Source organism: Salvia miltiorrhiza, chromosome 6 (assembly GCF_028751815.1).
Source record: "Salvia miltiorrhiza cultivar Shanhuang (shh) chromosome 6, IMPLAD_Smil_shh, whole genome shotgun sequence".
Lineage (NCBI taxonomy): Eukaryota > Viridiplantae > Streptophyta > Magnoliopsida > Lamiales > Lamiaceae > Salvia > Salvia miltiorrhiza.
This window is the reverse complement of record NC_080392.1, coordinates 39605027-39677115: the sequence shown is the minus strand read 5'-3', so window position 1 is coordinate 39677115 and position 72089 is coordinate 39605027. Positions and strand designations below refer to the sequence as shown.

Below are 72089 nucleotides of genomic sequence, written 5' to 3'. Positions count from 1 at the left end.
AGAGTCGAATCCACAGGGAACTGAGCAGTAACTCCTCCTGCAAGGGTGTCACTAAAAAAGTTTTGTATCCTGCAGTGTTCTGACCAAAACGTGCTTATGGCAGAACGGGTTTTCCAACCTAAACTGAAATAACAAAATAGAATAATCAAATAACAAAACAATTCTGACTTGGGTTCGAATCACTAGACATGAACTGGACACTCGATCATCGGTGCAAAGATAAATCACTATACTCGCATACCAGTGGTTATAGGCATAAGAATTGTTGTGCCCCTTTTGTCACTCGTCACGCACGCAAAAACCCCTTGCCCAATCTATCCTTTCAGCTTATGATCCCTTAGAAGGTTCAGCTAATGGAAATCAACTATCCCGGGCAACATCCACGCTCTCTGCGATGGCCTATCGCTAGTTGTGCTTTGCCCAGAATGCTTTTGGATTTAGATAGACCCACTTGACTCTTACGCCGATATTTCACAGCAGTCACGGCTCCAACACTCGTTGTACTATTTTGGAGGTCGATGGCGTTTCGCCTTATGCCCAAATTATTACTTGTGGCCAGAACTTCCTAGTTAACTAGTGATCAATTAATTAACCAAGTTGTTACAACCTTATTGGAATCAAACCTAGTGTATCGGGAATATGCTCATACAGTTGTTATGCCCAAATTAGACCTCTCGAGTTAAGTGTTCATGCCTAGATCATCTTGCCCAAATCAGAATATAAAACTTAGCCAACCATAAAGTAAATAACACAAGCAAAAGATATAAAGGAAAACATAATGGGAATTGAAATTGCTTAAAGGGAAATATAAGTACCTACGGCCAAAAGTGCCGCAGAAAACATGAACAAAAAATTAAACTGCTATGCCCATAAGGGGCGACTACTCCTACCTAACTATGGAAAGTAAAACTACAGCAATGGTCTCTCAAAATTCGTCCTCCCCTCTCTCTACTCTCCCCCCTGAATGGTTCACAGCCATGTGGTATTTATAGGCATGAGTTAGGGCTACTTAGGCTGGGCCCAAAGGAGTGGGCTGGAATTAGGGCTCCTTCTGCCAGAGATTGCATCCTGATCTGGAGGCTGATTCTTTCCTTATCCAAACCACAAGGGATAAGGTTTTGGATATCTTTCCTTATCTACATCTTCTGATCAGATTGTGCCTTTGCCCACAGCACGAATTTATGTACTCCATCTCCTGCACTCTTCTTCTCTGCCCCGTCTGTACCTTCTGCCCATGATCTTCTTCTGGTGCAACTAGGTCCTGCGCGGTACTTGTGGGCAAATGGGCGGTTTGCCTTGAGCAACTCCAAACTTCATCTAAGCTTTTGTAACATGCTGCTTCAATCTCCAATTGGCTCTGTAGCTGTGCCCATACTTCTTCCCCTGGACCGAAGTCGCATTATGCCCAGAACCTTCTTCCGATGCAACAGGATCCCGCGTGGTACTTATGGGCAAAAGGGTCGGTTTGCCCAACATCCTGCTTCTCTGACTTTTGGTCTTCAAAATAAGCTTTTGAGTGTCCCAAACTCCTCTGCTTCAAACTCATGCCTCTTTCGCGAAATGCAACAGCATTATGCCTTAAAAGCACCTTCTGCCCAAAGAACGGGCCTGCCCTGGAACTACGCCCTCCCAGGCGACTGACTCTAGCAAAACAAAGGAAAAATACTCTATCTAGACCTAAAACAGATACGAAAAACGAGCACAAACATGGGCTCATCACACGCACACACTTTAAACACGATTGTCCTCAAGCGTGCACATGCAATTATGCCCAGAAGACAGACACAAGAAAAACGGACAAGACTCGATACAAGGGTTAGCACAACCAAAACGCAATACAAAAAATGCAAGAGAATATCCAAGCAAAAACACGCAAGCAATCAGAGAAAAAAAAATCATGCAATGCCATCAGTTGAGTCAAGAAGGGGTCTGTGGGCGTAAGGATGTTCCTCCCCATCGCTCATTCTCTCAAGTGTTTTTGGGAAGTGTTTACGCTCGTGACATCATGCTATGTTTTGCCATAGGCTTGCCTATCTTCTATTGTCTCCCCCTTTAGTCAAAGTTCTAGGCGCATCTCATTAGGTCTTTTATGGGTTGTAACGTGGCTTAAGGCATAAGGTGAGAATTTTTGGTACGAGGCTAAGGTCATTCTGAACTTCATTATGGGCAACAGACTTCCCATATTTTTAAGATCCATGCCTATTCTTGCGAGCTTAAGCACATACTAACCAAGACATTAACTTTTTTTTTCTATTCTGGACTTTTCTTTATTTTGGGATTAGATGTCCCATTTTGTAATTTTTGCACTAGTCCTGCCCATAGGATCCACTACACTATCTTCCCTTCTTTTGCCCTTAAGTTCAGTTTGACCAGGGCGGCTCAAATTTAGGCAAATTTATAAGTGAATTCGAATGAATTATTAAGCTCAAAAGGGTTCACAAGTGATAGATGTAGGGTTGGTCAGTTTGGCTTTGTGGGCTAAAGAAAGAATTGCCTAAATCATTTAACACGCCTAGACTATGTACACAGGGTTCGACTAAGAATCAAGGCAAGTTCTAGCATTACTCTAGTCAAGATGTCAATTTTCACACAAGAAAGAAAAAGTTGTTATGGGCATAAGACAACATATATCAAAGCTCAAAACCTCACATGGTATGCTCACAACCCTATCCATCTTCCTCAACTACATACGACATGCTTGGAAATTCAAATCTCAGACTACTTGCACAACAAACTCAGAATATAATCATGCTTAATTGATTGCAAATCGAAAGCATAACCACAGGACAAAGAAACAAAGAAACAACGCTCAGCCCACCCCACACACACACTTTGCCTTGGGCAAAGTAGGTGTGTAGAGGGGGCCAAAAAACAGACTCAAAATGAAAACTAAAAAGAAACTAAGACCTATGGAGGGTTATGCCTAGAACAGAGTTCAGGTGGGCACCTGAATCTAGTGCTCGAAAAGTAGGCAAAGAGTGCCTTTCTGGTCTCCATCATCATGGCTTCTGTTATGCCCATACGGGCATCATTATTTGCTCTCAAAGGGGCAGGGTTCTCTGACTTCTCCTTGTTGTTACTTGTTGGGGTAGATGGCTGAAAGCTTGCTGTGGGCGTAACCTCTCTTCAGGGGTGGTGAATCTAACTCTCTTGCCCTTGATACGTACGTCCTTCAGGAGAACCATGCTGAAACACAAACAAAACACATAAAAAACAGGTATTCCTCCCCACTCACACACTTTGCCTTAGGCAAAGGGTGTTAGAAGGAGGAATACCAACAACAAACGAAAACAAAAAAGGTAACCCTCCCTACACACACACTTTGCTTTGGGCAAAGTGGGTGTGTAGAGGAGGTCGAAGAACAAACACTACGAAGATAAAAACGAAAATAGAAAGGAAGGTAGAGACGAAACAGACTTAAAACAAAACAAAATAAAAACAAAACCATAAGGAGGGTTATGCCCAAGAGGAGGTTTCAAGGGTCTCTTCATTACCACATCTTTCACGGTTGGATTGAGCTTTCGTTGTGGGTCACGAACTGGAACGTCATCCTCATCCATGAGAATATGATGCATGCACACAGTCTGGCTTATACCCTTAATGTCCGCTAGGGTCCAACCAATTGCCTCCTTGTATGTGCTCAAAAACTCTCGGACTTGCTCCTCCTCTGTTGGGCTTATTTCCAAATTGATGATCTGGGGCAAAGTCTCATTCTCGCCCAGACAGATGAACTTCAGATGCTTGGGCAAATTCTTCAATTCGAGCTTGGGTGCTTTCTCGGGTGACGACACCAACTTGTCCTCTGGTCCGATGGTGGGAATATTAAGGGCTTCTGTGTATCCCACTTCCTCCTTTAGGGTATCCATCATTCCAGCAGCTTCCTCATATCCTCGTTTTGGGCATAGTCCTCTGTCAGGCTTTCTTGGATCATAACATCTATTTGGTTGAGAAGTGCTTTCTGGGGCAGGATATCTTCCCCACTCATCAGCATCACAGCATTCACCCCCTTAACCTCCACCTGGGCAGGAAGCTTGCTCTGCTTCTTTTCCATCCGAGCGATCGTTTGGGCAAGATGGGATAACTGGGCGTTGATATTTTGCATTTCTCCTCGAGTTTCCATCTTGAATTTCTCAAGCTTTTGATGTGCCTTCATGTTTTCTTGCGCCATCGTGTGGACAAGTTCTGCCAAGGAAGGCCCTCTTGCCTGTGAAGGCTGTTGTGGGTACTGCTGTCTGTAAGGCTCAAAAGGCTTCTGGCCATACCCTCTTGAAGTTGCGTGGTCTAGTTAAGGTCTGTTTATTGGTTTCATTTTGTCATAAGGATAATTTGACAATGGAATGAAATTAAAGACTGGGTGTCTGGTCAAACGAGGAGCGCGTAAACGTCCATATGAACGTGGCTTGCATGTAATTCGATTGGGCTAACGGAGGTTTCAATAATATTGTTTTATCAAAAGGTTACAATATTTTTGTTACGAATAAATTATGCAATAATGGGTTTCTTATTTGCATTTGTTTGTTTAATATTTCAGATATGACTTTTACTCCCCTTTTGAATGTTTTAACTGCTAAGCCGCTTACTGGTCCAAATTTTTTGGAATGGAAGCGCAATCTGGGATATGTGCTTGACGCGGAGGAGTATAAGTTTGTGCTTACTACTCCAGCTCCCGCGAACCCAACTGCTCGGACTACTGATGAGCAAAGGGAGGTTCACAAGCGGTGGCATAGGGCGAATAATATGGCAAAAGCCTATATTATGACCACTATGTCTTCCACATTGCAGCTACAACATCAGTCCTTCGAGACTGCGGCTGCAATAATGGTGAACCTCGAGGAGCTCTTCGGGGAAACTGACCGTTCAGTCCATTTTGAAATCATGAGGAAACTTATGGCTTCGAGGATGACAGAGGGTTCATCTGTGCGCGAGCATGTGCTCGAAATGATTAATCATTTCAATGAGCTGGAAATGCTCGGTGGAGGTATCGAAGATGATATCAAGGTTGATATGGTACTCCACACTCTCCCCAAGTCCTATGAAAACTTCCGTCTCAATGCAATCATGGGCAAGAAAAAGTTCACCCTAAATGAACTGCTCAATGAATTGGTTGCTGCAGAGGGAGTTATGGGGAAGAGTCCATAGGCTTTGGCCACCGCCAAAGGTCCTCGCTTTGCACCGAAAGGTGTGAAATAGCAAAAAGGACCAAATGGCAAGAAATGCCAAAGCAAGAGTTGGAGCAATAAGCCAGGCCCTACCGGAGGCATTAAAACGCCAAAAGGGAAAGGCAAGTGCTTCAAGTGTCAGAAAACTGGACATTGGAAATCCGATTGTCCCTTGATGAAGAAAGCTCAAGGTATTTCTATTGCTCTAGTAACGGAAACATATTCAGTTTCGAGATCTTCCCATCAATGGGTTGTTGACTCGGGTGCAACTGACCATGTTTATTACACCTTGCAGGGGTTCCTGCGGACAAGGGAGCTTAGTAAAGGCGAGCTAGCACTCTCCATGGAAAATGAAGCAAGCTTACCCGTTGTTTCAATTGGAGATGTGAATTTATTAATTGATGAACATGTTTTGGTTTTAAGAGATGTACTCTATGTTCCGGGTTTTTGGAAAAACTTGATTTCTACCATTCAATTACGAAAGTATGAATATTCTGTTCTTTTAGAAGATAATGCAGTATTCATTAAAGATGGTCAAGTTTTATTTAGAAGTGCGGCTGATTCTCTTTATACTTTTACATGTCCATTTGATTATTCTTCATCTGCTTTTACTTTGACTACAAACCAAAAGAAGAGAAAAGCTTCTTCTCTAGAGAACCAAACTCTTCTTTGGCACCTACGATTGGGTCACATCAATCTAAGGAGGATCCAAAGACTGGTTTCCGATGGTATCTTGGAGTCTCTTCAAGTAGAACCAATCCCAGTCTGCGAATCCTGCCTAGAAGGAAAGATGACGACTCGGCCTTTCAAGGCCAAGGGGTATAGGGCCAAAGAAGTGTTGGAACTGGTTCATTCTGACTTGTGCGGACCTATGTCCACTCAAGCTCGTGGAGAGTACGAGTACTTTGTCACTTTCATTGACGATTACTCAAGGTACAGGTACATTTACTTGTTGCGCTACAAGTCTGAATGCTTTGACAAGTTTCAAATATTCAAGGCGGAAGTAGAAAAGCGACAAGGTAAAAGTATTAAGTCATTGCGATCTGACCGCGGTGGCGAATACCTCAGTAACGAGTTTAGAGCATACTTATTAGAATCTGGGATTACATCTCAGTTGACTACACCGGGTACACCCCAACAGAATGGTGTGGCAGAGAGAAGAAATAGAACTCTTCTTGAGATGGTTAGATCGATGATGAGTTTTGCTACTTTACCCATTTCGTTTTGGGGATATGCCTTAGAAACAGCTGGTTACATTCTAAACTTAGTGCCTTCTAAGTTGGTTGCTAAGACCCCGTCCGAGCTGTGGTCAGGGCGCAAGCCTTCTCTTAACCACATCCGGGTTTGGGGCAGTCCAACATACGTGCTGAACAAGGATGCCGATAAGTTGAGCTCTAGAACTGAAGTAAAGTTGTTTATATGATATCCTAGAGGAACGAAAGGGGGTTATTTTTATTGTCCTAAGGATCAAAAAGTCGTTATTAGCACTAACGCAAGATTCTTGGAAGAGGACTACATAAATAACCATAAAAGTAAGAGTAAAATTATATTCGGAGAGGTCAAAGAAATTGGCACGACAAGTCAGCCAATTCAGCAAACTGTGCAAGATGTAGTACCGCAGGTCTCATCAGAAAATGCACAGAATGTCGATACCGAATCTGAAATAGTGCCACGTCGAAGTGAGAGGGAATCAAAGGGCAAACTGCCCAGTCGATATGCATTTGTCAATGAATCTAAAGATTCAATTGACGATGGGCTTATCGAAGAAGATCCCTGGACTTACTCCGAAGCACTAGCAGATCCGGATGCTCTTGAGTGGGAGGCATGTATGGTTTCAGAATTTGAATCCATAACTGCCATGGATGTATACGAGAAATGTTTGCTACCTGAGGGTCGAAAGGCCATTGGTAGCAAATGGGTATACAAACGCAAGAGAGGACCGGATGGTAAGGTTACGGCCTTCAAAGCGAGACTGGTGGCGAAAGGTTATACTCAACGACCTGGTATCGATTTTGAGGAAACTTTTTCTCCAGTAGCCATGCTTAAGTCTATCCGATTTCTCTTGTCTATGGCAGCCCATATGAACCTTGAGGTGTGGCAAATGGATGTCAAGACCGCATTCTTGAATGGGTATCTTGAAGAAGATAGAGATATCTATATGCTACAACCAGAAGGGTTCATCAAGAAAGGTGAAGAGCATCTAGTTTGGAAGCTTAAGAAGTCTATTTATGGACTTAAGCAAGCTTCACGATCCTAGAATAAACGTTTTGATGACGTGGTCAAAACTTATGGTTTTGAGCAGTGTGTCAACGATAGTTGCATTTATAGGGTCTGTATCGATGGGAGTTTGGTTTTCCTTATACTCTATGTGGATGACATACTTCTCATTAGTGATAATGTGAATGTATTGTCTGGCATTAAGGATTGGTTATCCCAACAGTTTGAAATGAAGGATCTGGGAGAGGCAGCATATATTCTCGGAATAAAGATTGGTCGTGACCGATCTAAGAGAATGTTGAGTTTGTCTCAAGCATCCTACATTGACACTGTTTTTGCACGGTTCAGCATGCAGAATGCTAAGAAAGGTTTTCTACCTTTCAGACATGGTGTTCCGCTATCTAAAGCTTTGTGTCCCACAACACCTGAGCAAATAGCGAGCATGAAGACAGTTCCTTATGCTTCGGCTGTAGGAAGTCTCATGTATGCGATGCAGTGTACCAGGCCTGATATCTGTTTTGCCGTTGGCATTGTGGCTAGATATCAAGCGAATCCAGGTCAAGCTCATTGGACTGCTGTAAAGCACATACTCAAGTACCTTAAACGGACTAAGGAGTATGCGCTAGTTTACCAGTCTCATGATCTGACACCAGTAGGGTATGTAGACGCCGATTATCAAGGTGATAAGGAAAAGAGGCGGTCTACTACTGGCTATGTGTTTATGTTTGGAGGTGGAGCCATTGTGTGGAGAAGTGTAAAGCAGAAATGCAATTCACTATCCACCATGGAAGCCGAGTATGTAGCTGTTTGTGAAGCTGCTAAAGAGGCTGTATGGCTCAGGAACTTTCTAGCTGAGATTGATGTGATTCCTAACTTGCCTAAATGTATTACAATTTATTGTGATAATGAGGCTGCTATTGTGAATACCAAGGATTCAAGATGTCATCAATCCATGAAACACATTGATGGCAAGTATCATTACATTCGGTCAGTGGTCAAGCATGGTGATGTTGCATTACTACATATTGCGGGAGTTGATAATCTTGCTGATCCCTTCACGAAGAGTCTTCCTGGTGCGGTGTTCAACAAGCATGTTGAAGACCTTGGAGTTCGTGACCTCCCGATACTAAACTAAACTTTAGTATAAGTGGGAGAATTTGTAATAGAGATTTACAAGCGAGTGGATAGCTAGAGGATATTATCAGTTTATTAGTCACGTTGTATACTAAAAGTTTGCTTTAGTATAAGTGGGAGAATTGAAGGGTTATATACTTAAGGCAACACTTTTATGCTTGTATATATTGATACCTTATTCACTACTATTTTCCTATCTGAATTATTGTTTTTGCATAATCATATAATAGTCCAATTTATCTCATACTATAGATTATATGGTGTGTTGTAGATCACAGAAGATCATATAATCGGTGAAGTTGAGATATAAATTGTGTTCACAGTTGAGACAACTACGGGACGAGTTGTTGGTTTAGACTGTAGCATAAATGGATAAATAGTTTATCTTGACTATTTATTTATGCTAGTACATTTATGTATTGAACATGATCACAGTGAGATGTATTCTTATATTCTGACTAATTAAGAATCAAGATCTCGGTGACTTAAATAGTTTAACCTTAATTGAATTAATCGGTGTAAATAATTAATTGATTATTACTTTGATTTATCAAGGGTGAGAACTCTGTTGAAGTTCAAAATACTCGATACTTTGAGTGATAACAATTATTATTTGATATGCGATTATATTGGAATAAGGATCTGTGTCCTGCTGATAACAGGATGATAATATCCTCTTGAGGAACTTAATAAGTTTATCGTATTAAACCCTGCAGGTGGAATTAGTTCCGATACGATAATAAGTTTAAGTGGTAGCACTCGAGATGTCGTTTATAATTAAACGACTAATTAATTAATTAATTGACCGTCAGAGGAATTAATTAATTAATGGATATTCGATATCTTAAACACGGAGACTAATTAAGTCTAATACTAGCCCCGACTCACCTAAAGAATAAAGAGGCAATTCAGTATTAATTTTCTAGTGGAATAAATTAATACTAGTGTCTCGATTTATATTCTGGGCTGAATAAGAAAAATCGAGCACTGGGAGGCCAAACTTTAATCGAGCTAGTAGATCCTCGATTGGCCCAAATTAAGGCTTAAATCTCAAGTGGGCAAACAATTCATTATCTCTAGATTATTTCTCATAAATAATTGCTAAAGATATCACTTTGCCAAAAGTGAAATAAATAAATGGCAAACATAATAATTGCTATTATTATTATCTTTTGCTATTTTAATCAAAAGTAAAAGAAAAGAAAAGCATGTGATATCATTCTTAAGAATGAAGAATCACGTAGCAATTGGACACAATTTGAGAAAGAGAGAAATTGAGAAAGAAAGAGATTGAGAGTGTTTGTTCATTGGAGTTGAGATAGGATTCGAAGATCGTTGCCATCCAACGTAGGAACCATATTTTGATATACGGTTCGTGTGCCCACGATTCATTTCGGATATCTAACAAGTACATACAAAAATCATAATCCTACAAGGTAGTAAAAGAAGTATACCTGCGAAACGAGAAGTGATCGACTCCAGAGTTGATCTTCCGAATTGTTCCCACGGCAAGATTCGACGTTGGATGGCAACGATCTTCGAATCCTATCTCAACTCCAATGAACAAACACTCTCAATCTCTTTCTTTCTCAATTTCTCTCTTTCTCAAATTGTGTCCAATTGCTACGTGATTCTTCATTCTTAAGAATGATATAACATGCTTTTCTTTTCTTTTACTTTTGATTAAAATAGCAAAAGATAAGAATAATAGCAATTATTATGTTTGCCATTTATTTATTTCACTTTTGGCAAAGTGATATCTTTAGCAATTATTTATGAGAAAGAATCTAGAGATAATGCTATTATTCTTATCTTTTGCTATTTTAATCAAAAGTAAAAGAAAAGAAAAGCATGTGATATCATTCTTAAGAATGAAGAATCACGTAGCAATTGGACACAATTTGAGAAAGAGAGAAATTGAGAAAGAAAGAGATTGAGAGTGTTTGTTCATTGGAGTTGAGATAGGATTCGAAGATCGTTGCCATCCAACGTCGAATCTTGCCGTGGGAACAATTCGGAAGATGAACTCTGGAATCGATCACTTCTCATTTCGCATGTATACGTCTTTTACTACCTTGTAGGATTATGGTTTTTGTATGTACTTGTTAGATATCCGAAATGGATCGTGGGCACACGAACCGTATATCAAAATATGGTTCCTACAATTGTAATGCATACAGACAATCTCTTGTGCATTTAGTAGGACGTTATTTGTGTATTTCGAAAATGATGATCATTTCGATGCTTTTGTATGCCCCTATGTTGGCTTAGTTATTTTGACTAGTATTAGTACAGAAACGCCAGTTCATAGGGCATTTCGGAACTGAGCCCTTTCATGATGACCTTGCAAGATAGCCAGTTCATCATGTATAATGTTTGGATAGATCACCATATCTATATTCAAATGTTGATGAAATAGTCCTCATTAATACTAATTTCCCATGTCTATGTAGCGACCCTATCAGTCTTTTGCGGCAAGTCACTTCTGCTATGTTATTTATATACTTTCATGAGATAGAGTATGAGCGAGATTTGAGAATCAAGAAAATGATTTACAGAATCGACGATATGCATATGTGTATTACATTGGTGACCATATGTCGACTCATCGGAATGCCAACAAAGCAAAGGCGTCCGAGAGAAGGGGAAAGAATTCCCTGGGATGATGGAAGAGGCCCAGTACCAGGGCTAGAACAAAACATGGCCTCACCACCCATACAACCAGAACATAGAATAGAAGAACTATTCCTGTGACAAAGTCCACTTGTTTTCAGTGGAACAAGAGATCCGGCCAAGCTGAGACATATGTACGAAAGATGGAGCGCATTTACAGCTTTTTCGCTGCACTGACCAAGAGCGCCTAACTTGCGTGCCCTTTTTAGCTGACTGGGTCAGCTAATTCCTGGTGGAAAGCAAGGATGAAAACAATGGCAGCCGAGCAGTTAGAAAATCTGACTTGAGGACAATTCAAGGTGGGCATATATGCCAAGTATATACCCAAGAGCTATCGCAAGAAGAAGGATGACACATTGCGAATGTGCTTAGACTATAGAGAACTGAACCAAGGGTAGACGACCTCTTTGACCAGCTCAAGGGGGGGACGAGTATGTTCTCAAAGATAGGTTTGCGGTCTGCATATCATCTGCTGAAGATCCGGCCAGAAAACGTACCTAAGACGGCCTTTCGAACTAGATATGGCCACTACTAGTTGTAGTTGAGCCATTCGGATTAACCAGCACACCACCCGTGTTCATGGACCTCGTGAATCGAGTGTTCCACCCGTTGTCACGACCGCACTTGCTAAGGATAGCAAATTCGGGGAAACCGCGACTAAGGGAGGGAATTTAGGAGCGGGATTTAGAAAGGGGTATATTCAGTCTCTTAATGACTCGACTTGTATAAGGAAATCAATCGAAATATCTAGATATCAAGAAGGCCACAAGGGGACCGTACATAATAATATCCAGAAAAAGGGTGCTCAATGAGTTTGAGAACATTGTTAACTAATACATATTGTTTGACAAATAACATAATATCATAACGAAATCAGTGTTCGCAGCGGAATAACATTTTGAGTATATGTATGAAGACATATACTCTACTCTGAGGTACTCATCCTAGATTGACAAAAGCTCCGCTTGCACACTACATCCTCGATCACAGCTCAACCTGCACATTTATAAATACATACAGGGCTAAGTACGAAAGTACTTAGTGGACACTTGCCGAAATTTACATACATGCATAATATTTTATTGTCAAGCCTTTCAACAGTAGTAAGATACGAGGGTTTTCCTTTAAAGACTCGTATTTACCAAAAATAATATCATTTCTTTCATCAATAACCCGCGCAGGCATTTTAATATCATTAATCACCATATCAGTAACTCGTGCCGAGAGGGAGGCCTCCCTCTACGGACACTATGATCGGCCAACCCGCTAGATGACTCACGATCACAAGGTGTACACTAATTCCGAAGGGATTTGCGGTCCCATCCAGAATCCGAATTCGATTAACATCAGATAGGCAATTAACAACAAAACATAAAGCATTTAGGCATTGACAATATCATTTAAATTCATAAGCATAAGGTCTTAACAATTCTACTATATGGTTTTAGTTTATACGTAAGAAAGCCCACCTGAATAGCAGACTCACGGTTTAGCTCTAACTCTGGTGCTTGACCTTTAATCCGAGAAAATAAAATAAGATTCTAATTCTCGAAAAATCTCAATAAATGAGGATGCGTGAAATGATTATGCATGACTCATATTCCTTTAATAATATTATGAGATGCTAATCCTATTTAAGGAAATAAAGCTCGTCTTATGAGGTCGGATTATTAATATTTAATAATCTACTCATCTTAAAAATAATCTAATTCACTTACTAATTAATAATTAGTAAGTCTTAAAATTAATCACTAATTAAATATAATTAGGATTAATAATGAGGCCTAAAATAAAAATTCTTATTGGGCCTAAATAAATAAATAATAGGTGCCCAATTATATGGATTTGGAGCCCATAAGAAAATTAATAGAAGCCCATGGGAAGCCCAAAATGAATTAATCTCTGGCCCAACAAATAAAATGAACTAGGCCCAATAAGAGGGCCCAAAAATTCGCCCAAACCCGGCCCAAACCGGCCCAAAAGAATTGGTCCAAACCCGGCCCAACTGAGAAAGACCCACTCCTCTCTTAAGTCTTCACTCTCGGTTCTCTCTACCGACAATCTCGGTCCCTCTCTCTATTTTCTATCACAAAACCAATCTCTCACGTCTCTTTCTATCTATCTTTGTTAAAGCAAATATTTCTTCTCTTATCATCGGTTCTCTCTCTCTCTTTTATCAAAACACACTCACACACACTTTTTAATCTCTCTCTCTCTTCTAACAACAAAACACACGCACACACTCCCTCTTTTTTTTTTATCTCTCTCTCTCTTCCTTTCTCTCAAAACAAAACACATGCACACACCTTTTTTTCTTTAGCAAAAGACACGCACACACACATACTTTATCTCTCTCTCTCTCTTCCTTTCTCTCAACACAAAACACATGCACACACCTTTTTTTCTTTAGCAAAAGACACGCACACACACATACTTTATATCTCTCTCTCTTTCTCAATTTAAAACTCACGCTGCATATCTCTCTCTCCCAAAGTTTCTCACACAGGATCCTCTCTCTTCTCTCCATCGGTCATCTCCCTCTCTCGCCCGTTCCAGCCGTCATCGAGGAGTTCCACCGCCGTGGCTCCGGAATCCGGCGCTGGCTGTTCGTCCTCCTCCCTTCTCTCATCAGTCACCACCCAGACCCGCCTCTCGCTCTCTCACTCGGCGTCGCGCTGCCGCGTGGAGCTGCTGCCGCTGACTGCTGCTGTTCTGCTCTGGGCCGCGACCAGCGGCGCTTGGCCTTTGACCGCGCCGTCCCGCTCCGCCTGAAGTCGCCGAGTCAGCCGCCTTCGACTGCTGCTGTCGCCGAGGAGTCCGCCGACTGCTGCTGTTCGTTGAGGAGTCCGCCGGCTGCTGCCACAAGTCTGCCGTCGTCGCAGCGAGATCGGCGCAGCACCATCATCCTCGCGTCCCTCTGACGCCGGCGTAGTTCTGCCAGTCGTCTGGAGTTGCCGCCACCGTCGCCAGCTGGACCCTCGGCAGCCGCTGCTGTCGTTCTCGGGCTCCGATGAGGCCGAGGAAGTTGCCGTTGTTGCGGCTCGACTGTGCAGGTCGTGGAGCAACAAGGCGAGCTTCTCGCCTGAACCCACCGCCAAGCACCGAGTCGCTGCTGCTCGTCGTCTCTTGATCAGCCTGAACAGGCCGCGTCCCTTCCTCCTAAAGCTAAGTTATATCCTTGACTCGTCTTCTTCCTACCATGTCTGAGTATCGATAAGCTTAAGCTTCTATGAGTAAGAAAGAATCAGGGTTTAACACTCTGTCAGTGAGCATGCTATCGCTATCCTTGTTCGTTCATTCATGTGCTATGTGTGAGGTCCTCATGGTTTGTGTTCTAGAGTGCAGTGGCAGTATACACATAAGTCTTTCTATTGCTATACATAACATGGACTGTTTGATGTAGTGGTAAAACATGATTATGCTCGTTGGTATGAATGCAAACTCGATTGGATAACTGAGGTAGTATAAATACCTTGAATGATGCTTGCTTTGGTGTTTGTTGGCTGTTGTGGTTGGATTAAATGAAGCAGCAGATCGAACTGAAATAATAAAGTTGTTCTTGCATTAATGCAGGTGGAATAAGGGAAGAAGGTGGAGCATTGAAGACAAGCTTACCTTGAGAATACTTGGTAGGATGAATTAAAGGCTCACTTCTCCTTGTGCAGTCCTCAAATGAAGAATGAAGAGAATGCAACAATGTTGGCTGTTTTGAATGACGAGGTGGTTTGGCTGGGAGCTTGTATACTTAGGTGTACTTGGGCATGGCAGCCTGCTGCATAGGCGTGGGAAAAAAAAAAGGTGCAGCAAGCTCAAGAGGGGATAGGGGAGTGTGCAGCACATGTCTCCACCCCCTTTCTCTTTTTCCCATTTTCTTGAACTTAGGGGGGGGTGGCAGAGTACTGTAGCAACACTGTTGAGTACTGTAGCAATAACTATTGAGTACTGTAGCGGCACTGTAGCCACGACTGTTTGAGTACTGTAGCGGTACTGATTGTTTTGTGTCTACAATAAATCTTTCATTGGTTCTGTATTAGAAACTTTGGTATCGAGTTTTTTCTAATATCGAGCACTTGTATTCAGATACAGATTAATCGAATAATTCTTGTATCCGATATCTATATTGTCTTGTAAAAATCTAACTTAAAACAGTGGATTGCTAAATTAAATCCATAGATTTAATTCGTTCGTCATTCTAATACCTAAATTAAATCCGTAGATTTAATTGGCTTCAAAGTCTGAAATAATTCACGACTTAAGTAACAATATGAAATAAACTCCATCTTGATTAATAAATAACACAACTTTGCTAAGTTGGTTATAACTTTGAATAATAATTATTCATCGACTCGAAGATTCACGTCGCGGTTTTAAACACGCGAAGATAAATAAAAGTATACTGCTAGTGTAGCGAATCTGTTTCCAAATTACGTAATTCAGAATCATAGTTGGAATTCATAAAGCGTTTCATTTACTAAAAAAAAAATAAATAAACACGCAATATTGGACTTAAATAAATATAAAAGAGCGGGTTGTTACATACTACCCCTCTTAACAAAAATTTCGTCCCGAAATTTGCATACCTATGTGAAAAGTTCTGGGTATTTTTCTTTCATCTGGTCCTCAAGTTCCCACGTCGCTTCTTCAGGTCCATGGTGTCTCCACAGTATTTTGACTGACGCGATTGATTTATTCCTCAACTCTTGCACCTTTCGGTCCAAAATAGCTTCAGGTTTTTCCTCGTACGTCAAGTCTGGGTTAAGAATCATTTCCTCTTGGTGAATTACGTGTTTGGGGTCAAACACATACCGTCTCAGCTGTGACACGTGGAATACATTGTGGACGTTTCCAAAGCTAGGTGGCAGCGCCAACCTATACGCTACGGGACCTATTCTTTCAAGGATCTCATAAGGTCCTACAAAACGGGGTCTCAACTTACCCTTAACACCGAATCTAACGATCCCTTTCGAGGGTGACACTTTCAAGAAAACCTTGTCTCCAATTTGAAATTGTAGTTCGGTTCGTCGGGTATCGGCATAAGACTTCTGTCTATCCTGGGCCTCTTTAATTCTTGCTCTAATCTGGCGGATGGTCTCGATCATCTCGCTTACTGCATCTGGCCCAAGGATTTTTCTTTCACCCACCTCATCCCAGTAAAGTGGTGATCTACACTTCCTTCCATACAGCGCCTCATAGGGTGCCATATCAATGGTCGCCTGGTAACTGTTGTTGTAGGCGAATTCGATCAACGGTAGCACTGATTCCCAACTTCCTCCTCGGTCTAGCACCACTGTCCTCAACATATCTTCAAGGGTCTGAATTGTCCTTTCTGATTGTCCATCTGTTTGAGGATGAAAGGCGGTGCTAAAGTTTAATCTTGTTCCCAACTCTTTCTGCAAACTGATCCAAAATCTAGAAGTAAATTTTGAATCTCTGTCTGAAGTAATGGATATTGGTATTCCATGTAGCCGTACAATCTCACGGATGTACAGTTGGGCTAGTTTCTCCGATCCATGGGTAATTGGAATCGGTATAAAATGAGCGCTCTTCGTGAGACGGTCTACTATTACCCAAATAGCTGTGTTGCCCCTATTTGTCTTGGGTAGACCCGTCACAAAATCCATTGCTATGTGCTCCCACTTCCATTCTGGGATTTCCAATGGCTGCAATTTCCCATATGGTCTTTGATGTAAAGCTTTCACTTGCTGGCATGCAAGGCAACGCTCTACAAACGAGGCTATATCTCGTTTCATCCCGTCCCACCAAAACTTCTGTTTCAGATCTTGGTACATTTTGGTACTCCCGGGATGAGCGGTATAGGGCGTGTCATGAGCTTCACTCATGATCTCGTTTCTGAGTTCCTCGTTATGGGGAACACACAATCTTCCTTCAAAAAGAACGGCGTTATCCGTTGCCTCTTGATAGCCTCCTGGCGTGCCTGTTCGGATCTTGAGACGAACTTTTTCCAAGCTCTCATCCGCTCTCTGGGCACTGACGATCCTTTCTCTGAGGTCTGGGACGGCTACCAGAGTTGCAATAATTGCTCTTGTCGTTGCCGGTGGCTGAACCACTTCTATCTTCAATCTGTCAAAATCCCTTACAAGCATGTCCTCTTGAGTGAGAAGAAGTCCTAACTCGGATTGAGTTTTACGACTTAAAGCATCAGCTACTACATTAGCTTTTCCCGGGTGGTAGTTGATACCGCAATCGTAATCCTTCACGAGCTCGAGCCATCTCCTCTGTCTCATGTTCAAGTCTTTCTGCTCGAAAAAGTACTTAAGGCTTTTGTGATCAGTGAAGATTTCACATCTAACTCCGTATAGATGGTGTCTCCAAATTTTCAATGCATGCACAATTGCTGCTAGTTCCAGATCATGAGTGGGGTAGTTCAATTCGTGTGGCCTTAGTTGCCGTGAGGCATAGGCGATGACCTTTCCTTCTTGCATCAACACACAACCTAGCCCATTTTTGGACGCGTCCGTGAAGATCACGTACTCCTTATCAGCTGCTGGAACTGCTAGCACTGGTGCAGTTGTCAATTTCTTCTTCAGCTCTTGGAAGCTGGCTTCACACTCTTCGTTCCACTTATACTTGATTCCTTTGCGAAGTAATTGCGTCATTGGTCTCGCTATTTTAGAGAATCCTTCGATGAATCTCCGGTAGTATCCCGCCAAACCTAAGAAACTCCGGATTTCATTAGGTGTGGTTGGTGATTTCCACTCGCGCACTGCTTGCACCTTGGCGGGGTCCACCTTAATTCCATCTGCTGATACGATGTGTCCTAGAAACATTACTTCTTTCAGCCAAAATTCGCACTTGCTGAATTTGGCGAACAACTTCTCCGTCTTTAATGTCTCCAGGATGATTCTCAAATGATTTTCATGCCCTTGGTCATTCTTAGAATAGATGAGGATATCATCTATAAACACTAAGACAAATTTGTCTAAGTATGGATGGAAAACTCGATTCATGAGGTCCATGAATACTGCCGGTGCATTGGTTAGACCAAATGGCATGACAACGAATTCATAGTGACCATATCTTGTGCGGAAAGCGGTCTTGGGTATATCCTCTGGTCTGATCTTCAGCTGGTGATACCCAGACCTTAAATCTATTTTTGAGAATACACTGGCTCCCTTGAGTTGATCGAACAAATCATCTATCCTTGGAAGAGGGTATTTGTTTTTAAGCGTCAGTTTGTTCAATTCTCGATAATCAATGCACATCCTCATGGTTCCATCTTTCTTCTTGACAAAGAGCACAGGCGCTCCCCAAGGTGAGACACTGGGCCTGATGAAACCCAAGTCCAAGAGTTCCTGTAGTTGCACCTTCAATTCTTGTAGTTCCTTTGGGGCCATCCTGTATGGTGCCTTTGATACTGGGGCAGATCCAGGTTCTAGATCAATGGTGAAATCTAGTTGCCTGTCTGGAGGTAGTCCCGGCAATATTTCAGGAAAAACTTCTGGAAAGTCTCGTACTATTGCCACATCTTCCACCTTCTTGTCTTCACTAGCTTCCCCGTTTAGGTAGACGAGATAAGCTGTGCTTCCTTCCTTCATCATCTCCTTTCTGGCTTGTAACGCGGATATCACTGGTACTCTTTTCTTCATACCTATGCCGTGAAATTCCGTCGGTTCCTTTCCAGGTGGTCGAAGAGAAATTTTTCGTTCACTACAAAGGATGGTGGCGTGATTCTCAGCTAGCCAGTCCATTCCTAAGATCATATCTACGTCCCACATGAGCAGAATATTAAGATTGTTCGCTACCATCTTAAGTTCTCCTATTTCAAATTCTACGTTCGAGCAAACATGTGTGGTGGTAGATTTTCCTCCTGAGGGTGTAGTGATTCTTAAGGCACACTTAGCTCGTTCTGATTCGATTTCTAAGGTATCTACGCAAGGGGCAGATATAAAAGAATGCGAGGCACCGGTATCGAACAGAATCATAACGGAAAAACCTTTAAGCTTGCCCATACCTGCCAGGTTTCCCTGATTTTTCTCGGGCTGGTTTTGGGTGAGAGCAAAGGCTCTCGCCTGCTGCGGCAATGGTTGCGGCCGCCTCTGTTGCTGTTGGCGCTGTTGGTATTGCTGCTGGTGTGGCTGTTGTTGGCGGGGCTGGTATTGGTATTGCTGTTGGTATGGCTGTTGTTGGCGGGGCTGGTGTTGCCCTTGAACTGCTTGCAGGGGCTGGGCATAAGTGGCCCTGATTGCCGCGCCCTGCTGTTTGTTGGGGCATTGTGAGGAGTAGTGGCCCTTCTGGCCACACGTGTAGCAACTGTCAGTTCCAGCCTTACAGATACCACGATGTGGTTTGTGGCATTTTGGACAAAGGGGAACTTCATTTTGTCTTTGGCTGCCTCCAGCCGGGGCAGGACCCTGTTGCTTCCCTTGTCCTTGTTGCTGATAATGTCTCAACGGCGCATTTCCTTGCCATGGCCTCTTGTTAGTCTGGTTTTCATTTCCCCCACGGTCGTTCCAACTGCGCTTCCCTTTAAAGTTCTGAGGGCGTGCAGGTGGATTGGCTGGTGCTGAGGTCTGTGGCGGGGCCAATCTTTCTACTGGCATTGCAGCTTCGATGTCCAGTGCCCTATTCAAAGACTCAGTGTATGAGAGTCCACCATGACTAGCTAGAGTCATCCGAATCTCGTGCCTCAGACCGGCACAAAATTTCTCCGCCATTTTCTCATCAGTATCCACCTGCTGCGGAGCATAACGCGACAGATCGCAGAACTCTCTGTCATACTCCGTCACCGTCTTCTTCCCTTGTTTCAGGCTATAGAACTCGGCCTCCTTCTTCTTTCTGTAGCTCTTGGGAATATACTTATCGTATAATCCCGTCTTAAAGTCTTCCCAAGTGTATGCTGCCCATTGTTCGGGAGTCAGAGTCTTTCGGCGGGCTTCCCACCAAAAGTCAGCCGATCCGGCTAGTTGGAAAGACATGCACGAGAGTCGCTCCTCTTCCGTGCAGTGTAGGAAGGTGAAGATACGCTCCAAGGCGCGTATCCAAGCTTCGGCCTCGGCTGGGTCGCCTGTCCCAGTGAACGTGGGCGGATTCTGTCGAAGAAAAAGTTCTTCAGTCCTTCTAGCAGGGGGTGGAGGGGGTGGGGTAGGTTCCCTGTCGTTTCGCCGCTCTTCAGGTATTTCATTGCGATTTCCATCATTGTTAACGTTTCTTCTAGGGGGGGCGACCTCGTTTAGGCGGCATTCTGCAATTTACAAACACCCTTTTTATTACATTCTATACAGGAATCTCTAAGGCAATTAATAAAGAATTGTTGGTCAAAATCTAAAAATATCATAACTCCAAAACTAAGATTTTAACAGGAACCGTTGCATACACAAGTCACATTATTCAAAGTTACTACATTCTTAACTGACTTGTGAAGAATAAAACCCGTAGAGAAACATAAAACATACACGAGATCGTCGTAGAAAGCCCATGCTAGGGTCATATATATATAGATATCCTGGAAAATTGCCTCATCGAGGGCTTTTACATCGTCAACCAAAATGTAAGTAAAGTCGATCCGAGTACTCCCTATGGTGTACCGGCTTACTAGCTATGCAACCTCAAAATGGTACTTAATCATGGAACGTCAACGTTTTCGTACTAATGCTAGCTAGAGACAACACAAATAAAATCATAGTCATAGATTACAAAAAAATATCGGACGAATCATCGTTTCTGGAAAAATATCAACAAGCTTAACAATTATCAAATCCGCGAACCCTGAGTCGCGGTACTGCTGCTCCTCGGTGACGCTAGGGGGTCTTCCTCCGGATCCTCCTCGGGATCCTCCTCCTGATCCTCCTCGGGGTCCTCCTCAGGATCCTCCTCGGGGTCCTCCTCAGGATCCTCCTCGGGGTCCTCCTCCTTATCCTCGCTCGGCTCCCAGATGGGCAACGGAGTCTCTCCCTGGCCCTCGCCTGTCTCCCGCATGATCTGGGCTGAGCGGAAGATGTCGTCCACAATCTCACGGATCGGATCATCTCTGGTACTGATCCTGACCGTGGTGCGAGGCTTGATCGGAGCTGGAGGTGGCACGGGCTCGGGACGAGAAATCCTCATCGTACCCTGCGGTGCTGTATCATCATCCTCCTGCATAGGGTATTTGCCCCTATCCAGGAACTCCCTCATGTTGGCCATGACCCTGTCGACCTCTGCCATGGCAGCCTCAAACCTTGCGTCTATCGTAGGTATCATTGGTGGTGGAGGAGTAGCAGCCCGAGCTGATGAGTCAGGAGGCGATGGGAAATCCCTGCGAGCCCGTGGACGAGAAGGGCCTGCCTCGTCATCGTGCCTACCACGGCGCCCTAGAACTGAGGCTCGTGGTGGAGGATCTCGGGGCAAGGCCATCGAGGGCTCGGGAGCAGTAGTGGGTGCTTCCGCTGGCAAAGGCGTCCCCACCTGTACGTAGTCTCCCGGCAGGATGTAGGGCCCTAGAGGGGCGCGGCCCCACAAGGTGAAACAGGCCTGAAGCTCCGCCATGAAGCTAGGGAAGTCTCCTACGAGATCGTGGTAATTCTCCCGGCGAAAGATGTAATGAGCAGAGATCATCCTAGCCCATCCCTGCCATTCGGAAGGTAACAGTAAGATCAACCTCTGGATACCGTCATACCCTGATACTCCATGTGCACTCGCTTCCACCCAGTGTCTGTGAAAACCTGCGAGAAATTGTCCGAGGTTATCCCCGTGACATGGAGCATAGGTGCGGTAGGACCGCTCAATCTCCTCTGGACTAGCCCATCGGGGCAGTGGTCGTCGTCGGGTGAAAACAGTTCTCGCCATCTAACAAAGGAAGTTTTATCGTCAAAAGTAACACACGACAAGTAACTTAAAGCGATAAGGCTCTAAAATCGGAAAACAAGTTCGGTTCGTACAAAATCACAACATCATCTAAATCTAGTATTTATGCACATGCCATACAAGTTCTTAATACTTAATCACCGATTAAGAATTCGACTATCATATAGTTCTAGTGTTATTGTTTACCGATCTTAGGGTTTGTTATGCGATGATGATACACTCTTAGATCTAGCAACGAGCACTAAAAGTTTCAACAAAGTAAGTTAAAAAAAACAAGCCAATTCGAGATCTCATCGTGGAAAAACACTCGAATATTGAAGCTATGCCCACGCCATCAACGTATTAATGGCGTCCGTTACGCTACTCAATCTTCATGCTCGTGGTTTCATCATGCGACTCTTCGTGTGATTCCCCTTTCTCTATTTCAACCGTCATTATTGATGTCATCGTAACATGAAGGAAAGTTAAGGCATCTCCCTAAGTTCTCTTCTATGTTCCGTTGTGTGAGTGAGCATATATAACTTAACAGTTCTAAGTTCTTGTGATTCATACAATAGTCATACTTATTCATGCTTCATACATTTCAAGAAATTAACTTAATTAAAACTTGAAAGTACTTACCATAACCTCTGTTGAGCGTGACGAGATGTAGTGCCAAGCTTTTGTCAACTAGTTCAAAAGTGTATTGACTTACTTAATCTAGACTCAACTTAGAAGGAATGATTAGTACTCAGAGCAAAAGAAAGGCTCTGATACCATTCTGTCACGACCGCACTTGCTAAGGATAGCAAATTCGGGGAAACCGCGACTAAGGGAGGGAATTTAGGAGCGGGATTTAGAAAGGGGTATATTCAGTCTCTTAATGACTCGACTTGTATAAGGAAATCAATCGAAATATCTAGATATCAAGAAGGCCACAAGGGGACCGTACATAATAATATCCAGAAAAAGGGTGCTCAATGAGTTTGAGAACATTGTTAACTAATACATATTGTTTGACAAATAACATAATATCATAACGAAATCAGTGTTCGCAGCGGAATAACATTTTGAGTATATGTATGAAGACATATACTCTACTCTGAGGTACTCATCCTAGATTGACAAAAGCTCCGCTTGCACACTACATCCTCGATCACAGCTCAACCTGCACATTTATAAATACATACAGGGCTAAGTACGAAAGTACTTAGTGGACACTTGCCGAAATTTACATACATGCATAATATTTTATTGTCAAGCCTTTCAACAGTAGTAAGATACGAGGGTTTTCCTTTAAAGACTCGTATTTACCAAAAATAATATCATTTCTTTCATCAATAACCCGCGCAGGCATTTTAATATCATTAATCACCATATCAGTAACTCGTGCCGAGAGGGAGGCCTCCCTCTACGGACACTATGATCGGCCAACCCGCTAGATGACTCACGATCACAAGGTGTACACTAATTCCGAAGGGATTTGCGGTCCCATCCAGAATCCGAATTCGATTAACATCAGATAGGCAATTAACAACAAAACATAAAGCATTTAGGCATTGACAATATCATTTAAATTCATAAGCATAAGGTCTTAACAATTCTACTATATGGTTTTAGTTTATACGTAAGAAAGCCCACCTGAATAGCAGACTCACGGTTTAGCTCTAACTCTGGTGCTTGACCTTTAATCCGAGAAAATAAAATAAGATTCTAATTCTCGAAAAATCTCAATAAATGAGGATGCGTGAAATGATTATGCATGACTCATATTCCTTTAATAATATTATGAGATGCTAATCCTATTTAAGGAAATAAAGCTCGTCTTATGAGGTCGGATTATTAATATTTAATAATCTACTCATCTTAAAAATAATCTAATTCACTTACTAATTAATAATTAGTAAGTCTTAAAATTAATCACTAATTAAATATAATTAGGATTAATAATGAGGCCTAAAATAAAAATTCTTATTGGGCCTAAATAAATAAATAATAGGTGCCCAATTATATGGATTTGGAGCCCATAAGAAAATTAATAGAAGCCCATGGGAAGCCCAAAATGAATTAATCTCTGGCCCAACAAATAAAATGAACTAGGCCCAATAAGAGGGCCCAAAAATTCGCCCAAACCCGGCCCAAACCGGCCCAAAAGAATTGGTCCAAACCCGGCCCAACTGAGAAAGACCCACTCCTCTCTTAAGTCTTCACTCTCGGTTCTCTCTACCGACAATCTCGGTCCCTCTCTCTATTTTCTATCACAAAACCAATCTCTCACGTCTCTTTCTATCTATCTTTGTTAAAGCAAATATTTCTTCTCTTATCATCGGTTCTCTCTCTCTCTTTTATCAAAACACACTCACACACACTTTTTAATCTCTCTCTCTCTTCTAACAACAAAACACACGCACACACTCCCTCTTTTTTTTTTATCTCTCTCTCTCTTCCTTTCTCTCAAAACAAAACACATGCACACACCTTTTTTTCTTTAGCAAAAGACACGCACACACACATACTTTATCTCTCTCTCTCTCTTCCTTTCTCTCAACACAAAACACATGCACACACCTTTTTTTCTTTAGCAAAAGACACGCACACACACATACTTTATATCTCTCTCTCTTTCTCAATTTAAAACTCACGCTGCATATCTCTCTCTCCCAAAGTTTCTCACACAGGATCCTCTCTCTTCTCTCCATCGGTCATCTCCCTCTCTCGCCCGTTCCAGCCGTCATCGAGGAGTTCCACCGCCGTGGCTCCGGAATCCGGCGCTGGCTGTTCGTCCTCCTCCCTTCTCTCATCAGTCACCACCCAGACCCGCCTCTCGCTCTCTCACTCGGCGTCGCGCTGCCGCGTGGAGCTGCTGCCGCTGACTGCTGCTGTTCTGCTCTGGGCCGCGACCAGCGGCGCTTGGCCTTTGACCGCGCCGTCCCGCTCCGCCTGAAGTCGCCGAGTCAGCCGCCTTCGACTGCTGCTGTCGCCGAGGAGTCCGCCGACTGCTGCTGTTCGTTGAGGAGTCCGCCGGCTGCTGCCACAAGTCTGCCGTCGTCGCAGCGAGATCGGCGCAGCACCATCATCCTCGCGTCCCTCTGACGCCGGCGTAGTTCTGCCAGTCGTCTGGAGTTGCCGCCACCGTCGCCAGCTGGACCCTCGGCAGCCGCTGCTGTCGTTCTCGGGCTCCGATGAGGCCGAGGAAGTTGCCGTTGTTGCGGCTCGACTGTGCAGGTCGTGGAGCAACAAGGCGAGCTTCTCGCCTGAACCCACCGCCAAGCACCGAGTCGCTGCTGCTCGTCGTCTCTTGATCAGCCTGAACAGGCCGCGTCCCTTCCTCCTAAAGCTAAGTTATATCCTTGACTCGTCTTCTTCCTACCATGTCTGAGTATCGATAAGCTTAAGCTTCTATGAGTAAGAAAGAATCAGGGTTTAACACTCTGTCAGTGAGCATGCTATCGCTATCCTTGTTCGTTCATTCATGTGCTATGTGTGAGGTCCTCATGGTTTGTGTTCTAGAGTGCAGTGGCAGTATACACATAAGTCTTTCTATTGCTATACATAACATGGACTGTTTGATGTAGTGGTAAAACATGATTATGCTCGTTGGTATGAATGCAAACTCGATTGGATAACTGAGGTAGTATAAATACCTTGAATGATGCTTGCTTTGGTGTTTGTTGGCTGTTGTGGTTGGATTAAATGAAGCAGCAGATCGAACTGAAATAATAAAGTTGTTCTTGCATTAATGCAGGTGGAATAAGGGAAGAAGGTGGAGCATTGAAGACAAGCTTACCTTGAGAATACTTGGTAGGATGAATTAAAGGCTCACTTCTCCTTGTGCAGTCCTCAAATGAAGAATGAAGAGAATGCAACAATGTTGGCTGTTTTGAATGACGAGGTGGTTTGGCTGGGAGCTTGTATACTTAGGTGTACTTGGGCATGGCAGCCTGCTGCATAGGCGTGGGAAAAAAAAAAGGTGCAGCAAGCTCAAGAGGGGATAGGGGAGTGTGCAGCACATGTCTCCACCCCCTTTCTCTTTTTTCCCATTTTCTTGAACTTAGGGGGGGTGGCAGAGTACTGTAGCAACACTGTTGAGTACTGTAGCAATAACTATTGAGTACTGTAGCGGCACTGTAGCCACGACTGTTTGAGTACTGTAGCGGTACTGATTGTTTTGTGTCTACAATAAATCTTTCATTGGTTCTGTATTAGAAACTTTGGTATCGAGTTTTTTCTAATATCGAGCACTTGTATTCAGATACAGATTAATCGAATAATTCTTGTATCCGATATCTATATTGTCTTGTAAAAATCTAACTTAAAACAGTGGATTGCTAAATTAAATCCATAGATTTAATTCGTTCGTCATTCTAATACCTAAATTAAATCCGTAGATTTAATTGGCTTCAAAGTCTGAAATAATTCACGACTTAAGTAACAATATGAAATAAACTCCATCTTGATTAATAAATAACACAACTTTGCTAAGTTGGTTATAACTTTGAATAATAATTATTCATCGACTCGAAGATTCACGTCGCGGTTTTAAACACGCGAAGATAAATAAAAGTATACTGCTAGTGTAGCGAATCTGTTTCCAAATTACGTAATTCAGAATCATAGTTGGAATTCATAAAGCGTTTCATTTACTAAAAAAAAAATAAATAAACACGCAATATTGGACTTAAATAAATATAAAAGAGCGGGTTGTTACACCCGTAGTTAGACAAATTTGTCTTAGCATTCATAGATGATGTCTTGGTATACTTGAAAGACAAGAGAGACCATGAGGAACATCTGAGAATTGTCATAGAAACGTTGAGGACGGAGCGCCTTTATGCCATATTCAGCAAGTGCGAGTTTTGGCACAGAGAAGTCACGTTTTTAGGACGTATTGTGTCATCAGAAGGGATTAAAGTGGACCCTGAGAAAGTGCAAGCGGTGCGCGAATGGAGATCGCCTACTAACCCTAATGAGATAAGAAGTTTTTTAGGATTGGCAGGTTACTATCGGAGGTTTATAGAAGGATTTTCCAAAATTGCAAGGCCAATGACGCAACTACTCAGGAAGGGAATAAAATTCTCTTGGACAGAGGAGTGCGAGAAGAGCTTCCAAGAACTCAAGAAAAAGTTAACTACGGCACCAGTGTTAGCCGTCCCAACAGCTGACAAGGAATACGTGATCTACACAGACGCGTCCAAAAATGGACTTGGTTGCGTGCTGATGCAAGAAGGAAGAGTGATAGCATATGCGTCGCGACAGCTTAGACCACATGAACTGAACTATCCGACCCATGATCTAGAATTGGCTGCAGTGGTACACGCACTGAAGATTTGGAGACATCACCTATATGAAGTTAGGTGCGAGATATTTACGGACCACAAAAGCCTGAAATACGTTTTCGAGCAAAAGGACCTTAATATGAGACAAAGGAGATGGCTCGAACTAGTGAAAGATTATGACTGTGGTATTAACTACCACCCAGGCAAGGCCAATGTAGTGGTTGATGCATTGAGTCGTAAGGCTCAATCTAAATTAGGATATCTTATCACTCGAGAGAATGAGCTCATAAGAGAATTTGGAAAAATGAGCATAGAAGTGGTCAAACCACCAGGAACGATAGCAAGCGTTGTTGCAATGATACATAGCTTGAGAAAGATGATCGTAGAAGCACAAAGAAAGGATGAGAAAATGGAAAAGCTACGAGAAATGGTAAGGAAATGAGGCATCAAGAATTATCAAGAAGCATCAGATAATGCTATCTTGTTCGAGGGAAGGATATGCATCCCCACGATGATGAACTTAAGAATAAAATCATGAGCGAAGCTCACGATATACCCTTATACTGCCCACCCCAGGAGTACAAAGATGTATCAAGATCTAAAGAAGCATTTTGGTGGGAAGGCATGAAGAGAGACATAGCGTCATTTGTAGGGAGATGCCTAGCATCCAACAAGTGAAGGCCCTACACCAAAGGCCATATGGAAAGCTACAACCATTGGAAATCCCGGAATGGAAGTGGGAGCACATTGCAATGGATTTTGTGATCAGTTTGCCCAAGACAAGGAAATGAAACACTGCCATTTGGGTAATAGTGGATCGACTCACGAAGTGTGCTCATTTTATACCAATACCAATCACCTACGGGTCAGACAAGCTAGTTCAGTTGTATGTTCGAGAGATTGTGCGCTCACACGGCGTGCCCGTGTCGATCACTTCAGACCGAGACTCAAAGTTTACTCTAAATTTTGGATGAGCTTACAGAAGGAGTTAGACACGAGGCTAAATTTTAGCACCGCCTTCCACCCATAGACAGATGGACAATCTGAAAAGACAATTCAGACCCTCGAAGACATGTTAAGAACAGTTGTGTTAGACAGAGGCGGAAATTGGGAATGAATGCTGCCATTGATCGAGTTTGCCTACAATAATAGTTATCAGGCGACCATTGATATGGCACCTTACGAGGCGCTGTATGGATGGAAGTGCAGATCCCCACTTTACTGGGATGAAGTGGGTGAGAGAAAAGTTTTAGGACTGGACATGGTCAATGAGATGATTGAGATAGTCCGCCAGATCAGAGGACGAATAAAGGAGGCACAAGATAGACAGAAATCTTACGCTGATGCACGTCGAACTGAGTTACGTTTTGAAATAGGAGACAAGGTCTTCCTAAAGGTATCTCCTACCAAGGGGATAACTAGGTTTGGTGTCAAGGGAAAGCTCAGACCTCGGTTTGTAGGACCTTATGAGATTTTAGAGAGGATAGGCCCAGTAGCCTATAAGTTGGCGTTACCGCCAAGTTTTGGAAACGTTCACAACGTTTTCCACGTATCACAACTCAGAAAATACGTTTTCGATCCAAAGCACATAATCCACCAAGAAGAGATGATCCTTAGCCCAGACTTGAGCTACGAAGAAAGACCTGAAGCCATTCTAGACCGAAAAGTACAACAGCTCAGAAATAAGGCAATCACATCAGTGAAAATCTTATGGAGACATCACGGACAGGAAGAAGCCACGTGGGAACTTGAAGACAAGATGAAGGAGAAATACCCCGAACTGTTTTAGCAGAGGTATGCAAATTTTGGGACGAAATTTTTGTTAAGAGGGGTAGTATGTAGTGACCCGCTCTTTTATATATATATATATATATTAATTCAGTAATGCGTGTTTATTATTAATCATCAGGGAATGAAACCCGGTTATTATCTTGATATGAATTCAGCTTATGATCCTGAATTTATTTTGTTGAAGCAGTCAGTGATGTTTTTCAAAAGTTATAACTGACTTAGCGAAGTCATGTTATTTATTTAAGCGAGATGGAACTAGATTTTATTTTTATATTTACTCAATGTAACACCCCGCCCATTTATATTAAGTTTAGAATTCATTTTGAACTTAGATTTAAGATGATTCACGCCGGAATGAGAAATAAATTTATTTTAATTCCAACAAAAATGATTTACAAAAGCATTTGTAAATTTAGTTATTAAATTTATATGCTTTGCATATTTATTTAATTTAGCATTCAAGCATTTTCACGAGTTTCAATTAGCAACCCTGAAGACTTTTTAATTGTCAAATCACCTACACCCTACAACTCCTATCCGCCACTCTACTGCCATCATCATCATGACTTTTTCAACCCTTACCATCAATACCTATTATTACACCCATACCCTACTTCCTACAAGCCACCCTGTACTTACTCTCTTTCCAGCTTTAAACCATGCTGGAGTCAATCAAATTCCCTTGCTTTAAGCTTTAAGCCATACTTGGCAGTTGGCAGCCACCAACTCCCCTGCAAACTGAACTACATAACAGCAAATCTATTCTTGCACCTCTCCTACAATTTCACTCACCCCATTCTCGCAAGAAGTAGGAGGTTCACTCTTTATCTCATCAGCCAAAGTCCTCCTTCCATCACACACTAATAACTATATCTAGCAAGCAACTCAAAATGCAAGAGCTCTCAATCCACTGAGATTCAGCAACGCAGCAGAAAATCAAACCCCAACTGTCAGCCATATATTCAAACTCAAGGTTCCACCTCAAACTTTCTTGTCTAATTTTCTCACTTTGATTTCAAAAGCAATAGACGACTCACTCATTCATAAACGTGTCCACATATACATATGCATACAACCTGTTCTTGTATATACATATATGTAAAGCATGATTTACAAAAGAAGAAAGAAAAGTTTGAGCCTTGTTTATATCTGTCGATTTTGGGCTGGAAGGTCGACGGCGGTGGCTCGGCTCCACTGTCGGTCTGGCTGGAAAGATAGAGAGTCGAAGGCTGTGAGGCGGCTCATCGCCGTTGCTCCGGCAAGAGCTTGAAGGGAGAGCCGAGGAGAAGAGGCTGAGCCTAGGGCTCCGGCGGGCGGCTCCGGCTGCTGCTCGTCGGCGGGAGTCACAGAGAGAGTTCAGTGAGGGAGAACGGCGAGGCGGCTTATCGCTGCTGCAGTCGCCGGACTGATTCAGAGAGAGAGAAGGGTGGGTCTTCGGATCTGAGAACGAGGGAAGGAGCAACGATCTCGCCGTTTCCAAGGAGGAAGACGACGGAGGCGGCGGCGGCGCACCGCTTTAACGACGGCGTGCGTCCTGTTTATGGCAGATAGACAGATAGAGGCGAGAGGGTGAGAGAGGACCAGGGGTCAGGGAGAGGAGAGATGCCGAAGAAGGGAGAGCCGCGCCGCTCGCCGGCGGCGACGGCGAACGGCAGCGGCGGCGGACAAATCGTCCGAGAGAGAGAGAGAGAGAAGATAGGAGTGTGCAGCTGCGTTTGTGTTTGTGTGTGTGTGTGTGTCGGTTTGTTTAAAAGAGAAGATGGGCTTTAGGTTTTAATTATTTGGGCTTGAGTTTTGGGCCGTGGCTTGGGCTGTAGTCATTTATTTATTTACATGCTTGGGCTTAGTTTTATTCAAGTATTGGGCCTTTGTTTTATTTATGTGGGCTGCGAAATTTTTGAAGTTGGCCTTACATTTATTTATTTTGGGCAGTCCATATTTTAATTAATTAGACTTCTTTGAGTTTAATTAATTATTTTCAAAGACTAGTTTTCATAATAATATTAAATTATTATTATGTGCATATTTTAAGTAATTACTTATTATATGCCAAGCATGACATGAAATTGCATTTATTTTTGCAATAAGAGTATTTAAGTATTTAATTGGTTTTAATTATAATTCCAATTATTAAAGAAAGATGAGTAAGAATATTGTTGGTGTTCTTAACTCAAGAGAAATGTTTTCAATTATTTATTTATTAAATTTTGAAAACCCGGCTAAGTGAATTATAGAATGTTAAGCACTACACCATGACTTAAGATTAGATTCAAGGAGATCTATTGAGAATAGATTTCTTGTAGGCTTTGAGCATCAGAAGGATTAGCACTGCTATTCCGATTCAGAGATAAGGTTAAACGACAGGTTTTTCCTATACAGGTGGGCATTACTTTCATATATATAAAATGAATTTAATGTTAGATTTGAACAAGATATTTCATTACAAAATCATTGATCTGAAAATTATTTCAATTGTTGTCTTGCCATAAATGTTTCAATTTTAGTATGATATCTATCTGATGTGGCTTTGCCAGTTATGTAATCGAATTCGGGTCTTGAGCAGTTGATAGCTATCCTGCCAGGGCTAGTGTACACCAGTGACCGTGAGTCATCTAGCGGGTTAGCCGGTCAAGAGTTCGTGAGAGGTGGCCACCTCTCCGGCACAAAGTTCCAGATATGATAGATTACAAGAGAACTTAGTCTGCAGACGAACTTTAAGAATCACAAATGAACTTAGTAAGCTTGGGCCTTTTTAGCGAAAAACTCCGTTGCTGTACTGTTTATGATGGCATGACAATTTACAGTTTTGAAGCATGTATTTTTATACTTAGGCATACGTGCCCACTGAGTACTTTTGTACTCAGCCCTGCATATATTTCTAAATGTGCAGGTTGAGTAGCTGCCGATGGTGATGAAGTGACGAGCGGGACTCTTTTGTCTTATTATGTATTAATGAACTCTAGGGATACATATCTTCATACATGTAATCAGAACCTTATTCCGCTGCGTACTCAGAAGTTTTATGTTATTTTGGCTAAGTCGGAGTTATCCGAACTTATTAGTTATTTGAGTCTATACGACTAAACCTCCGTTATATTATAAATATCCCTTTTGTTAACAATGATGAAATGCGATCCTTCTTTGTTTGATTATTCCCCTTTCTACCCCGCTTCTAATCTCCCTCCATTAGTCACGGTTTCCCCGGCTTAATTATCCTTAATTAGGGCCGGTCGTGACAAGGTCCAAATTTTTTGGAATGGAAGCGCAATCTGGGATATGTCCTTGACGCGGAGGAGTATAAGTTTGTGCTTACTACTCCAGCTCCCGCGAACCCAACTGCTCGGACTACTGATGAGCAAAGGGAGGTTCACAAGCGGTGGCATAGGGCGAATAATATGGCAAAAGCCTATATTATGACCACTATGTCTTCCACATTGCAGCTACAACATCAGTCCTTCGAGACTGCGGCTGCAATAATGGTGAACCTCGAGGAGCTCTTCGAGGAAACTGACCGTTCAGTTCGTTTTGAAATCATGAGGAAACTTATGGCTTCGTGGATGACGGAGGGTTCATCTGTGCGCGAGCATGTGCTCGAAATGATTAATCATTTCAATGAGCTGGAAATGCTCGGTGGAGGTATCGAAGATGATATCAAGGTTGATATGGTACTCCACACTCTCCCCAAGTCCTATGAAAACTTCCGTCTCAATGCAATCATGGGCAAGAAAAAGTTCACCCTAAATGAACTGCTCAATGAATTGGTTGCTGCAGAGGGAGTTATGGGGAAGAGTCCACAGGCTTGATAGTTAACCTCTGCAGCAACCAATTCATTGAGCAGTTCATTTAGGGTGAACTTTTTCTTGCCCATGATTGCATTGAGACGGAAGTTTTCATAGGACTTGGGGAGAGTGTGGAGTACCATATCAACCTTGATATCATCTTCGATACCTCCACCGAGCATTTCCAGCTCATTGAAATGATTAATCATTTCGAGCACATGCTCGTGCACAGGTGAACCCTCCGTCATCCTCGAAGCCATAAGTTTCGTCATGATTTTAAAACGGACTGAACGGTCAGTTTCCCCGAAGAGCTCCTCAAGGTTCACCATTATTGCAGCCGCAGTCTCGAAGGACTGATGTTGTAGCTGCAATGTGGAAGACATAGTGGTCATAATATAGGCTTTTGCCATATTATTCGCCCTATGCCACCGCTTGTGAACCTCCCTTTGCTCATCAGTAATCCGAGCAGTTGGGTTCGCGGGAGCTGGAGTAGTAAGAACAAACTTATACTCCTCTGCGTCAAGGACATATCCCAGATTGCGCTTCCATTCCAAAAAATTTGGACCCTGTCACGACCGGCCCTAATTAAGGATAATTAAGCCGGGGAAACCGTGACTAATGGAGGGAGATTAGAAGTGGGGTAGAAAGGGGAATAATCAAACAAGGAAGGATCGCATTTCATCATTGTTAACAAAAGGGATATTTATAATATAACGGAGGTTTAGTCGTATAGACTCAAATAACTAATAAGTTCGGATAACTCCGACTTAGCCAAAATAACATAAAACTTCTGAGTACGCAGCGGAATAAGGTTCTGATTACATGTATGAAGACATGTATCCCTAGAGTTCATTAATACATAATAAGACAAAAGAGTCTCGCTCGTCACTTCATCACCATCGGCAGCTACTCAATCTGCACATTTAGAAATATATGCAGGGCTGAGTACAAAAGTACTCAGTGGGCACGTATGCCTAAGTATAAAAATACATGCTTCAAAACTGTAAATTGTCATGCCATCATAAACAGTACAGCAACGGAGTTTTTCGCTAAAAAGGCCCAAGCTTACTAAGTTCATTTGTGATTCTTAAAGTTCGTCTGCAGACTAAGTTCTCTTGTAATCTATCATATCTGGAACTTTGTGCCGGAGAGGTGGCCACCTCTCACGAACTCTTGACCGGCTAACCCGCTAGATGACTCACGGTCACTGGTGTACACTAGCCCTGGCAGGATAGCTATCAACTGCTCAAGACCCGAATTCGATTACATAACTGGCAAAGCCACATCAGATAGATATCATACTAAAATTGAAACATTTATGGCAAGACGACAATTGAAATAATTTTCAGATCAATGATTTTGTAATGAAATATCTTGTTCAAATGTAACATTAAATTTATTTGATATATATGAAAGTAATGCCCACCTGTATAGGCAAAGCCTGTCATTTAACCTTATCTCTGAATCGGAATAGCAGTGCTAATCCTCCTGATGCTCAAAGCCTACAAGAAATCTATTCTCAATAGATCTCCTTGAATCTAATCTTAAGTCATGGTGTAGTGCTTAACATTCTATGATTCACTTAGCCGGGTTTTCAAAATTTAATAAATAATTGAAAACATTTCTCTTGAGTTAAGAACACCAACAATATTCTTACTCGTCTTTCTTTAATAATTGAAATTATAATTAAAACCAATTAAAATACTTTTATTGCAAGTAAAAATGCAATTTCATGTCATGCTTAGCATATAATAAGTAATTTACTTAAAATATACACATAATAATAATTTAATATTATTATGAAAATTATCCTTTAAATAAATTAATCAAACTAATAATAGTTCAATTAATTAAAAATAAGAAAGCGCAATTTAATTAATTGAAGGCAGTCCAAAGTATTTAAATAAAATAGGGGCCTAACACATTTATTTAAAACAATGGCCCAGCTGAAATTTTTAAAATAAAAATCGGCCCAAACAAGGAGCCCAACTGAAGAATTAAAACAAAGAAATCGGCCCACAACACAACTCAAGCCCAACACATTATCCCTTCTTCCTCATTTAGCACAGCCGCTTCATCTCTCTCCCTCTCTCTCTCAAAATTCGCCCCTCTCTCTCAGCCATAAATTCCGCCGCCGCGGCTTCGTCTCCGGCGAAGGGACACCGGCCTCATCTCCGTCCGACCTAACCAAATCGCGCCGCCATGATTCCTCTCTGGAACTCCGGCGAGTCAGCAGCGAGAAGCCACTGCCGCCGCCTCATCCCCGTTTTCCGGCGACTCAGGGCAGCAACGACGAGGCCGCCGCCGCCTGAAGCCCCAGGTCCTCAGATCTCTCTCAACTCCGGCCGATAGCAGCAGCCATATGCTGCCACCATCGCCGATTCCTCTCCCACTTACTCGGCCAGACTGATAGCAGCAGCTTCACGCCACTACAGCCGTCTGCCGGCTCACAGCCAAACGCCCCTTTCCTGACTTGACTCGGCAGCCGACGGCAGTAGCTTCGCCCCGCCATCGCCGCTCACCACCACCTCAGCCCCGATTTAAAAGTAAAACAAGCTCACGACTCTTCTTTTAAAGAATGGATTCTTCACAACAAAAAAACACGCACAACAAGTATGGAAATAAGGAGATTCAAAGCTTCAAACTTTTTCTCAAATTATTCTTTTATTACTCGAATGATGTATGAATGTATGCTTGTGTCTCTGTGCTTCAGTTTGATATGCATAAAAATATGCACTGATGATTAGATGAATGAATGTATGCTTATGCCTCCTTGCTTTTGGTTCAATTAAGAACTACAATAAAATGGCATAAGGATTTAGAAGTAAAACCTTTAGAAAGGTTCCGGCTGGGTCGGTTTGCTTGAATTTGTATGGCAGCTCTGCACTTGTTCGTTGGGTTTCCTTGTGAGAGTGAAATATGGCAAATTGTGTGGGAGATTGTGTAGGATGGAAGATGGAAGCTCGGATCAACCCAGCTATGTTAAGTTGCAAAAAGGTGGGAGTAGGTGGGTGTGGGAGGGAGTAGGTGGTTGATGGGATGCTTACTTTTAGCTGGCAATAGGGTGGCTGATGGGTGGCTGATAAAGAGTGTAAAGTGTGGGTGTTGATTGGACTAATAAAATCCCTTAGGATAAAATATCGGGACGGTAATAATACTTCAGGGTTCGCTAAATAAATAGCTCGTGAAAATACTTCAATGCTAAATTAAATAAATATGCAATGCATATAAATTCATGTAACACCCCGTACTTTTATGAGTAGTAGTAGTGTCGAGACACTACAGAGAGTACTACGGTGCTGAGATATGAGATTATAATTCAAATAAGATGGAGTATGATGATAAATAGAGATATTGAGTATTAGAGTTACATTATTTTTATGAGACGAATTATTCTTCTAGATGGAGATATGAGTCTGATAGAATCAATGATGATGATAGAGAGTGAGCAGTTTGAGAAAACGAGTTGCTGATTGAATTGAGAAAAGAGCATAGTTTAATTGTCCTGATGACGGATACAGAGGTATCTATGAGATTAATTGTCCTGATGACGGATACAGAGGTATCTGTGAGATTAATTGTCCTATGGTTAATAGGAACATCTGATTAAGAATAGAGTTGAGATAAGTGAGTGAGAAACCCTATAGAAGGGAGAGTCGATCTGAGAGATGATTGTTGATTGCTTTGATGTGAATTGTATCCGTGTTTTATCTGAGATGGTTTGAGTGACTGTCTACGTGACTATTTGTTACAATGATGTGAGTATGATTTGTTTTGTGTTAACACGAATTATTTTCGAGATTTTGGAGAACGAGATTATTTTTAAATCGGGAAATAGCATACAACTATTATTATTTTTGCATATCAGTATTTTATGAGAAATATTTTACTGAGATATATATATATATAAGTTTATGATAAGATGAGATATTTCAATAGTTTGAGCTATTGTATTTTTCGTTGAAGAACTAGTGAATGAAATAAGGAAATAAGGATGTATAGAGATGATGGATGAACGTTGATGAAGTTAAAAATGTCTTTTCTTTTGATGGTTTGTAGCCGAGCTCTGGCTTTGGAGTTCTGCTATGGCCTGGGCGTTTTGCTCTGGCATGCGAGCTCTGCTATGCCAGAGGCGAGGTCAGTCCTCTGCTATGCCAGAGGCGAAGGCATTCGTCTGCCCAGACAGAGGGGAAGTCAGTCCTCTGCTATGCCAGAGGCGAAGGCATTCGTCTGCCCAGACAGAGGGGAAGCCATTCCTCTGCCCAGACAGAGGGGAAGTCATTCCTTTGCCCAGAAAGAGGCGAAGGCATTCGTCTGCCCAGACAGAGGGGAAGTCAGTCCTCTGCTATGCCAGAGGCGAAGGCATTCGTCTGCCCAGACAGAGGGGAAGCCATTCCTCTGCCCATACAGAGGGGAAGTCTTTCCTTTGCCCAGACAGAGGGGAAGCCATTCCTCTGCCCTGACAGAGAATGCATTCCCCTGGCGAGCATTTCTCTGCTCTAGTGCGGAACCTACTTTTGAGAGAGTGGAGTCAAAGCAAGTGGATAAACATTGTTAACGGATAAGATATTTTATGCAAGTGGATAATTAAGCATGTGTTAATTATCCAATACTTGATGGCTAAGTAAAAGGGGTTATATAAATAACACCTTTCTCTTTCATCCCCATAACAGACGTCCCTTTCCTCTCTCTCCTCTCTCTTTTCTCTCTTCTATCTCGACTGTCATTACCCAACGCCATTGATGAGCTGGTAAAAGCTTCGTAAGCTACTTGTGTCCCATAACCACCGATTAAATCTAGCTGAAAACACTCTTAAATCCATATTACAAAAGCTGGGTTGAAGGTTTGAGCTAGGAATCATGAAGATGGAGTTATACTTTTCTCTACACAAAACATAAGAGTAAGCTTCTAAACACATGAATCTACTTATATCTAAGCTTTATGAGCATGTATATAGATGATTAGAGTATTAAAACAACTCCTAGTTCAAGTTGAAGTTCATGAAGAAAGTGAGGATTCGAGTATAAAATGAGCCTAGGAGATTGTAGTTATGATAGTTGATGGATTAAAATGATGATTGATAACGAATATGAGTTCTTGAGTTGATTTGAAGATTTGAGTGGTTATATGAGTTCTTGAGCATGCTATGATGTTAAGTGATGGTTTAGATTGATGATTAGATGTCACACCCCAATTCTTGAATGAATAAATATAATCGAGGTGCAACTAATTCATAGAAATAAACAAGGAACAACCTTGTTAAAACCCGAATAATAAGATAGAGAGTCGGGCTATGCCCCTTTGGATCACAAGTTTTGTTTCATGCTTCTGACAACCGACATTTATTAGCATAAATTTAGTAGTGAAGAGTCTAAGCTCGGTCAGGTATATCATTTGAAATTTAACATGAAGATCTTAAGTTGAGAAAACAAAAGACTGATATGAGTAATTGCTACAGCGGAAGTCTAACATAGGAATTTAACTCTAGCCTCAGCTCCGTCCCGTCAGCACCGGCCAGCCAACCTGAAAACATTTGAAAGTATTTTTGGGCTAAGTACTAATGTACTTAGTGGGCATGCATTTTTCTGAAACATTTCATATTTTAATAAAGACAGTTTATCCAATCATACTTGACATGACTTAGAAGGTTTTAAATTGAAAGAACTTCTAAGCATGTTAAAACATTTTTCATTTGTGCGCACATGTCACACTCCCTTTCTGTTACTCGCTGTGATCCCGGACCTTTTAGCCACCGACGGATCCATTTCTCCCATGACACTTGCCCTGAGGACGTAACTCAGACTAGTTGAATTGACCTCGGGACGCTACCCAGGCAGGCCTTACATGATACATGCTTCGGAACACATCCAGCCAAGCACCCTTATAACGCCTCTTACATGAATTAGTGCCCGATGGAGATCAACCCACCGAAACAACTAACAAGTGTACACAATTCTCAAATAACGTGTTAGGCCATAAGAGAACCTCGATCGATCCATGAATTGCGAGCCTTAAACAGAGCAGAGTGCACATAAACATTTTATTGGATAAACAGTTTTCATTACATTAAATAAACAATTTGCATTTCATTGAAACATTTAGAGCTTAATAACTCAATCATACTTTGTACATTTGGAAAGTAAGCCCACCTGGATAGGCAAAGCCTGAAGATCATACACATATAAACCTGTCTTGGAAAAGTAGCGCTAATCCTCCTGGTCATCACAAAGCCTACAAGAAATCTATTCTCAATAGGTCTTCTTGAATTCTAATCTTAAGTCATGGTGTAGTGCTTAATATTCTATGATTCACTTAGCCGGGTTTTCAAAATTTAATGAATAAAAAATTGAAAACATTTCTCTTGAGTTAAGAACACCAACAATATTCTTACTCATTTTTCTTTAATAATTGGAATTATAATTAAAACCAATTAAATACTTTTATTGCAAAATAAATGCAATTTCATGTCATGCTTAGCAATTATTAAGTAATTTACTTAAAATATGCACATAATAATAATATAATATTATTATGCAAATTAAAAATAATTAATCAAACTTAATAAGTCTAATTAATTAAAATAGTGTATCTCCTTTAAATAAAAATCTGCATAAATCCAATTAAATTAAATAATTGGGCAGCCCATGATTTATAATAATTAGAGGCCCACTGACAAAAATAACTCTACTCATTTAAAACACATGGCCCAAACTGAATAAAATAAATCGAGCCCAGCTAAATAAAAGAATATCGGCCCAACTGACTCGGCCCAAAAACTCATAAAAATCGGCCCATTGAAAATTTAAAACAAAGGCCCAACATTCAAAGCCCAAAAATCAAACCCAATTCCCAAAACCCAAACCTAAAGCCCACACTCCCTCCCCCCCTTCTTCTTCTTCCCAGCCGCATAACACACACACGCATACAACTAAATCTGTCATCTCTCTCTCGACCTCTCTCTCTCAGCCATATCCCACGGCCGCGGCTCCTTCCGGCGAGACAACCGGCGACCGGCCTCCATCTCCCTCAACCTATATCTCCTTCAACCTCCACCCTAGTCTCGATCTCCGGCGACTCAGGGAAGCGACGACGAGTGCCGTCGACTCCCTCTCTCTTCCTCCGTCCGTGGCCGAGCAACAGCAGCCATGGCCGCCGAGCTCTGCCTCCCTCCGCCGAAGTGCCGAGGTCGGCCATCTTCCTCACCCTTCCCCCTATCTACAGACCCTAGCGGCCATAGCAGCTGAATTCAACCACCGTCGGTCTGCCCTCTCTCTCACCGTGGCCGGGCGACAGCAGCGCCGCTGCCGTGCCGTGCCTCCATCCTCTCTGACTTCCGCCAACGAGCAGCGGAAGCCGCTCTCTTCCCCGACTCCGGCGAGTAGCAGCGATAAGCTGCCGCTCCACTGTTCTCCGCTCAGACCCTCACAGCACACGCCCACCCACAGACGCCCCCCCTTGCGCCGTCTCCTCCCATGGCAGCGGTGGAGTTGCCGCCGCCTCCCTCGACTCAAAAACAACAGCAACACAGACACGACAAGCACCAACAAAACTCAAGACTCTTCCTTCTTCTCTTCTTTTAAAAACAAACATGCTCTGATGTAAAAGTATGAATACATGAATGTCATTTGTCCACTCTCTTATGTGCATAATCTGAAAATGCTATATGGAATTTCCTTGCTTGTCTTTAATAATACTCGAAGAAAATTTATGCAAATGAATTAAAGGTATAATCTTTAACAGAATCTCATGGGTTTTTATGTTGTTGAAAATCTGAAATGATTTGGTGCTGTGAAGGGTAAGAACATACTTTGATGGTATTAACAATACAAGGGATTTAAAATAAAACCTTGAGGAGTTGATCGGCTGTTTTGCTGGTTCTACCTGCCTTGGCTGATTACTTATGGTGTTTAAAGGATCAGAATCGTTCCAGCAAGGATGAGGAGGAGTTAGTTTTTGCTTAGGAGGAGTTTTTACTAAGGATATTTCTTTAAGTTATAGTGCAGTGTTGGGAGACAAGACAGCCTAAAAGTTGAGTTGCAAAAGAAGGGAGTATGTGAGTGTGAATGAATTAAAGTTGCAGGGAAAGTGTCGTGGGTGGAAAATAAAGAGTGTGAGTGGAAATAGGTGGGTGGGTGGAAGACAAAAGTAACGTGTGAGTGGAAATAGGTGGGAGTAGTGGGAGGAATAAAATAATAAAATAAAAAGTCTTTCGGGTTGTACTATGAAAACTGTAATAATTCTTCAGTGTTTGCTTAAATAAAAGCTCGTGAAAATGCTTTGAATGCTAAATTAAATAAATATGCAATGCATATAAATTTAATAACTAAATTTACAATTGTTTTTGTAAATCATTTTTGTTGGAATTAAAATAAATTCATTTTCTTTATATCCGGCGTGAATCATCCTGACTTCTAAGTTCAAAATAATTCTAAATTTAGCTAAGAAATAACGGGGTGTTACATTAGAAGTGATGAAATGAGTTTGGTATGAGTTTGTTGTTGAGAATTATGATGTTGTATTCAAGATAGAGATGTTTTTGAGATATATGATTTTTGAGTACAAATTGGAGAAATTTCGTAGGCCTACTGACCTACTGTGATCGACGGGTTTTCGATATCAAATAGCTTTGAAACATTTATATCAAGTCCATACATGAGTCTTGAGTACCCTGGTAAAATTTTAAGCCATTTCAACTTCGTTTGATATTTCTTTAAAATGCAAAACCTAAACTGCACATTACTACCGAGAATTTCAGAGAACAGGGGAAAGAGTCATTCATTTCAGTAGCTTCCTATGTGATCTAGCTTTCCAAATTTTTATGGTATCAATATTATTGTGTTACCTAGATATCCACTAAGATTGAGCCCAGTTTGACAACGTTTACTGTTTTTCAAAAATTGTAACTTTCGATTGCTCAAAACTGCCAGAAATGGTAGATCATGGTAAAAATGTCATATCTCTCAAACCACTTGGAGTTTTCGACTCTACTTTTTTTTAAATGAAACTAGACTCATATATCTTTCTTTTGGTATAATTATCGAGTCCAGGAGATGTCGGAGTCAGAACAGTTTAAATTTTGACGTTGAGTCAGTGTATAAACAGAGCATGTTTTGATGATGTTTGATTGTGATTGCTTATGTGCCTTATGTGATTGTGTTGCCTATGTGTTTGAATGAGATTAGACGAGCCTTACATGAGAGATAAATCGAAACTTAGAACCATGATTTTCTTGAAACCTATCCTTGAACTGAAGGATGTGTGATGAGTGGAGAGTTTATGTAGAGATGAGTAAGGAGATAGAATATGAGATAGAGCATGAGTTAAGGTTTGAGAATTAGTCAATGAGTTTCTAATCAAGATTCATTTTATGACATGATGAACCTTCGATGATGATGATGATCCCTGAAGACACGAGCAGAGCAAGGTAGTAAGTAACTCCACTTTGACGGGAGATTTTGAGTAAGGTCTTCAGGTGGGCATTATTTTGAGTATACAGTTTAAAAGTTTTTCTAAACTGTTTTAAATGATGATGAAATTATGAGATGTTTTGATGTTTTGAGATTATGATGATGTTTGAGAATTATTGACTTGCCAATATTTTTATGATGATGTGGAGCTTGTATGTTTACCCTCTACTGTTGAGATAAGACGATCGGGTCCTGGGCAGTTGATAGCTATCCTGCCAGGGCTAGTGTACACTGAGGTGACTGTGAGCCGTTGAGCGAATCGGCCGGTCACGGTGCTTGAGAAGGAGGCCTACTTCTCAGTACCTGAGATGAGATGATGATGAGTTATAGATGTGGTACTTACTTGCTGAGTTTTGACTGCAGTCATTTGAGTCATTCATTCATTTATTAATGATGTTGAGTTTTAACTGCTTGCACAGGTTCTTTTAAGATATAATTCCTGTGTATTGCTGAAATGTGGCAAGTTCAATTTATAGCTCTATGAGCAGCTTTGTTTTTCGGCGATATGTCCACTGAGTATTTATGTACTCACGCCCTGCATGTATTTCTAAACGTGCAGGATAAGCGGAGGGGAGTATGGTGCGGTGCTGGTGGGAAATGTTTCGAGTTGACGTTTTCTTACTCTATCGAATGTCTGTTTTGTCAATAGAGTTTTGATATGAAGTTATGTTGTATTAAATCAAGCATTTTACTCACGATTATATGTCTTCATACATATAGTCGGTTCACCTTTTGTTATCACACTTTGAATATTATGACTCTATATAAAAATCAAGTTATACTTGTTTTGCTTTTCATGTTGAGATTCCTGATATTTATCGAGTTATGACGATATTGACGAATATACCCTTTTGATGAATTATGATGATCTTTCCTTAGCACGTTTCTTTGTGAGCTTCCGCTATTGATCTATGTATTCTTTCTATCTTTCCCCTTTCTTTTATTAGTTGTATCGATACTCGGTCCCCGCTATTACTAGTGTCGGGATCGGGCTGCGACAGAGTGGTATCAGAGCCAGGTCGTCTGCTCTGAGTCTAATCCTTGATTGAGTTGAGCTTTTATTTGCTCTTATTTATGAGTTGAGTACTAGTCTAACTTGAGTTCTTAGACTGGTTTGAGAGTCAGTCGAAACAGAACCCCAACACCCCATCTCCTCCGACTTATCGAGGTAAGAGTTTTGATGTTTTCCTTTCCGCATTCATGCTGAGTTTTGAGTTGACCCACTGATGAGTTATGTGATGTTTGATGGCGGAACTATCTGGGCATGATGGAACATGATGAGAACCATGAGTTGAGGAATATTTGGGAGTTATGTTGAGGCTAGTATAGCCGTTGTCCCACCGTACCAAATGAGAAAGAGTATGTTGATGATTGAGGTGGAATACCAAGTAAGTTTCGTATCCACTGTTGAGAAACACAATGTTTTTGATTTCAGGATGCAGCGTATTGTTGAAGAATCAACGAAACGCTGGTTTAGAGAGTATGAGCTAGATGAGGACGATACGCTAGGAGAGTTTCTAGCGCATTACCATCGACGCGGGCAGAAGGTTATTTCCTACGGAATCGACGGAGCGCAAGTTATCGACCTTCTGATTCCGCGGTTACCACCCACGTGGGGAGTTTGGGCGAAAACATTAGTCCCCCTATTCGTGGGCACTACGTGGTTGGGAGGAGTGAGGTATGGTGATATTAGCGGTTTTATCGCGACGCTCAGCCATCATTATTTTGCGTTCGGCGATCTCCCTGCACCACCGTACGACGTGCCCGATGGGCCAGTCCAGAGTGAAGAGTTAGTGTTGCACCCCCACTGCCAGATGAGCCTTTCCCGGTTGCACCACCACCCCCTAGTGAGGCGATGCCGATTATATCTGAGCAGGTTGTTTCAAATTCGATAGTTTTCGAGATGTATTCACCGATCGTGGAGCACGATCCGTTTGCGTATATGGCGATGATCACATATCATAGCGCCGACTTACCGTTGTGGGATTTGACCCCGGTGACAGCACCCTTGCAAGTGCTACCTATCAGGTTAACACCGCTGATTGTTTTTACAGAACCTCAGATTCAGCGGGTATCAAGGCCATCCGATTCGAGAGTTGCCCTAGTGCTAGATTCCGACGTTTTGGCTTTACAGCCTTACACGCACCAACTCCACTATCCACCTTATCGAGGCGCCCAAGAGGGAGGATCTCGACCTGCACGGTCAGACAGCGATGAGGAGGATCCGAACGAGGAAACTCCGGATATGACAGTTGAACACGGGCGAACCCAGCCTTTTTTGCATCAGGTTGCGGACGACGGCACCGAGACATGGGTTTCTATTCCCAAGGTGCCGGTTTACTATCTGATGTATGACACAGATGTCGAGGATGAGCCGAGCGACGATAGCAAGTATCGGGTCATAGACGAGTATAAGGAGGAAGAGCCGGAGCCGAGTGAGGATGCACCGACTGATGATGTTGGGAGTAGGACATCAGGTGATGACGATGACGATGACGAGGTGGAAGATTGATAGATGACGACCGAGACTATCTAGAGATGTATATGTATATGTATATATATAGTGATGCATAGTCAATGTACATAGCTAGAAGCATAATATAGAACATATATAACGCTCAGTCCCTATGATGCTTGCATAGCGAAAGCATCATTGTAGTAATAGGGCGTTTTGTACAAAGAACCTTCGCTTTTGTGTAAGACCTCAAAAGAGAGGCAATTTTCCCTATGATATAGAGATGACGTTGATGACTAGAGAGCTTTATGTCACATCAGAGTTTTGAGATTGATGATTTGAAGCATGATGTTAGATGAACGATAGAGATGACGAGAACTATGAAAATTCTATATGAGAAATATAGAATTGAGTTGAGATATAGAGAACTGAGATGAGAATTCTATATGATATATATAGAACCGAGTTGAGACGTCTATTTGAGTTGAGAAAATAGAACTTATATTTTGAGATGACGAAAAGATTAGCTTTGAGGCTGATATATTTATATCTTATAGTATGCCTCCGAGAAGGAGAAACAGAATCCAAGAAGAAGATGAGGAACAGAGAAATCCTACACCACCACCTCCTCCACCACTAGAGAGGAGAATAGAGGAATTTTTTCCTGAGACAAAGTCCACCGGTGTTTAATGGATCTGGAGATCCTGCTGAGACGGAAGAGTGGATCCGGAGTATAGAACGGATCTTTAGATTTTTGAGATGTGATGATCACGAGCGTCTTACATGCATGTCCTATCAGCTCAAGGGATCTGCAGATTTCTGGTGGGAAGCTAAACAGAGAACCATGACCCCAGAGCAACTAGATGCCCTTACTTGGGATCAGTTCAAAGCAGCTCTGTGTGAGAAGTATATACCCCGGAGTTACCAGAAAAAGAAGGAAACAGATTTTGCCAATTTGAAGCAAGGCAATAAGACAGTAGCCGAGTATGACCGGCAATTCTGCGATTTGGCTCGATATGCCCCATATCGAGTGGACACGGACGAAAACATGTCGGAACTATTTTGTTATGGTTTGAAGCAAGAGATACGAGTTGTGTTAGCAAGCCAGAGTGCGGTAACTTATGCTGAAGTGCTGAACAGAGCGCTAGATATGGAATTGGCTATGCAGCCAGAGAAAACGAGTCAAGCTTCGACGCAACTGTCGAACCCGAATTTTCAATCGGGAAGCCAATCTTTTTCTAGCCAAGGCCAGAAAGGCAAGAGAAAATGGGACGACCAAAGTCAAGGTCCCAAGAAGCCGTGGCAGAATCAGAATGCACCGCCACACTATCAGAACCGAGATAGCCGGCCTTACGTTGGCCAGGCTGCACCAGCAGCAGCTCCACAAGGATCGCGAGGAATACTTCCTTGCCCGACATGCAACAAGCTACACATGGGAGAGTGCAAGATGGGACAGAACAGCTGCTACACCTGCGGAAGGATCGGACACTACTTCAATCAGTGTCCAAATCGTCAGCAAAGTGGAGGCGGAGGAAGGCTGAACCAGTACCAGCCGCAGCTTAAAGCGATGGAAGGAGTCCTATCGCTACCGCCGCCACAGCGACAGCAACCAGCCTATCGACCACGTCAGTCAGGAAGGCAGCCGCCAGCCCCGCAGGCCAATCAACCCCATCATCAGAGAGTGTTTGCGTTTGAGCGGAAGGCTCAGGACAAGAATCGACGAAATCTAGCAGGTGTTGGTGAGTCGAAGGGGTGTATCCATAGTAATACTGTTTGACACGGGAGCACCCCATTCTTTTATTTCCCCATACTTGTGTCGATACTATGGATTTGAACATAGAGCCTGCTCCGCAACATCTAAGAGTGATGACTCCTATAGGCAAAACCACTACGATCCCACTCGTATGTCCTGACTTAGAATTCGAGCTCGAATCGATTAAGCTCAAAGCTAAAAACCTAAGGATGATGTCTATATGGCACATAGGTATTATTTTGGGAATGGATTGGTTAGAGGAGAACCATACGATGATACAATGCAAGGAGAGACGAATATTGTTTCAATTTCTAGGCCAAGAGCCTACTTCATTTTTTGGCATTGAGAGAAAATGGAGAAAGCCGCCAATAATTTCGGCGTTTCAAGCCTGAAAGCTTTTGCAGAAAAAGGATACAACCGAGTATGTTGTATACCTGAATCAAAGTGAGGAGTCCAAAACAAACATAGATGACGTTCCCGTCGTGCGAGAATACAAAGACGTTTTTCCTGAAGCTTTACCAGGATTACCCCCAGATCGATAGCTCGAGTTTACGATTGATCTTGAGCCCGGGGCCGCACCGACGTCAAAGGCACCATATAGAATGGCCCCGATAGAGTTGCAAGAGTTGAGGCTGCAACTTCAAGAATTTTTAGATTTGGGCTTCATTCGACCTAGTGTTTTCCCCGTGGGGAGCACCTGTTCTCTTTGTCAAAAAGAAAGACGGTAGTTTGAGGTTATGCATTGACTACCGCGAGTTGAATAAGGTAACACTGAAGAATAAGTATCTGTTACCTCGGATCGATGATTTATTCGATCAACTCCAAGGAGCAAGTACCTTTTCTAAGATTTACTTGAGATTGGGGTACCATCAGCTGAAGATAAGATCGGAAAATATTCCAAAGATGGCATTTCGTATGAGATACGGGCACTATGAATTCATAGTTATGCCTTTTGGATTGACGAATGCTCCTGCAGTGTTCATGGATCTCATGAACCGAGTCTTTCACGAATACTTAGACAAGTTTGTGTTAGTGTTCATAGATGACATTCTGATTTACTCAAAAAGTAAACGAGAACACGAAGAATATTTGAGAATCGTGATAAGAGAGTTAAGAGCTGAAAAGCTATAGGCTAAGTTCAGCAAATGTGAGTTTTGGCTTAAAGAAATTAATTTCCTTGGCCATGTCGTTTCTGCGAGAGGAATCGAAGTAAACCCAGCAAAAGTTCAAGCGGTAGGATGGAGAGCACCAACTACACCGCTTGAAATCCATAAATAAATTTTTGGGATTCGCATAGTATTACCGAAGAATTATTGAGGGCTTTTCGAAAATCGCTAAGCCATTGACGCACCTGCTAAAGAAAGAAGTTAAATTTGAGTGGACGAACGAGTGTGAGTTGAGTTTTCAAGAGCAGAAGAAGAGAATTACCACTGCCCAGTTTTAGCTATTCCAAAGGAGAACAAAGAGTATGCAGTCTATACAGACGCATCGAAGAATGGACTGGGAGGTGTACTGATGCAAGATGGAAGAGTTATTGCATATGTCTCACGACAACTCAGGCCGCATAAGATGAATTATCCGATGCATGATTTAGAGTTAGCAGCCGTAGTGCATGCTTCAAAGGTTTGGAGACACCACCTTTATGGAGTACGGTGTGAGATATACACCAATCACAAAAGTCTCGAGTACTTCTTTGAGCAAAAAGACCTGAACATGCGACAGAGAAGATGGCTAGAGTTGGTGTAAGATTATGATTGCGGGATAAATTATCACCCCGAAAAAAACTAACGTTTGTCGCTGATGTGTTGAGTAGAAAGAATCAAGGAGAGTTAAGATTTTTCCTTACTCAAGAAGAAAACTTGATCAAAGAATTCAAGAGATTGAGATTGGAGGTAGTGATACCACCTCAAACGACGGAAATAGTGATTGATACACTGAACGTTACATCTGACCTACGGTCAAGGATAATCACAACTCAAAGAGAGGATGAAAAGATAGAGAGGTTACGAATGAAGATTCGAACCGAGAAGATGGAGAATTATCAATAAACGACAGACAAAGCCATATTATTTGATGGAAGAACGTGTGTGCCTGATAGAGAAGAATTGAAAAATAAAATCATGAGTGAAGCTCATGACACCCTTATACAGCACACCCAGGAGGTACGAAAATGTACCAAGACTTAAAAATGAAATTTTGGTATGAAACGAGAGATAGTGCGATTGCATGGAGTACGGATGATGATCACATCGGATCGAGATTCCAGATTTACTTTACGTTTCTGGACGAGCATGTAAAAAGAGTTAGGTACTAAAATGAATTTTAGTACAGCCTTTCATCCGCAGACGGATGGACTGTCCGAAAGGACTATACAAGTTTTGAGAAGACGTAATTAGAACTGTTGTGCTAGATAGAGGAAGTCAATGGGAGCAAGTTTTGCCCCTGATCGAGTTTACTTATAATAAAAGTTTCAATTGACTATTACCATGGCTCCATACAAAGCCTTGTATGGACAAGAATGTAGATCCCTGCTTTATTTGGGATGACGTTGGAGAACGAGGAAGTGCATTGGATCAGAAGCCATTTAAGAAATAATCGCCATTGTGCGACAGATTCAACCGAGAGTTAACGAAGCACAAGATCGCCAAAAGTCTTATCCAGACACTAGGCGAACAGAGATTCATTTTGATGTAGGAGACAAAGTCTTTCTTAAAGTTTCCCCATCCAGAGGAGTAACCGAGATATATTAGACACTACAATATACTTGAGAAAGTAGGCCCTGTTGCCTATAGACTTGCGTTGCCTCCGAGCTTCGCGAACGTTCATAACGTTTTCCATGTTTCACATTTAATTAAATACGTGTTTGATCCAAGACACGTCATTCATCAAGAAGAAGTGTCCCTAGAGCCGGACCTGAGCTACGAAGAGAGGCCCGATGCTATTCTGGAAGATCCAGCAACTGAGAAACAAGTCAATTCCTTTGGTGAAGATGAAAGAAAAATATCCCGAGCTTTTTCCCGAAAGTGAATAACTCAAATTTCGGGACGAAATTTTTTTTAAGGGGGGTAGGATGTAACACCCCGTACTTTTATGAGTAGTAGTAGTGTCGAGACACTACAGAGAGTACTACGGTGCTGAGATATGAGATTATAATTCAAATAAGATGGAGTATGATGATAAATAGAGATATTGAGTATTAGAGTTACATTATTTTGATGAGACGAATTATTCTTCTAGATGGAGATATGAGTCTGATAGAATCAATGATGATGATAGAGAGTGAGCAGTTTGAGAAAACGAGTTGCTGATTGAATTGAGAAAAGAGCATAGTTTAATTGTCCTGATGATGGATACAGAGGTATCTATGAGATTAATTGTCCTGATGACGGATACAGAGGTATCTGTGAGATTAATTGTCCTATGGTTAATAGGAACATCTGATTAAGAATAGAGTTGAGATAAGTGAGTGAGAAACCCTATAGAAGGGAGAGTCGATCTGAGAGATGATTGTTGATTGCTTTGATGTGAATTGTATCCGTGTTTTATCTGAGATGGTTTGAGTGACTGTCTACGTGACTATTTGTTACAATGATGTGAGTATGATTTGTTTTGTGTTAACACGAATTATTTTCGAGATTTTGGAGAACGAGATTATTTTTAAATCGGGAAATAGCATACAACTATTATTATTTTTGCATATCAGTATTTTATGAGAAATATTTTACTGAGATATATATATATATATATAAGTTTATGATGAGATGAGATATTTCAATAGTTTGAGCTATTGTATTTTTCGTTGAAGAACTAGTGAATGAAATAAGGAAATAAGGATGTATAGAGATGATGGATGAACGTTGATGAAGTTAAAAATGTCTTTTCTTTTGATGGTTTGTAGCCGAGCTCTGGCCTTGGAGTTCTGCTATGGCCTGGGCGTTTTGCTCTGGCATGCGAGCTCTGCTATGCCAGAGGCGAGGTCAGTCCTCTGCTATGCCAGAGGCGAAGGCATTCGTCTGCCCAGACAGAGGGGAAGTCAGTCCTCTGCTATGCCAGAGGCGAAGGCATTCGTCTGCCCAGACAGAGGGGAAGCCATTCCTCTGCCCAGACAGAGGGGAAGTCATTCCTTTGCCCAGACAGAGGCGAAGGCATTCGTCTGCCCAGACAGAGGGGAAGTCAGTCCTCTGCTATGCCAGAGGCGAAGGCATTCGTCTGCCTAGACAGAGGGGAAGCCATTCCTCTGCCCTGACAGTCCCCTGGCGAGCATTTCTCTGCTCTAGTGCGGAACCTACTTTTGAGAGAGAGGAGTCAAAGCAAGTGGATAAACATTGTTAACGGATAAGATATTTTATGCAAGTGGATAATTAAGCATGTGTTAATTATCCAATACTTGATGGCTAAGTAAAAGGGGTTATATAAATAACATCTTTCTCTTTCATCCCCATAACAGACGTCCCTTTCCTCTCTCTCCTCTCTCTTTTCTCTCTTCTCTCTCGACTGTCATTACCCAACGCCATTGATGAGCTGGTAAAAGCTTCGTAAGCTACTTGTGTCCCATAACCACCGATTAAATCTAGCTGAAAACACTCTTAAATCCATAGAACAAAAGCTGGGTTGAAGGTTTGAGCTAGGAATCATGAAGATGGAGTTATACTTTTCTCTACACAAAACATAAGAGTAAGCTTCTAAACACATGAATCTACTTATATCTAAGCTTTATGAGCATGTATATAGATGATTAGAGTATTAAAACAACTCCTAGTTCAAGTTGAAGTTCATGAAGAAAGTGAGGATTCGAGTATAAAATGAGCCTAGGAGATTGTAGTTATGATAGTTGATGGATTAAAATGATGATTAGAGATGATTGATAACGAATATGAGTTCTTGAGTTGATTTGAAGATTTGAGTGGTTATATGAGTTCTTGAGCATGCTATGATGTTAAGTGATGGTTTAGATTGATGATTAGAAGTGATGAAATGAGTTTGGTATGAGTTTGTTGTTGAGAATTATGATGTTGTATTCAAGATAGAGATGTTTTTGAGATATATGATTTTTGAGTACAAATTGGAGAAATTTTGTAGGCCTACTGACCTACTGTGATCGACGGGTTTCCGATATCAAATAGCTTTGAAATATTTATAGCAAGTCCCTACATGAGTCTTGAGTACCCTGGTAAAAGTTTAAGCCATTTCAACTTCGTTTGATATTTCTTTAAAATGCAAAACCTAAACTGCACATTACTACCGAGAATTTCAGAGAACAGGGGAAAGAGTCATTCATTTCAGTAGCTTCCTATGTGATCTAGCTTTCCAAATTTTTATGGTATCAATATTATTGTGTTAGCTAGATATCCACTAAGATTGAGCCCAGTTTGACAACGTTTACTATTTTTCAAAAATTGTAACTTTCGATTGCTCAAAACTGCCAGAAATGGTAGATCGTGGTAAAAATGTCATATCTCTCAAACCACTTGGAGTTTTCGACTCTACTTTTTTTTAAATGAAACTAGACTCATATATCTTTCTTTTGGTATAATTATCGAGTCCAGGAGATGTCGGAGTCAGAACAGTTTAAATTTTGAAGTTGAGTCAGTGTATAAACAGAGCATGTTTTGATGATGTTTGATTGTGATTGCTTATGTGCCTTATGTGATTGTGTTGCCTATGTGTTTGAATGAGATTAGACGAGCCTTACATGAGAGATAAATCGAAACTTAGAACCATGATTTTCTTGAAACCTATCCTTGAACTGAAGGATGTGTGATGAGTGGAGAGTTTATGTAGAGATGAGTAAGGAGATAGAATATGAGATAGAGCATGAGTTAAGGTTTGAGAATTAGTCAATGAGTTTCTAATCAAGATTCATTTTATGACATGATGAACCTTCGATGATGATGATGATCCCTGAAGACACGAGCAGAGCAAGGTAGTAAGTAACTCCACTTTGACGGGAGATTTTGAGTAATGTCTTCAGGTGGGCATTATTTTGAGTATACAGTTTAAAAGTTTTTCTAAACTGTTTTAAATGATGATGAAATTATGAGATGTTTTGATGTTTTGAGATTATGATGATGTTTGAGAATTATTGACTTGCTAATATTTTTATGATGATGTGGAGCTTGTATGTTTACCCTCTACTGTTGAGATAAGACGATCGGGTCCTGGGCAGTTGATAGCTATCCTGCCAGGGCTAGTGTACACTGAGGTGACTGTGAGCCGTTGAGCGAATCGGCCGGTCACGGTGCTTGAGAAGGAGGCCTACTTCTCAGTACCTGAGATGAGATGATGATGAGTTGTAGATGTGGTACTTACTTGCTGAGTTTTGACTGCAATCATTTGAGTCATTCATTCATTTATTAATGATGTTGAGTTTTAACTGCTTGCACAGGTTCTTTTAAGATATAATTCCTGTGTATTGCTGAAATGTGGCAAGTTCAATTTATAGCTCTATGAGCAGCTTTGTTTTTCGGCGATATGTCCACTGAGTATTTATGTACTCACGCCCTGCATGTATTTCTAAACGTGCAGGATAAGCGGAGGGGAGTATGGTGCGGTGCTGGTGGGAAATGTTTCGAGTTGACGTTTTCTTACTCTATCGAATGTCTGTTTTGTCAATAGAGTTTTGATATGAAGTTATGTTGTATTAAATCAAGCATTTTACTCACGATTATATGTCTTCATACATATAGTCGGTTCACCTTTTGTTATCACACTTTGAATATTATGACTCTATATAAAAATCAAGTTATACTTGTTTTGCTTTTCATGTTGAGATTCCTGATATTTATCGAGTTATGACGATATTGACGAATATACCCTTTTGATGAATTATGATGATCTTTCCTTAGCACGTTTCTTTGTGAGCTTCCGCTATTGATCTATGTATTCTTTCTATCTTTCCCCTTTCTTTTATTAGTCGTATCGATACTCGGTCCCCGCTATTACTAGTGTCGGGATCGGGCTGCGACAATTCAATAACTAAATATACAAATGTTTTTGTAAATCATTTTTGTTGGAATTAAAAAATAAATTTATTTCTCATTCCGGCGTGAATCATCTTAAATCTAAGTTCAAAATGAATTCTAAACTTAATATAAATGGGCGGGGTGTTACATTAAGTAAATATAAAAATAAAATCTAGTTCCATCTCGCTTAAATAATTAACGTGACTTTGCTAAGTCAGTTATAACTCTGAAATAATAGCATTGACTGCTTTAATAATATAAATTCAGGATCATAAGCTGAATTCATATCAGGATAATAACCGGTTTCATTCACTGATGAAAAATAATAAACACGCATTACTGGATTTAATATATATAAAAGAGCGGGTCACTACACAGCTGGTTACATTCTAAACTTAGTGCCTTCTAAGTCGGTTGCTAAGACCCCGTCCGAGCTGTGGTTATCAGTTTATTAGTCATGTTGTATACTAAAAGTTTGCTTTAGTATAAGTGGGAGAATTGAAGGGTTATATACTTAAAGCAACACTTTTATGCTTGTATATATTGATACCTTATTCACTACTATTTTCCTATCTGAATTATTGTTTTTGCATAATCATATAATAGTCCAATTTATCTCATACTATAGATTATATGGTGTGTTGTAGATCACAGAAGATCATATAATCGGTGAAGTTGAGATATAAATTGTGTTCACAGTTGAGACAACTACGGGACGAGTTGTTGGTTTAGACTGTAGCATAAATGGATAAATAGTTTATCTTGACTATTTATTTATGCTAGTACATTTATGTATTGAACATGATCACAGTGAGATGTATTCTTATATTCTGACTAATTAAGAATCAAGATCTCGGTGACTTAAATAGTTTAACCTTAATTGAATTAATCGGTGTAAATAATTAATTGATTATTACTTTGATTTATCAAGGGTGAGAACTCTGTTGAAGTTCAAAATACTCGATACTTTGAGTGGTAACAATTATTATTTGATATGCGATTATATTGCAATAAGGATCCGTGTCCTGCTGATAACAGGATGATAATATCCTCTTGAGGAACTTAATAAGTTTATCGTATTAAACCCTGCAGGTGGAATTAGTTCCGATACGATAATAAGTTTAAGTGGTAGCACTCGAGATGTCGTTTATAATTAAACGACTAATTAATTAATTAATTGACCGCCAGAGGAATTAATTAATTAATGGATATTCGATATCTTAAACACGGAGATTAATTAAGTCTAATACTAGCCCCGACTCACCTAAAGAATAAAGAGGTAATTCAGTATTAATTTTCTAGTGGAATAAATTAATACTAGTGTCTCGATTTATATTCTGGGCTGAATAAGAAAAATCGAGCACTGGGAGGCCAAACTTTATTCGAGCTAGTAGATCCCCGATTGGCCCAAATTAAGGCTTAAATCTCAAGTGGGCAAATAATTCATTATCTCTAGATTCTTTCTCATAAATAATTGCTAAAGATATCACTTTGCCAAAAGTGAAATAAATAAATGGCAAACATAATAATTGCTATTATTCTTATTTTTTGCTATTTTAATCAAAGTAAAAGAAAAGAAAAGGGGGTTATTGCCAGAAAATACATATACTTTGTTAATTTTCTGGTTTATAACATGACCTTTGTGGGGGGTGAATCCAACAATTACGGAAGTGACGTCAGTAACGTCTGGATCGATGGGCACTAGCAACCTGAAACCACAAGCAACGTTAGAGCCCTCCGAAGAGCACCGGTGGGGGTGTCGATGGAAGGGCCTCCGACGCTCAAGTCAGTGAATTGATATAAATGATAACGTAAGTAACGTAATGACAACAATTAAACGATGGAGAGGAGATAGAGAAAAGATGGTAATGAGGGAGTTCTCCGACTGATCCGGATGGTCCAGTAGTCATAGGTAGAGCTAATGAGCGATATGGATCAGGGGGCGACGGACGTCGGGGCTAACGGGGCCAGCCGGACGATCAAAACCCTAGAAAGTTGTGAGCAGTGGAGGCGGAACGGAAGAGCGGGGATAGCGGGAGTAAGAGATCGTGTGTGAGTGCCAGAGTGGGAATGAATCATTGACCCTCCTCATTATGTCAATGGGCTGGTGCATATATAGGTTACGGGCCCGTAGGGTGGCGACTAGGGTTTCTAGAGTATTCTCTAAAACCCTTCTGGTTCCGATTACCCCGGAAACGTCCTTTCATATCTTCCTATTCTTCCTAGGTATCCAACTGCTATTGACTTACGTATGGACTTGCTTCATTGGGCCGACCCGTTGGGCCGCATGATTTCGGGTTGCACGGATTCTGTCCATTACACCAACTACTATTGACTTACGTATGGACTTGCTTCATTGGGCCGACCCGTTGGGCTGCATGATTTCGGGTTGCACGGATTCTGTCCATTACAACCTTATAATTTGGCCAGAAAATACATCAATTTTCAATTTAATTGCAATTATAACATGAATTTATAGTCTGACCAGAAAATACACCAAGTTTCAATTTATTCTCAATTATAACATGGCCTTGTAATTAATTTAGTATAATAATATCAAGTTTAATACATTAAATATTTTTAATTTTCTTTTCATCTCACAATATACTATATATAAATGAGTTAATATATAAAACTATCCACTTTCATATTGTAAAGATAAAAATTGTCCACTAAGATAAAAATAATAAAAATTGTCCACTTTTTGATTGAAAAGACAGAAATACCCTCATTTAAATATATGTACTCTCTCTTTCTCTCTCATTCTCTTCTCTCTCTTTTTCTCTCACTCGTCTGCCTTCCCTGCGCGCCGCCCGTCCACCGTGCTGTCGCCACTCAATCTCCGGCAACCGCAGCTGATCACCAAGATGCTGGATCCTAATCCTTCGAGCAGAATAAGCATCGCGAAAATCATAGATTCGTCATGGTTCAAAAAATCGTCGCTGAAGACGATCAGATCTAAGGAAGAACAGGAGTTCGCGGCGGAGGATGAGGTGAGTTTCGGCAAAGGAAAGGAGGCGCAGACGCTGAACGCATTCCACATCATATCCCTATCGGAAGGATTCGATTTGTCGCCGCTCTTCGAGGAGAAGAAGAGGCGGAGAAGGAGGAGCTGAGGTTCGCGACGACGACGTCGGGAGCAGCGTGATCTCGAAGCTGGAGGAGGTGGGGAAGACGCGGAACTTCAGCGTGAAGAAGAGCGAGTCGTGCGTGCGGCTGCAGGGGCTGGAGAGCGGGAGGAAGGGGAAGCTGGGGATCGCGGCGGACATATTCTCGGTGACGCCGTCGTTTGTGGTGGTGGAGGTGAAGAAGTTGAGCGGTGATACGTTGGAGTACAACCAGTTCTGCAGCAAGGAGCTGCGGCCGGCGCTCAAGGATATTGTTTGGACTACCACTGCCGGGAATTTCGTGCCTACTGCTTGAATTCATGGATTGTTTAATTATTGCTTAATAAAATATTACTCCTACTATGTTTGTGAATTCGGATGTTTGTTGGATTTGAGATTTAGATTTGATTGTGAGAGCATTTGAATTGATTAAAAGAGAAAAATATATTTTTGATAATTGATCATTAATGATCTTGAATTTACAGCCAGATCTATAAATTCACAGTTTAATGTTCTTGAATTCACAACCAGATCTATAAATTCACAACTTAATGTTCTTAAATTCACGACCACATCTATGAATTCACAACTTAATATTATTGAATTCACAACTACATCTATGAATTCACAACTTTATGTTTTTAAATTCAGAACTAGATCTATGAATTCACAACTTAATGTTCTTGAATTCACAACCAGCTCGATAAATTCACAACTTAATATTGTTGAATTCACAATCAAATCAATGAATTCACAACCAAAATAAATTCTAGTTTTAGCTGTGAATTCAAACTTTAAAAACCCCAAATTCACAACTACTTGAATTCACCAGTCGAATTCACAATTAAAATTTAATTCTCAACCAAAAAATTTTGATTGTGAATTAAATTTTAGGGTTTAGGGTTTAGGGTTCACAACTAGGGTTTACGGTTCCAGTTCAATTCAGTTGTGAATTTACTATTTCAGTTCAGTTGTGAATTTACTGTTTCAGTTCAGTTGTGAATTCACAATTGTAATAATTCACAACTAGGGTTTCAGTTCAGTTCAGTTGTGAATTCACAATCGTAATAATTCACAACTAGGGTTTATGTTTAGGTTTAGGTTTAGGGTTTAGGGTTTCAGTTCAGTTCAGTTGTGGATTCACAATCGTAATAATTCACAACTAGGGTTTATGTTTAGGGTTTAGTGGTTAGGGTTTATGATTTCAGTTCAGTTGTGAATTCAAAACCAAAAAAATCTGGTTGTGAATTAAATTTTGATTGTGAATTCGACTGGTTGTGAATTCACAAACAAAAAATTCTGGTTGTGAATTCGATTGGTTGTGAATTCACAATTCACAACCAGTGTGAATTCACAACCAAAATTTTTTGGCTGTGAATTCACACTGGTTGTGAATTGCGGGATTTTTTAAAGGGGTGATGTAAAGTGGACATTTTTTTAATTTTTAATGTGAAGGGTATTTTGGTAACAGTGGACATTTTTTAAGTTTTTTATTTTAGTGGACATTTTTTATTTTTACAATATGAAAGTGGCCATTTTAAAAATTCACTCTATATAAATACATATATATTTACTTTTTAACATAGTTTCTATTATATATGTACCTAATTTTTTTATTGGTCCTAATATTTTATAATTTCATAATTTAAATAAATAAATACTTATTATATATATAATATATTAATAGAATATTAAAATCAAATTTATATATATATATATATATATATATAACAAGATATTATATTGATGGCTTAAAAATACACACACACACACACACACATATATATATATATATATATATATTATGAAATAATTAATCGTCTAACTTAATTTTTATAAAAATTAATCAATCAATTAACAACATTTTATACATAACAATTTAATATAAATACAATAAATATTAATACATCTATGATGAAAACTAATCTAAATAAGGTCATGTTATAATTGAGAATAAATTGAAACTTGGTGTATTTTCTTGTCAGACTATAAAGTCATGTTATAATTGCGATTAAATTGAAAATTGATGTATTTTCTAGTTAAATTATAAAGTCATGTTATAAACCAGAAAATTGACAAACTACATGTATTTTTTGGCAATAACCCCAAAGAAAAGCATGTGATATCATTCTTAAGAATGAAGAATCACGTAGCAATTGGCCGGGTAAAAGAAGTATACCTGCGAAACGAGAAGTGATCGACTCCAGAGTTGATCTTCCGAATTGTTCCCACGGCAAGATTCGACGTTGGATGGCAACGATCTTCGAATCCTATCTCAACTCCAATGAACAAACACTCTCAATCTCTTTCTTTCTCAATTTCTCTCTTTCTCAAATTGTGTCCAATTGCTACGTGATTCTTCATTCTTAAGAATGATATCACATGCTTTTCTTTTCTTTTACTTTTGATTAAAATAGCAAAAGATAAGAATAATAGCAATTATTATGTTTGCCATTTATTTATTTCACTTTTGGCAAAGTGATATCTTTAGCAATTATTTATGAGAAAGAATCTAGAGATAATGAATTGTTTGCCCATTTGAGATTTAAGCCTTAATTTGGGCCAATCGGGGATCTACTAGCTCGAATAAAGTTTGGCCTCCCAGTGCTCGATTTTTCTTATTCAGCCCAGAATATAAATCGAGACACTAGTATTAATTTATTCCACTAGAAAATTAATACTGAATTACCTCTTTATTCTTTAGGTGAGTCGGGGCTAGTATTAGACTTAATTAATCTCCGTGTTTAAGATATCGAATATCCATTAATTAATTAATTCCTCTGAAGGTCAATTAATTAATTAATTAGTCGTTTAATTATAAACGACATCTCGAGTGCTACCACTTAAACTTATTATCGTATCGGAACTAATTCCACCTGCAGGGTTTAATACGATAAACTTATTAAGTTCCTCAAGAGGATATTATCATCCTGTTATCAGCAGGACACGGATCCTTATTGCAATATAATCGCATATCAAATAATAATTGTTATCACTCAAAGTATCGAGTATTTTGAACTTCAACAGAGTTCTCACCCTTGATAAATCAAAGTAATAATCAATTAATTATTTACACCGATTAATTCAATTAAGGTTAAACTATTTAAGTCACCGAGATCTTGATTCTTAATTAGTCATAATATAAGAATACATCTCACTGTGATCATGTTCAATACATAAATGTACTAGCATAAATAAATAGTCAAGATAAACTATTTATCCATTTATGCTACAGTCTAAACCAACAACTCGTCCCGTAGTTGTCTCAACTGTGAACACAATTTATATCTCAACTTCACCGATTATATGATCTTCTGTGATCTACAACACACCATATAATCTATAGTATGAGATAAATTGGACTATTATATGATTATGCAAAAACAATAATTCAGATAGGAAAATAGTAGTGAATAAGGTATCAATATATACAAGCATAAAAGTGTTGCTTTAAGTATATAACCCTTCTGGCACCCCGGGAGGCATGATACAGAAGCAGGCCCCTCTCGGCCTCAAGCCCACAGAGATTTTCCTTTTGATATGAGCTCAGTACCCTTAGCCCTGGGATCACCACGACCATCGAGGCGGATGAGTGATACAGAAATAACAGCCGCTATGGCTGACATCGACAGAGTCTTAGCCGATGCTAAGAATTATATCAACAAAGGCAAGGCCCCGGCCCAGGACAACCACTCAGCTTTACATGCCACCTTGGATATGGTCCGCTTGGGATTCTCATCACCTGTCGCCCAGCACCAGCCCAGGGACATTACAACCCGGATTCGCACAGGAGACGACCCGAACAGCAGGGTCACAGAGGAGTTAGCTCACTTGGCTACCATCGCCCAGGCCGTGGGCATGAGAGATGGGGAGTTGCACCCCTCTGGTGGAGGAACAGAGGAGGATCCGGAGGAAGATCCGGAAGAGGACCCCGAGGAGGACATACCTGCCACACCAATTAGCGACCAGGCCCCGACTCAGGGATCGTACACTTGACCTTCGTAGATAGAACTTTATGTACCTAGCAGGTTGTTATGTAATTATTCCAGAAGCATATGTAGTACTGATGTTTTGTACGCCTTATGATGGCGCAGTCTTTGTGTAATAGTAGTACGGAAATGCGAGATGTGGAGATGTTCCGTGAACTAAGTACTTTTGTGATGGCTTAGCCAGTTAGCCAGTACATCATGAGTTGTACTTGGATGAATCTAGATCCTTATGCAGATGTAAAGTCCTCACTGAGGCGATTTTCCTATGTTATAAAGTGACCTTACCGGTCTTTCGCGATGAGTTGCCCACCAATGTTTACTCTATATGTTTTGTCGATGTTTGATCATGAATAAAATATGAGAAGTTGGATAGAACGATAAGAATGATAGTATGCCTTGTGATGTTGCATTAACAACTTGTGTTTTGACTAAATAGAATGCCGCCAAAGCGAGGACGCCCAAGAGGAGGGGGAAGAATTCCCCGAAATGAAGAAAGAGGCCCAGAAGCAGGGCCAGAACAAGAAATAGTCCCACCACTTGTACAGCCGGAACGGCGAATTGAGGAATTATTCCTGTGACAGAATCCACCCACCTTTAACGGAACAGGGGACCCGGCAGAAGCCGAGACTTGGATACGCGCTATTGAGCGCATCTTCAACTTTTTGCGTTGCACTGACCAAGAGCGCCTGGCTTGCATGTCTTTTCAGCTGACTGGGTCAGCCGACTTTTGGTGGGAAACGAGAAAGAAAACGATGACGGAGGAACAATTGGAATATTTGTACTTGGGAGCAATTCAAGACGAGTATATATGACAAGTACATACCCAAGAGCTATCGTAAGAAGAATGAAGCTGAATTTTACAACCTGAATCAAGGAAGGATGTCGGTAACACAATACGACATAATGTTCTGTGATATGTCTAGGTATGCACCGGATCAGGTTGATACGGATGAAAAGATGGCTGAGAAGTTCTGTGCCGGTCTGAGGCACGAGATTAGGATGACTTTGGCAAGCCACGGAGGATTGTCCTACTGAGTCACTTAGTCGAGCGCTAGACATTGAGGCAGCAATGCCGGGAGAAAGACCAGCAACGACAATTGCATCTGCACCGCCGCAGAACTAGAGTCATGATCAGAATTTCAAAGGAAAGAGAAAATGGGACAGTAATAACCCTGGCCAAGCCGAGAGGAGGCCATGGCAAGGACAAACTTTCCAGTCACCAGGCTATGGGAACCAAAATGCACAGAAACCGATGGGAGGTAACCAGCAAAGGGCTCCACCATGTCCCAAGTGTAACAAGAATCATGGGGGAGTTTGTAAGGCTGGCAGTGATGGCTGCTATTTTTGCCACCAGAAGGGACACTACGCGAAGCAGTGCCCGAACAAGCAGTACGGAACAAGTTTAAAGCCGAACATATCTATTCAGGCTCCACACCTGCGAGCAATCCAAGCTCAACCCCAACCACACCTTGGGCAACCACAACAGAATCAACACCCACAGCATCTGCAGCTGCAATATCAACGCCCACAACAGTATCAGCCTCAACGGCAACAACCATTTCAGCAACAGCCTCGACAACAACCGCAGCAACAGCAGAGGCAGCATGGACGACCTCATCATGCTAGAGCTTATGCAATGAGACAGAAACAGCCCGAGAACAACCAGGGAAACCTGGCAGGTATGGGCATGCTGCACAATACTCCTGTTGTACTCCTTTTTGATACGGGCGCATCACATACTTTCATTGCAAGTGCATGTGTTGATGCATTAAGACTTAAGACGGGAAGAGCCAATCAGGAGTTGATTATATCGTCACCAATAGGAGGGATGCCGACAGTAGGCATATGTACCCACTGAGTACTTTTGTACTCAGCCCTGCATGTATTTCTAAATGTGCAGGTTGAGCAGTAGCTGGTGGTGATGAAGTGACGAGCAGGAAATCCCTTTTGTCTGAAGTCATATGTATTAAAGAACTCTTGAGTACATGTCCTCATACATGTAATCAGAACCTTCTTCCGTTGCGTACTCAATAGAATTTCATATTATTTTGGCTAAGTCGGAGCTATCCGAGCTTACTAGTTTGACTATGTCATCACGACTCTAGCTCCGTTGTAAATGTTCCCTTCGTTGTTAATATTTAAGTATGTTTCTTCGTTATTATATATTCGTTCATCCCCTTTCTATCCCGCTTCTTATCCCCAACCCTTGGTCACGGTTTCCCGGCTTAATTATCTATAATTAAGTCCGGTCGTGACATGAGGGAACCGGGCAGCCATGGAAGGCGCCTGAAAGACTTCTCTGGGGCTTTTGCCGATGGTTGATGAGATGGGAGTGCAGAGGGGGTGGTCGGCTGTTGCTCCAGCACCCTACTTTTACCTTTCTCTCTCTTTGACTTTTGTGCTCAAACTTGAGTGAGTGGCAGTAAGTGGGCCATGTAAGTCCCAACCTTTGTAATATACTAGACGAATTTCCTCAAGTTGGGAACTAAACTGTAATCCGTGAACTGTAAATAAAATACTGGTTTGAGTTCCTAAACATCGCGTTTCTGTATCCGTTTGATATCTGCTTCCTTGCTTGCCAATATCGATAAACTGTAATATAACTTAAATTAAATCTGTGGATTTAATTCACTTCGCAGTCGGAAATAAACTTCTAGTAGCACTAATAAAATATAACTGCATTTGTTTCTCGATTAATAAATAACATGACTTCGCTAAGTCAGTTATAACTTGGAGATAATTATTGTTGAATATATGGTTCAATAATTCTCATCGCGATTTACTCACGCGATACAAAAGCATAAAGCTAAAATAATAACTCCGTCTCTGATAAATAAATCAGGATCATAAGTCGAATTCTCATAAACTGTCAACTGGATTCCATTTACTGAAAGATGCGATATTAATTATCGCAATACCGTATTTAAATAATATAAAAAGAGCGGATCACTACACCTAATGTGTCGCAGCCCGATATAGCCAGTGATAGCGTATACCAAGTATCGTACGACTAATAAAAGAAATAGTGAAAGAAATAGGAATACATCTTGTTTTAGCGGAAGCAATTGCAAACTTTACTCATTTTAAAGAAGGATTTCAAGACCAAAAATAATTACTAGCTTGGGTAAACATAATTAAGCCATTGAAACTTAGCAAGGGTTTGAGAAGTATTTCCCTTAAGGGATATTACAGGCATAAGCAAATTAAATAAAGAGTTTCATCAGAGTTATGCAGCGATATGCGTTACTATATGTGTGAAGACATATAGCAGGGAGTTCAAATTCTTATAGAGTCAAAGCTTATAAAGATAAATATGAGACATAGGGAAGACACAGCCAACTGACAATTCCAACAGCTTTCACCCATCCTCGCGCCAAGCCAGACCTGCACATTTAGAAATACATGCAGGGCTGAGTACCAAAAAGCACTCAGTGGACTCATGCCGGAAATAATTGAAATGTTGCTCTTAGAGCTATATGTCAATCTTGCCCTTTTCAATGCATCAACAGGATTTAACTGAGATTAAAAATACCTGTTCATGTTTTTCTGTCATAAACTCATTTGCATCATCATAATAATATCATTAGTCTGCAGACATTATATATTCACGGTATGTGCCAACTATGAGAACTCATATAATATATATATAAGGTGAAGAGAAGGAGGCCTCCTTCAAATCACCGTGACCGGCCGACTAGAGACGGCTCACGATCACCTCTGCGCACAAAACCTTTACTGTCATATAAATCAGTCAAAGGCCGATATCTTGCATCATGATCATAATCATGTCTTTCATAGAGGCAACATACCATATCTCATTCTCATCAATAATAAATATGGCAAGTTGACAATTTTCATAATACTCATCAATAATGCTTCAACATGCTTCATTTTCATAAGATTCATCAATAATGCTTCAACATGCTTCATTTTCATAAGAATTTGCATTTGAACTTATTATCATGGTAGCTAGCCATAATAGAGTTAGAATAAAGCCCACCTGTCTCAGGGGTCGATGACGTAACGCTCAGAGTCGTACTAACGCCGGCCGTCACTCGAACCTTTGGTGGCGCACGTGGTTTAGATTGCCATGTGACAAAATAAACTCTAGTTAGAATTTCATCTAACTAATATCTCAATACTTATGCTTTCATCATATGCTTAATATCATCTTATAACTTATCTACTATTTACCCAATTGGACCTCTCAATTTAATTGGATATCTTATCCAATTAAAAGACTCTCAATCCTAGGTAAATAGCATTCATAAAAATCAAATAGTCCATTCATACTTTGCTATAATCAATTTCCACATAATACATTTTCACGATTTATCACAATAGTCAAATGACTTAAAAAAAATAATCCTATGAACTCGAAATCTTTTTCCTTGTAAGTAAATTCCCAAATATTCACGTAAGCTTGGAAATAAATATAAAATTTTCTAATAGTATTTTCATGACATAACATGGTGTATTAATCCACCAAAACTTTAAAATCCTTAATACAAATTCAAAGTAGAAATTTTCGGACTCCTACAGTCTACCATTCTGCTCTGCCTCAACTTTAAAGAATAAACTGTTTTGACTCAGAAATCTCCTAGATTCGAGACTTACACCGTTGAAAACCTTTCTGAGTCTAGTTTTATTTAAAAAAAAGTAGAGTGAAAAACTCCAAGTGGTTTACGAGATATGGGTGTTTTCCCACAGTCTACCAGATTCGGCAGTTTTGCACGAATGGAAGTTAAGATTTTTGAAAAATAGTAAACGTTGGCCAAATGGTTTGAAATTTGATGTGCATCTATATAACACATGTATATTTCTACCATAAAAATTTTGGAGGCTGAATGTTTTGAAAGTTACTGAAAAGTGTGACTCTAAGGACTGCCTTTCTAAATTTCCGGCGGAAATGCGCAGTAAAAGATTTATATTTTAAAAAGGTAGTAAACGAAGTCCAAATGACTTTAAATTTTACCAGAGTCCTCAAGACACATATATGTACACACTGTAAAATTTTCAAGAGTTTTAGACGAGGGAAACCCCGTCGACTCATCAGTCCAGAACGTAGGAAAAATTTCTCAAAATGGTTGAAATTATAACATATACACATATCATCATAGATCTACAATTTCACTACCATTCTCATGCATTTTCACACTAAGAACTCATCATGCTTCAATAAACATGCTTATTCATCATGAAATTATATACATAACATATGAGGAGGATTTGAAGGTCACTACCAACAAATCAAGGAAGGTGGAGTAGAGGATGGTGCGTAGGATTTTTGAAGCTTGTGCTTGAAGGTTGGAGTCTCTTGATAGCCTTAGTGTGAAGGTAGACACTTTTGGATCCTTAAACTCTTACTATAATTGGTGAAACAAGAAAAAGAAGTGTGGTGGAGTGAGGAGGGGGAGGGCTGCCGAAAATAAAGAAGAAGAAGAGAGGGAGAGAAAGCTTGGCATTGATGAGAATTGTTGGTGTGATCTTCCCATTAATGTCCAATCTTATAGTAAATGTGTGAGGATGTCATGAAGTGAGGGGAATAGAGAGTGAGAAGAGAGAAGATGAGGAGAGAGAAGAGTGAGGGACGAGAGGGAGGGAGATGAGAGAGAGGTGTGCATGTGCTTGTGAGCTTAAAGTGTGTAGGAATGTGTTGGCTAGTTAGATTAGCCTTTTAGGGGCTCTTTAATGGTGCATGTGATCTCCAATTATGGGAAAGAGAAGAATAATGTGGGAGAGTGGGGAGGGAGTGCTGCGTGAGGGTGAGAGAGAAAGAGAGATGCATCTATATATATATATATATATATACTTGAATAATTATAACTCTTATTTAGTATGTGAGAAAATATATCTCATGAAAATATATTTATTCATGTGAGGAAAATTTTTCTCAATTATGATATAACTAATATCATAATAACAATGCATCAATAAATCATATGTGAATATTCTACCAAGTAAAGTATTTATATCACATAGACATTTTAATAAAAATATAGGGCGAAGATAGGTTTCTCAATAAGAGAATTTATAAGACTCGAGAAAATAATATCGCCTCCTATTAAACTCTAAAAATTTCTTATCTCATTTATTCGCCCACGTGCATAATTCCTCTAGCTACTATTTAAAACTCAATTTAAATTCGAGCTAGGGCACAAATAGCTTCTCATAACACGGGGTGTTACATAATGAGAATTCAATGGATCATGTTTTTGGAGCTATCAAAGATGTCCTTATTGAAAACTTTAAAAAATGAGAATCTTCTTCTGCTTCTAATCAGAAGATATGACGAACAAGTTCAAGAAAGCAATAATATTGCTTGTTGAAGATATATTTGAAGATATGATCGGATATTCTAGATAAGGTATGATAATACCTTTAGAAAGTTTTAATTTTCTAAAGATGTAATGATTTTCGTTTGACTTCTGTAAAATATTAAGTACTAAAAATAGTGCTATAAATAATTGTAATGGAAGAGGGGAAGGCATTCTCTTTCTTCCGCAGTTTTTTTTCTTTCTCTCTATTCTCTCCGTTGTAAAATATTTGTACGAGAGTGGTGTATTTTGCAATAAAAACTTCTATTTTGTAAGTCTTCTTATTTATTTATTTCTTGTAATAATTATTATTATTGTTTTTATTGTTTTAATTATATGTATAGCCTAATAGGCTAAAACTTATTATGTGATAAATTATATTTGAGCTATATAATTATTTTAACATGAAATCTTGGTATTATATGATGTGATTAGAGTATAATAATGAATTAATAAATATGTGAACCATGCATCATTGGTTAGCAAATTATGAAGTTTTGAAAAATGTGTCAATAGAACCGCGCGGTTCTATATTCTTCTATTACTGATATGTGAAAAAAGAAATAATATTAATATTTTTTTCAATTTTAATCTTTTTATAAAATCGAGAAATACATCATTTATATAACTACAGATCGTTCCATTTTTATAAAAAAAATTATATTTTTGAATAATATAATATATAAAAATACATTAACTAATATCTAAAATATTTAACCAACTAATCAAAAGATGACATGCGACATTATCAGATATTAAAATTTAAGAGCATCTCCAGCGCCTTACTTGGCATGCCAGACCGAGCCGACATGGGTGGAGGAAGGCCGTGCTTGGCGACCCAACGAAGGCACCGAGCACAGAAGAGAGAAATGACGAACGTGTACAGAGCAGACACGGATAAAATAAAAATAAAAAGAGAAGAGATAAGGAGAGAGTAGTGGAAGAAAGGCTGGCGATTTGTAACAACCCGCTCTTTATTATTATATGAATCCAGTATTGCGTGTTTATTAATTTATCTTTTAGTAATTGAAACGCTTTATGAATTCCAACTATGATTCTGAATTACGTAATTTGGAGACAGAGTCACTACACTAGCAGTATGCATTTATTTATACTCGCGTGTTTAAGACCGCGACGTGGATTATTAAGTCGATGAATAATTATATTTTAAAGTTATAACCAACTTAGCGAAGTTGAGTTATTTATTAATCAAGATGAAGTTTAATTATATTTATGCATATTGTTACTTAAAGTCATGGATTACTTCCAATCTTGAACTAGTTAAATCTACAGATTTAATTTAGAATTTTTACAAGACAAAATATAGATATCAGATACAAGAATTATTCGATTAATCTGTATCTGAATACAAGTGCTCGACATTAGAAAAACTCGATACCAAAGTTTCTGATACAGACCCAAGGAAAGATTTTATGTAGTTACACAATAATCATTCCAATAGTACAACTTTCTACTCTACCATCTGCCAACACCCCAAGTTTAAGGAAAAGAAAGAAAAAGGGGAAAAGAAGAAAAGGGGGAGATGTGTGGGCATGAGACAACTGCTGCTACAGTACCCAGCAGCTGCTGCTACAGTACCCAGCAGCTGCTGCCCTCTGCAGCTACACACTAAGCTGTCATCTCAGCCACTCTACAACCACCTCCTCTGCAGCCACACACTAGGCTGTCATCTCAGCCACCCTACTACCATCAATCTCATAGGGTACTCAAGTGCAGCTGCCACTACACTTCTTCAATCAGTTTATCAGCAGCCACCTCCTCATTTCATTCCCATTCCACACTTAACGTTCCTAGCAAAACAGGAAGGACTGCACTGCTCTTCATCCATCTCTGCCAAGTATTCTCAAGGTGAGACTTGGTTTTAATTCTCACCTTTCTCCATGTTTTCACCTGCATTTACTAAGACAACAGCACCAACTTTATTTCAGTTTCAGTTCATTCAATATTCAACTGCAACCTCCAACCAAGCATCATTCAAGGTATTTCATGCTATCTCAGTTCACTCTCTTCATATACATATATCACATCCCAGTAGAGCATGCTTCATATATTAGAAATGTAGTAGATAATGAGCATGACCACCTTCATTATTCACATAGAATAGAGTAATACAGATAAACATAGCAAACCACATTCGAGTATAGGATTTACGGCCCTCTTAATCGAATATTAAAACTTAGCTTCTAGAGGAGTGGGGCTACTGCCTTGCTCGGAGCTTGAGGACGACGCAGTATCGAACCTTCCGGCGCGGCGCCGGAGCTCAGGGAAACGATAGAGGCGTCAAACTTTTCCCTGCTCGACGGATACCGTACAACAGCAACGACGGAGCTCGTCGGGGCTTCCTCAGGGAAGGAGGACAGGAGCTGGCATCAGAGGGACGCAAAGACAGCGGCGTCGCTCGCGAATCTCGCTGCGGCGGCAGCGGATCGAGACCCCGGTTGTTCGCCGGCCTCCCAACAGCAGCGGCTCGGTGCTTGGCAGCAGGTTTCAGGCGAGAAGCTCGCCTTGGTGCTCCACGATCTGTTAAGTCGAGAGTGGGAGAGATGTTGAGGGCTGAGCTCGTTGCCAGAGCCGAGGAGCAAGACGATAGGGCAGAGGAACGAGACGCCAGAGCAGAGGTCGAGAAGACAGACCGATTTCAGGTTTCCGAGCAGCGACTGCTCGCCGGAAAATAAGAGAGCCAGAGATCGCGAAGAAGGAAATTTCTAATTTTGAAAACTATGGGCTTCACTCCGTCCATTCATTAAACGCCGCCTTGACCTCGTGCGTGCGAAATCCAGAAAGGGAGAAGCTTCCTCTTGCCGGAGTCACAGAATTGGCGACGGCGGTGGATTCAGATGAAGGAGCTCGCCCTGATACTCCACGATTCAAGAAGAAGGAGAGTGGTCTGTTGGGGGTTGTTTCCGGTAAATAGAAGAAAGAAGGAGGCGCCGGACCTCGGCGCGATAGAGGCTGATTCGCCGGATTCCGGAGCCGCGGGGCAGAAGCTCGACCGAAGGCAAATCGAGGGAGAGGAGATGAGGGAGCAGGCGGCGTGGTCGACCGATGAACGCCGGCCTCGCCGGCGACTGGAACGGCCAGGACGCGGGGCGGCGACGGCTGGATCGAGTGAGAAGAGAGAGAGATGTTGAGCAGCGTTCGTTCTTGAGGGAGTAGAGAGAGAGATCGAAATTGGGGATTTGAGTGATTGTTGGGCCATTTTCTTTGGCTGAAACTTTTAATTTTATTTTTGCTTTGGGCTTATTCTTTTCTTGGGCCTGTTTTGAGTGATTGTTGGGCCGATTATTTTCGGCTAAAGCTTACTATTTTGTTAACTTTGGGCTACTTTTATTTGTTGATTTTGGGTTTCGAATTTTCATTATTTAGGCCCCTACTTTTAGTTATTCAAGTCCAATGAGATTTATTTAGTTAAGCCCAATAAGACTTATTAAATTAGGCCCTCATTATTAATCATAATTATTTTTTTTATTTGTGATTAATTTTTAAAACTTACTAATTATTAGTTGGTAAGTGAGTTAGACTAATTCAAGATGAGTGGATTATTAGGATTATGAGACGAGCTTTAATTTCTTAACTAGGATTTGCTTTTAATAATAAAAAGGAATACGAGCCATGCATAATTACATTACGCATCCTCATTTATTTGAGAATTTCCACGAATTAAAGTCTTACTTTATTTTCTCGTATTAAAGGCCGAGCACCAGAGTTTAAGGCTTAGTCGTGAGTCTCTACTACCAGGTGGGCTTTCTTACGTATAAACTAAAAACCATATAGTAGAATTGTTAAGACTTTATGCTTATGAATTTAAATGATATTGTCAATGCCTAAATGCTTTATGTTTTATTATTAATTGCCTATCTGATGTTAATCGAATTTGGATTCTGGATGGGACCGCAAATCCCTTCGAAATTAGTGTACACCTTGTGATCGTGAGTCATCTAGCGGGTTGGCCGATCATAGAGTCCGTAGAGGGAGGCCTCCCTCTCGGCACGAGTTACTGATATGGTGATTAATGATATTAAAATGCCTGCGCGGGTTATTGATGAAAGAAATGATATTATGTTTGGTAAATACGAGTCTTGAAAGGAAAACCCTCGTATCTTACTACTGTTGAAAGGCTTGACAATAAAATATTATGCATGTATGTAAATTTCGGCAAGTCTCCACTAAGTACTCCCGTACTTAGCCCTGCATGTATTTTTAAATGTGCAGGTTGAGCTGTGATCGAGGATGTAGTGTGCAAGCGGAGCTTTTGTCAATTTAGGACGAGAACCTCAGAGTGGAGTATATGTCTTCATACATATACTCAAGTTGTTGTTATTCCGCTGCGAATACTGATTTTGCTAAGACATTATGTTATCTGTCAAAACAATATGTATTATTTAACAATGTACTCAAACTCGTTGAGTACCCCTTTTGGATAATATTATGTACGGTCCCCTGGTGGCCTTCGTTAAATTCTAGTTAATTTCAATTGTTTTCCCTTATACAAGTCGAGTCATCAAGAAGCTAAACATGCCCCTTTTTTAATCCCGCTCCTAATTCCCCTCCCCTATTCGCGTTTTCCCCGAATTTGCTATCCTTAGCAAGTGCGGTCGTGACAGAATTGTATCAGAGCATTTCTTTTGCTCTGAGTACTAATCATTCCTTCTAAGTTGAGTCTAGATTAAGTAAGTTAATACACCTTTGAACTAGTTGACAAAAGCTTGGCACTACATCTCGTCACGCTCAACGGAGGTTATGGTAAGTGCTTTCAAGTTTTAATTAAGTTAATTTCTTGAAATGCATGAAGCATGAATAAGTATGATTATTGTATGAATCACAAGAACTTAGAACTGTTAAGTTATATATGCTCACTCTCACGACGGAACATAGAAGAGAACTTAGGGAGATGCCTTAACTTTTTCTTCATGTTACGATGACATCAACAATGACGGTTGAAATAGAGAAAGAGGAATCACACGAGGGGTCGCATGATGAAACCACGAGCATGAAGATTGAGCAGTGTAACGAACGCCAATAGTACGTTGATGGCATGGGCATAGCTTAAATATTCGAGTGTTTTTCTACGATGAGATCTCGAATTGGCTTGGCATTTTGAACTTATTTTGTTGAAACTTTTAGTGCTCGTTGCTAGATCTAAGAGTATATCATCATCGCATAACAAGCCCTAAGATCGGTAAACAACGACACTAGAACTATATGAT

At 40.7% G+C, this 72089-nt stretch overlaps 2 protein-coding genes and 2 long non-coding RNA genes across 5 annotated transcripts; 1 reads left to right on the top strand and 3 right to left on the bottom strand.

Moving 5' to 3' along the window:
- Nucleotides 1–32838: 32838 nt before the first annotated feature.
- On the bottom strand, nucleotides 32839–33194 carry LOC130990903 (uncharacterized). The gene is made up of 2 exons (XM_057915130.1): nucleotides 32887–33194; nucleotides 32839–32845 (listed from the first exon to the last, which is right to left on the bottom strand). Exons 1-2 carry the CDS (start codon nucleotides 33192–33194, stop codon nucleotides 32839–32841), a joined length of 315 nt encoding a protein of 104 aa, XP_057771113.1.
- Nucleotides 33195–38017: 4823 nt separating this feature from the next.
- LOC130989467 (uncharacterized) lies at nucleotides 38018–40920 on the bottom strand. The gene is made up of 2 exons (XR_009090616.1): nucleotides 40658–40920; nucleotides 38018–39042 (listed from the first exon to the last, which is right to left on the bottom strand). It is a non-coding gene; the product is annotated as an uncharacterized LOC130989467 (long non-coding RNA).
- A 15395-nt stretch (nucleotides 40921–56315) lies between these two features.
- Nucleotides 56316–56871, top strand: LOC130990901 (CBL-interacting serine/threonine-protein kinase 6-like). Its single transcript, XM_057915129.1, has 2 exons — nucleotides 56316–56441; nucleotides 56509–56871. Exons 1-2 carry the CDS (start codon nucleotides 56316–56318, stop codon nucleotides 56869–56871), a joined length of 489 nt encoding a protein of 162 aa, XP_057771112.1.
- Nucleotides 56872–63670: 6799 nt separating this feature from the next.
- LOC130989496 (uncharacterized) lies at nucleotides 63671–66135 on the bottom strand. Of its 2 annotated transcripts, XR_009090648.1 has the most exons (3): nucleotides 65788–66135; nucleotides 64545–64605; nucleotides 63671–63928 (listed from the first exon to the last, which is right to left on the bottom strand). It is a non-coding gene; the product is annotated as an uncharacterized LOC130989496 (long non-coding RNA). The 2 variants fall into 2 exon arrangements; XR_009090647.1 differs by lacking the exon at nucleotides 65788–66135 and having other exon boundaries at nucleotides 64545–64688.
- Between the last annotated feature and the right edge of the window lie 5954 nt (nucleotides 66136–72089).

What these genes read in the sequence shown, in the direction of transcription:
- LOC130990903 (XM_057915130.1), bottom strand. Translation starts at nt 33,194, where the DNA reads ATGTCTTCCACATTGCAGCTACAACATCAGTCCTTCGAGACTGCGGCT.
- LOC130990901 (XM_057915129.1), top strand. Translation starts at nt 56,316, where the DNA reads ATGCTGGATCCTAATCCTTCGAGCAGAATAAGCATCGCGAAAATCATA. An exon ending in AGTTCGCGGCGGAGGATGAG is followed by an intron (nt 56,442 to 56,508) that starts GTGAGTTTCGGC and finishes CCCTATCGGAAG; the next exon opens with GATTCGATTTGTCGCCGCTC.